A 60,948-nucleotide genomic window follows, 5' to 3' on the forward strand; every position below is an offset into this window, starting at 1 on the left:
GCTTCTTGAGCTTCAGTCTGGTTTGTTCCACCCTCAACTTATTGAGTTCCCTCTCTAACATTCTGTCATCAGGGTTGGTGGGAGGGACATTCCTAGATACAGATGTATGATGGGAATGAACAGAAGGAGACCTGTCCCTTACAGAAGCCACCCTAACAGCTTGGCTAACAGAAACATTACTACCAGTATGGTGAGAATAAATGCTTTTGCTATGATGTGAGACAACACTATTTGTATGGTGTGGTTCATCATCATTACCAACTATGCTAGACTGTCTAGTAATGGGCAGGCTAGGAAGTTTCTTCCCTGAATCTTTTCCTGGGGGAGTCCCTGAATCAGATTGGGAACTATTAGGTACTTTTTCAACAGATGGGGCACCTATAGCCTTATCTTGTTCTCTAAGCATGTTAAGTAACAGTTCCAAGGAAGGATTCTTCCCTACACTCAAACCTCTCTCTATGCAGAGACTCCTTGCTCCTTTCCAGCTAAGGTGATCATATGCAAGTTTGGACAGATCAACATTTTGGCCTGTGCCAGACATTTTTAGAGAGAGTTAAAGTGATAGAAAAAGAGAAAAAAGTTTTCAGAACTTTTTAGAAAGACAGAAAAAAACTTTTTAAACTTTTAAGAACTTTTTGAAAGTTTAGAAGTACTTTTCAGCACTTAGAAAAGAGTAAAAAGAGGAAATGCAAAACTTTTTGGCTATGTGTATATACACTGACCTTGTTTTGTATATTTTTCTCTTATGAAAAGTACAATGACAAGAGTGGTAAGTAGTCTCAAAGCACTTATCCCACCGCTGCACAACCAATGTAGGAGGCTGGACTGGCTTGTAGTGAGTACCAAGGGGTACTTGCACCTCGCACCAGGCCCAGTTATCCCTTATTAGTGTATAGGGTGTCTAGAAGTTAAGGCTGATAGATAATGGTAGCTTAGCAGAGCAGCTTAGGCTGAACTAGGAGACGTGTGAAGCTACTACAGTACCACTTAGTGTCATATGCACAATATCATAAGAAAACACAATACACAGTTATACTAAAAATAAAGGTACTTTGGCCCATATTTATACTTTTTGACGCTAAACTGCGCTAACGCAGTTTAGCGTCAAAAAGTTTTGCGCCGGCTAACGCCATTCTGAAGCGCCATGCGGGCGCCGTATTTATTGAATGGCGTTAGCCGGCGCAAGCAGACCGGCGCTGCCTGGTGTGCGCGAGAAAAACCACGTACACCAGGCAGCGCCGGCGTAGGGGGAAAATGGCGCATGGGCGTCTTAAAATGGGGCAAGTCAGGTTACGTCGAAAAAATCGTCGTAACCCGACTTGCGCCATTTATTTTCGACGCCCATCCCCCATCAACATGACTCCTATCATTGTAAAGATAGGAGTCATGCCCCCTTGCCCAATGGCCATGCCCAGGGGACTTCTGTCCCCTGGGCATGGTCATTGGGCATAGTGGCATGTAGGGGGGCACAAATCAGGCCCCCCTATGCCAAAAAAAATTATTAAAAAAAAAAAAAAAAATACTTACCTGAATGTCCCTGGGGTGGGTCCCTCCAGCCTTGGGTGTCCTCCTGGGGTGGGCAAGGGTGGCAGGGGGGGTCCCTGGGGGCAGGGGAGGGCACTCTGGGCTCATTTTGAGCCCACTTGTCCCTTAACGCCATGCCTGACCCAGGCGTTAAAAAGCGGCGCAAATGCGCCGTTTTTAGCCACGCCCACTCCCGGGCGTCTCTTTTGCCCGGGAGTATAAATACCACGTAAAGGCCTGGGAGTCATTTTTTAGACGGGAACGCCTCCCTTGCATATCATTAACGCAAGGAAGGGGTTCACGCTAAAAAATGACGCACATTCCGGGAACTTTGGCGCTATTCGCCTCTAACGCCATAGTATAAATATGGCGTTAGTTGGCGTTAGTTTAGCGTCGAATTTGCGTCGAAAAAAACGACGCAAATTCGGCGCAAACGGAGTATAAATACGGCCCTTTATTTTTATGACAATATGCCAAAGTATCTCAGAGTGTACCCTCAGTGAGAGGATAGGAAATATACACAAGATATATATACACAATAGCAAAAATATGCAGTATAGTCTTAGAAAACAGTGCAAACAATGTATAGTTACAATAGGATGCAATGGGGAAACATAGGGATAGGGGCAACACAAACCATATACTCCAAAAGTGGAATGCGAACCACGAATGGACCCCAAACCTATGTGACCTTGTAGAGGGTCGCTGGGACTATTAGAAAATAGTGAGAGTTAGAAAAATAACCCTCCCCAAGACCCTGAAAAGTGAGTGCAAAGTGCACTAAAGTTCCCCTAAGGACAAAGAAGTCGTGTTAGAGGAATAATGCAGGAAAGACACAAACCAACAATGCAACAACTGTGGATTTCCAATCTAGGGTACCTGTGGAACAAGGGGACCAAGTCCAAAAGTCACAAGCAAGTCGGAGATGGGCAGATGCCCAGGAAATGCCAGCTGCGGGTGCAAAGAAGCTTCTACTGGACAGAAGAAGCTGAGGTTTCTGCAGGAACGAAAAGGGCTACAGACTTCCCCTTTGGTGGACGGATCCCTCTCGCCGTGGAGAGTCGTGCAGAAGTGTTTTCCCGCCGAAAGAACGCCAACAAGCCTTGCTAGCTGCAAATCGTGCAGTTAGCGTTTTTGGGCGCTGCTGTGGCCCTGGAGGGACCAGGAGGTCGCAAATTGGACCAGGAGAGAGAAGGGACGTCGAGCAAGACAAGGAGCCCTCTCAGCAGCAGGTAGCACCCGGAGAAGTGCCAGAAACAGGCACTACGAGGATGCGTGAAACAGTGCTCACTCGAAGTCGCACAAAGAAGTCCCACGTCGCAGGAGAACAACTTAGGAGGTCGTGCAATGCAGGTTAGAGTGCCGTGGACCCAGGCTGGACTGTGCACAGAGGATTTCCGCCGGAAGTGCACGGAGGCCGGAGTAGCTGCAAAAGTCACGGTTCCCAGCAGTGCAGTCTAGCGAGGTGAGGCAAGGACTTACCTCCACCAAACTTGGACTGAAGAGTCACTGGACTGTGGGGGCCACTTGGACAGAGTTGCTGGATTCGAGGGACCTCGCTCGTCGTGCTGAGAGGAGACCCAAGGGACCAGTAATGCAGCTTTTTGGTGCCTGCGGTTGCAGGGGGAAGATTCCGTCGACCCACGGGAGATTTCTTCGGAGCTTCTAGTGCAGAGAGGAGGCAGACTAGCCCCACAGCTTGCACCACCAGGAAAACAGTCGAGAAGGCGGCAGGATCAGCGTTACAGAGTTGCAGTAGTCGTCTTTGCTACTATGTTGCAGTTTTGCAGGCTTCCAGCGCGGTCAGCAGTCGATTCCTTGGCAGAAGGTGAAGAGAGAGATGCAGAGGAACTCGGCTGAGCTCTTGCATTCGTTATCTAAAGTTTCCCCAGAGACAGAGACCCTAAATAGCCAGAAAAGAGGGTTTGGCTACCTAGGAGAGAGGACAGGCTAGCAACACCTGAAGGAGCCTATCAGAAGGAGTCTCTGACGTCACCTGGTGGCACTGGCCACTCAGAGCAGTCCAGTGTGCCAGCAGCACCTCTGTTTCCAAGATGGCAGAGGTCTGGAGCACACTGGAGGAGCTCTGGACACCTCCCAGGGGAGGTGCAGGTCAGGGGAGTGGTCACTCCCCTTTCCTTTGTCCAGTTTCGCACCAGAGCAGGGCTAAGGGGTCCCCTGAACCGGTGTAGACTGGCTTATGCAGAATTGGGCACATCTGTGCCCAAGAAAGCATTTCCAGAGGCTGGGGGAGGCTACTCCTCCTCTGCCTTCACACCATTTTCCAAAGGGAGAGGGTGTCACACCCTCTCTCAGAGGAAGTTCTTTGTTCTGCCATCCTGGGCCAGGCCTGGCTGGACCCCAGGAGGGCAGATGCCTGTCTGAGGGGTTGGCAGCAGCAGCAGCTGCAGTGAAACCCCAGGAAGGGCAGTTTGGCAGTACCAGGGTCTGTGCTACAGACCACTGGGATCATGGGATTGTGCCAACTATGCCAGGATGGCATAGAGGGGACAATTCCATGATCATAGACATGTTACATGGCCATATTCGGAGTTACCATTGTGAAGCTACATATAGGTAGTGACCTATATGTAGTGCACGCGTGTAATGGTGTCCCCGCACTCACAAAGTCAGGGAAATTGGCCATGAACAATGTGGGGGCACCTTGGCTAGTGCCAGGGTGCCCTCACACTAAGTAACTTTGCACCCAACCTTTACCAGGTAAAGGTTAGACATATAGGTGACTTATAAGTTACTTAAGTGCAGTGTAAAATGGCTGTGAAATAACCTGGACGTTATTTCACTCAGGCTGCAGTGGCAGGCCTGTGTAAGAATTGTCAGAGCTCCCTATGGGTGGCAAAAGAAATGCTGCAGCCCATAGGGATCTCCTGGAACCCCAATACCCTGGGTACCTCAGTACCATATACTAGGGAATTATAAGGGTGTTCCAGTAAGCCAATGTAAATTGGTAAAATTGGTCACTAGCCTGTTAGTGACAATTTGGAAAGAAATGAGAGAGCATAACCACTGAGGTTCTGATTAGCAGAGCCTGAGTGAGACAGTTAGGCACCACACAGGGAACACATACATATAGGCCACAAACTTATGAGCACTGGGGTCCTGACTAGCAGGGTCCCAGTGACACATAACAAACATACTGAAAACATAGGGTTTTCACTATGAGCACTGGGCCCTGGCTAGCAGGATCCCAGTGAGACAGTGAAAACACCCTGACATACACTCACAAACAGGCCAAAAGTGGGGGTAACAAGGCTAGAAAGAGGCTACTTTCTCACACCGTGTCACTTTCTTTGCCCCCCGACCTTGTGCGGAGCCACACTGCACCTCCAGCGGTCTGGAAATTGACGTGTGATCCTGCAAAACAAAAGCCAAAGAAGGGGTTGCGCCGCACTTGCGCCCCTGCCCCCTCCCTTGCACTTCACTCACCTCCGCTTCACGGATCTCTCCTTCTTCCCACTCATCCATGTCTTCGTCATAATCGAGGTCAAGTACCTCATCATCATTCATTTCTCTCACATAGCTCGCACTTCCTTTCGTTCGCATTTTGTTCGCCATGAAAACCTCTTGGCCCTCGTGGCGCATACCACTTTTGTGTGCCCCGCGCTCCCGCGGTGTAAAGAAGGCCGCCGGTGACCCCTCTAATGCTTCGGACAAACGTGATAGGGCTGTGTTGCGCCCTAATGGCATCCTTGACTTCCCGCCAGCCTCTGCTGCTGGCATTGAATGTCCTTGCCCAATGTGGCCGTATGTGCCACTGGGACCTTCCGCGCCAAAACGCCCACCGGCCGCACCAGCCTCCTGACCCTTGCCTTCCTCTACCTGCGGCACCCAAACCCAGCTACCAGGCCCCATACCTGTGGGTGGTAAGCCCCTGCCCTCCTTAACTTCACATGACCCCTTCCTCTGACTGCCTCGTGATCCCTCTGCTTCCCTGTCCCTGCACAATTGGGCCCATCGTGCCTCTGTTTCTGCCACAACGTGTCGCTGCTCTTTTATTCTGTCCTCCAGGTCCTCCACCTCACTCTTGTCCCACCTGGCTTTCTTGTCCACCCTTTCATTTTGCCTCGCCCAGCCAGCCCCTGCTTGGCTCCCACCCTGCCCGTTTGCTTGCCTGCCTCCCCATTTTGCCTTGCTCTGCCTTCCTGTGGCCCTGGCTTTCACCTTGGCTCCCGCTTTGCTTTGGGGCCCGGGGCCCATATTTTGGGCTGCCCCCCCTGCCTGGAGTGAAAGATCCAAAGGGGCCCAGTCATGGCTGGGCCCCGGCATTATTTGTTCCCCTTCAGGGTTTGCCAGAACGGGCCCTGCCATTTCCAGGGCAATCAAGGGGTCCCCAAGGGCCTGCACCCTAACTTCCTCTGAGACCGCCGTGGGTGCGGCCTCACCTCCTGGCTGCTCTACATTTTCCCCGTGTTGGCTGTGGGCTGGGCTGGACGCGCTACACGCCCGTCCACCCGCCGCCTTTTTAAATTTTTTATGCCCCCCCCTCTGGGGAAGTCGCGGGAGATTCACACGCGGCGACTACAGCCGCTACCCGGCTCGACGCTAAGCGCGTCGGCCGCACCATGCCGACCCAGGCCTGGTCGAGCACGCCAGGCCTGAGGAGATCGGCACGGCCCGCTTCGCCTAATAGGAGAAGCGCGGCACGGACGGCTTCAGCGTCATGGCTTGTTGCCATGGCGCTGACACGAGAGCGGCGAAGCCGCTACCCTTACTAAATTGAAGAAAGGAAAAAGGAGCCGGCCCCCGCGCAAGCCCGGGGCGCTCCTCTCACCGCACTGGCCCTCCGACGCAGCTATAAAAACTCCAGACCCTGCCCAAAACTCTTCACTACAGCTTGTTTGGCGCGGAAGAGGCCAAAACCTCCCCCGCACCCCCTTTTATACCCTGCATTAGACCCCACCCCGCTTTACCTACATCCTGCCCTACGCCCTTAGGTCACTTCCTCCGTCCCGAAACTGCCCGCGGAGACTAGAGTGAGTCTCATCTCCGCGGGCCCCTCCAATATAATTCCAGATCAAGGTCCGCCAAGCCACACTCCAATACATGGAGGGGTAACTTCCAGAGCGCCATTCCGTGTTGAGATGTGCCCCAGCATAATAACAACAAAATACCATTGAATTCCTAAAACAAGTTCTGCGGCAATTCAAGCAGGAGAGCCGTGAACATAGAGGAGACAGGGCAGGACAACCATGTTACAGAAAGTCAACCCTGCAACCCACCAAAAGTGGTAACATCATCCAGAGCACCAATAGTCATCTCATATCAGTGAGAGCCCAGCCATAATTGCTGTAGAAACAACAGTTCCAGCGAGTGATGAATGGCAACCACATGTCTTGTATAGTGTAATGCTCCCATTGCAATTCCGGGGCTGTGGACATACCCCCACCCTCCACTACCTCTCCCGAAGAGGATAAATGCAGGACTTAACAATTGACCTCTAGAACCGAATAACAGCCAAAATCTGTTAGCGCTGCCACCGCCCCTTTCAGGTCAGTGTCCTCACTGCTCAAATACAGTAACATATCATAATCCGCATGCAATGAAAGGCACGTACATTTGTCAGTGATGCACAGGCTGCTAGTGTGGCCCCAAGTGAACCGTTTGAGCCAGAAAGAGTAATAGTGGGGATAAGGGACAGCCTTGTTGCTTGCCCTGTTTTACTGCTAAAGCTTCTGATATCAGAGAACCAGTGAGGATCCAGGGGAGTGTAGAGGAGCTTCGTCCTCCTGACCAAGCAAAGGCAAGGCCCATGCCACACATGTAAGCATATAAAAAAAACTCCCAATGGAGCGAGTCAAATGCCTTTTTGATGTCCACCGAAAGGAGTGGCGCCCTGACTGGTAAACCCTCTCATTGGTCCAGGAGCAGATGACGAATTTCAGGCATGGTGCTACATGTGAGGATAAAGCCTGTTTGATCAAGGTAAACCAGAGAGCACATATGTGGGAGTAGGCAGGTGGCCAACTCCTTACTCAAGATCGGTGTTGAGCAGTGAAAGAGGGTGGTAGAAGTCAATGAAAAGTGGGTCCTTACTTTTCTTTGGAAGCGACACAATAGTGGCTTTACGCAGAGAGGATGGAAGGAGACCCCCCTGGCTTGAGTCATTTAAAAGGGCCACAAGTTTTGGGACAAGGTCCAAAACATAAGCAGCGTAGAATCCTATAGGTAACTTGTCTAGTCCTGACACTTTCCTTCTCGCCATGACCTTCATTGAACCCCGTCCCTCCTGTTCAGTAATATCCATCCTCAACTGATCTGCCACCTTGGGACTGATTTAAACCAGTAGGAGTCTGCAATGTAATTCAGCATGTCCATGTCACTACACCGATGCCCATTGAGTATAAATCACTATAGTGGTGAAAGAGCACTTTGCAGATCTCATTCTGAGTGAAGACATCCCACCCTGCCAAGTCACATACCTGGAGGATGGTATGCCCCTGACCCTTGGCCTGGAGAAACCATGCCAGTAACCTACCCAATTTAACCCTGCCAGCGTGGGCTCTGGCCACATATGTCTTAGAGTCAAAGCGCCATAGATGGTCGACCATCTCAAACAATTTATGCCTTTCCTCAAGTACTCGCCGTCTTATATCCGGTGTCCCCTCTAACCCACGTGGAAGGCCATCAATCACTGCCTTTTGGTGTTGAATATTGGTACACAGCTGGGATCCTACCCCCACCTTACAAGAGATACAGTAACCCCTAATCACCACTTTCATGGCTTCCCATATGACACCCACTGACGAGGCCGAACTTCATTCCCCAGCCATAAATTGCAACATGTTCACCCAACAATACCCAGAAGATCTGGTCTTCAAGTATCTGAGGGTCCAGGCAACAGTTAGGGACAGTGCACCTAGGTGAGGACCATTGAAAGGTACACAATACAGGGGAAAGATCTGAATATGTATTTGCCAAATATTTGTTTCCCACCACCCTGCCATAGAGCGTTCTACAGGTGTAAATCTAGTCAAGTCGGACTTCAAAGTCACGCAAAGCTGATCGTTAGGAGTATAGTCGAGAGCTCAGGTTGTGTATTCTGCAACGATCAACTAAATTCCAATATGCTGCCCATGAGCATGCAGAGTCTGTCAATCTAGTCACCGGAACACGGCGTATGGTGAGGTGTGATCTATCCAAGTCAACATCTACCACACAGTTAAAGTCGTCCCCCACGATCTTCCAATATGGCACCATCACCAACAGAAGGTCAACTTTCTTTTGATGATCAAAAGTCTTGCATACACTAACTGTATTCACTCTCGTTGCAGCCACCCTACACTACACTACCTTCTTCTCAGACAAGTTTGTGCTGAGGACCCAGACAGACTTCTTATACAAAGCTCTAACACCCTTTCACTTCGGCCATTCTATTACCCTGCAAAAGAGGGGGCAAGGCTCCTTTGGCTTGACTCTGAAAGAATGTTCAGGTTTAACAGGTACTCTACAAACGACTATTGTGTGGCTGATCATGTCTTTGAATAATTCTCTGCAGCAAAGAAGGGGAAGGTGGTGCGGAAAAGGACCTTGTCAAGTTGGATAGTCCCCTGCATCTCAAGTGTGCCATCCCATGAGGGCCTATGGGCTCAATCCACAAGAGCCACAGCAGCCACAATGGCAATTGCAAGGAAGGTGCTGGTTCTAGACATCTGCCAGGATGCGACTTGGGCGTGGTGCACACACTCACTAAACACTGCTGCCTTGCTGGTCAGGGCTGACAGTGGGGCAATTTTCTCTGTTCAGTCCCGCAAGACTTCCTAATATGAGTCCAGTGCCCAGACCCTTCACCTTTGGGAGATACTACTATGGTATTATTTCGAAAGGTAGGAATCTGCAGTTAGAATTATCATCAGAATTTTTTTTTACTTATTTACATAATGTTCTTTCTGGTTGACACTACTTCTAAATGCAGATTCCTCACTGTCCTCTTACCGTCTCATTCTGTGGAGAGGATCCCTAAACATCATAATAAAGTTTAGGTTAGATTTGGCATATTGTCAACTGCAATTTGTTTAAAGTGCTCCACGTCTGACAGATCAGAAGGAGAAAGATTGAGAAACTGATGTCAGCGCGGAGATATGGCACTATTATGTGGCTCAGCTCTATCAGTTCTGGGTTGGAATGAGTCATGGCAGAGCTACATGGTGCTATCTGTCGGCATGTTGGAGCGCTGCTGTAAAATTCTCCGGATCCAGTCTTGTTCCTGGGGATATTCAGGACTGAAGGAAGTAACTTATTCATTAGAGTTCTAGTATGAACATATGAATTGCCAAGAATAGGGAACAGAGGATATTGATGCAGTCTTACAGGAGTCAAGTTGAAATTATAACTGAGAGTGCACAGTGACAAAACTTGAGGTAGTTATTTAAATCTTAGGGCGGAGTGCGAGTATTTATATTTAGGATACTATTCTTCATGTATCTAGATTTCAGGAATTACATGTTTTGCATAAAAGTACAGAGAGTTGGTTAAACAGAGATATTACTAAAGTATATTCATTCACAGTACAATTAATCAGAGAACTCTTTGCAACAAATTACGTAAGAAGATATCCAATACATCCTGCAGATGTCCCTGACCAACAGAAGTGATGAGTCCCAGTGGTGGAGTCCCGCGTCTCTGTTCTCTAGTTTATCCCAATCCACTTCCCCTGGTTCTACTACTGTCCCTAGTATCCCTGTGTATATGGTCACTGTCTGGGATGGTGACATGGAAAAATTAACTATTCCTGTTGATTCTGAGCAAGAAAATTAGTGCATCCCAACAGTATCCTCTCCTTGAAGAGAAAGATAGCCCACTACTCAAAGTTCTAATGGAGTATAAGGTTCCAAAGCAGCACATATAAAACTGGTGCGGGTTACACCATGATGGTTTGCCTTATATAATGAACTGTTTTATGCTAACCTAATAGTGATCAGTTCCTTCAAGTTGAAAATAAACCCACTCCTGAGCAGAAATGCTTGCTTGTTCTCGGATGACTCTTCTAGTGAGAAAAATTCTCCTGAATGTTCTAAAAATGGAAATCATTGATTGTTTCCTTCAGTCGCATTTACTCACAGTAAAACACATTCTTTTTTTTTTTAAAAGAGAACACAAAGTTATTGCACAATTCATTCAAATTTGTGTTTATTGTTCGTTTACAAAAAAACTAAACATACAGAATTACTTAGAATAATACAATTTCCATATCCTTTAACAGCGCATAGTAACAGAATATTTAGTCCTAAATATATATATATATATATAAAGTTAAGTATAGTAAATCTAAATTTCTGAATATATACCCTACCTTCACAATATTTTTGAGGTCATTATTCCTGATATGGTATTTCTATAACAACATTTTTGTGGTAGAAATTCAGAGATACAAACCTTTAACAAAGTAAAAAACTAATCAAACAGTCAAGTATGATTTTCTTAGGTAACTTTGCATAATGTATTAAGGTGTTTCATTGTAATAAATTGCAGACAATAAAATACAATGGAGGAAAATAAAACAGTAAAGTAAACCTGTTGCTTTCCTTGGCTGTATTTATTGAATGCACTTAATTCCAGTGCTGGTTTTAGAGCAGTGTGACCAGTGCCGTCGCACCAGCCACCATGGTTACCCTCATCATGACAGTTTGAACTGATATAGGAGCAGCCTGCAGAGATCTTTCAGTAGATAATCATATAGGCATGATAACCCTGGTGGTTAATGCACTTGAAGGAGAGATCTGTAATTTGTCTAGTCACACTTTTCACTCATGATATAGTAGCACAGAGGGTTAATGTACCTGCTGCAAAGCACAACATGTGGCATGAAGATCACAGATAAGAATTTTGTGTAGATAGCTCAATGGGATGTTGCTTTTGTCACAGAGATACTTTTGATACTTGACGTTCATAAATAGCAATCCTTCTAATATAGCACATTGAGATATGATCTGGCATCAAAGTGCTGCATGCAATTTGAAAGACATAGGTTTAGAATTTATTGTTTTCCCCTAAAACGTTAGTTATTCTACAGTTTCTAAAAGGGTTCACTTTTATTACTTCGAGACTTCAATCATTATGTTATGTTTGTGGGACACAAACATACACCAGTAGACCGCCGCCAGCAGTATTATGACAAATGATATGGCTTGGCGGTGTTCTGCTGGCGGTAGCAGAGCCCTGTCCCGTCCCCTGCCGGAAGACCCCCTGGATGTAGGTAAGTCGGGTTTCTGATAGGGGTGGGGTGTGGGGGTTGTGGTGTGTGTGTTTTTTGGGGTGTGTGCATGAATGTGTGAGTGTGTGCGTGAATGTGAATGAGTGTGTAATGTTTGCGTGTGTGTGCATGTGTGAGAATGCGCAAATGAATGGAAATGTGAATGCGTGTCTGTGTGTCAGTTTGAATGTGTGTACGGATGTGTGCGTGAATGAATGGATGCATGCGTGTATGCCTGTGTGAGTGTGTGAATGCGTGGTATGTGTCTGTGAGTGTGCGTGTTTTGGGGGGAGGATTGAAAGGGGGGAGCGTGAATTTATGTCTGGGGATTGTTGGGGGGTGGTGGGTGGTTCTTCTACCAGTGACAGGGAAGGAATTCCCTGTCACTGGTAGGGCTTACTGCCATGGTTTAAAACCATGGTGGTAGGCACGGTCATAACGCGGCCGCGGGGACAGTTGCAGCCACAGGGTTGAAGAGTGTTATCTCCAGCCTGGCAGCTGCTACTGCCATGGCGGTCGGTGTGGTACATTGGCAGGTTGGCTTTAGCCAACCTGCCAATGTCATAATGTGGCAGTATGTACCGCCAGCCTGTTGGCGGTACTACCGCAAAATTTACACCGACCGCCAGGGTCATATTTACCCCCATAATGCTTACAAGTAAGGATGACATGTGGCACTTACACCTTATAGTCCTCATTGTCTTACGTTACATTTCCTATACATTAATTTACACACTTGTGCGATTGTCTCTGTATAATATGTTTGTGATGTGGGGAGCTATCACAGTCAAAATTGGGGCGAGTAGAGCTATAAAATGAATGTGAGATAGGGGCTAAGGAGACATGAGGGGCACTATTGAAGAGTGGTAGTCAGGGAACCTATGAAACAAGGAAGTCATTGGAGGGACGCCAACAAAGACTGTTGCAGCGAGCACCACCGTGGCTAAAGCTGGGCCTGCTCAAAACCACAATGTCTTCTGTGACTTTTTTGTCTGACCTACCATCATTGACAAGCGCCAGGAACTGCAAGCCGAAAATAAATAATCTTTCTAATACAAGTCCTCTTCTGTAGTCGGATAAAGAGAATGAAGCAACCACCTGGTGGACAGCTCCTCCATCAGGAGTCCTACTATGGCACCTGCCTTTTCACAGAGGGTGGAGCAGCAGGTTTTACTCCCTGGTACGGTAGACTTCGATTCAGTGTGAGAGCACAAGGGGGTTGCTTTCTGTCAGGGAATATACAGGACAATAGCAGAGGTGGGCAGTACTTATAATGGACAATAGTAGTTGTAGCTTCTCAGTGGGCCATAGTGGCCAAAAGGGGCTAATCTGCCCTGAGGCCCCCAACGGCACCATCAGGACTAGAGAACCACATGCTAGCTCCATTTCTGTCACAAAAGGCTGGGACAAAACATTGTTGTGTAGTAGATTATACCACAAGTGGAGGTTAGAGGCAAACCAAAGATGCATGTTTAATCACCACAAGTAGCACAAACTTGTAGAGGAACAGGAATCAGTGAGCGCCAGCGGCTCTCCGATAACTGGACATATGGAATTAAGGAGGTAGGAGGTTGTGCTTAGGTACTACTGACACTCCCATACATCCCTCTACATACTATGACTCATGATGGATTTTTCTGAAAAGTATGTGATAGGAACCTAAGGAGCATTTTGAGGAAATACCCCGAGACACACCAAAACTTTCACAATTTAGGGATATGTAAGAGGCCATCTGCTTTTTGGGCTGGAAGTATTAGTCTCTCCTATCCAGGTAATGATCTTTCTGAAACGCCAACCTAAGTAGTACTGTACAACTTCAATAAAAACGAATACTTAATGGCGTGTGTTGTTCTGTACAGCGAGTTTAACACAGAGGAAATAATAGTAATCTTCAGACTATGTAGAGCCTCATGAAAACTAGGGTGAGAGAATGCGAAGTAACATGTCCAGATTAATTAATTTACAGTACTTACATAATGCAAACCTAGGTACATAGAAATAGAGCATTTCACAATACCAATAATACATTGAGTTAGTATAGAAAAGGGTTTTCTAGATTATCCAGTGAGTCACGTATAGAGAAGAGGGCTGTAGGATGGGCAATGATATGGGTATTCCATATGGTACACAGAAGAGTTAGTTACATATATAGGGACTCTGATGGGAGTTAGATATCTGGCATTGTCACAAAGACACAAATAAACAGTTTTTCAGGAATAGGATTTGGGTAGAGCCCATTCTCCAAGAAGAGTGTGTAATCTTAGTGGTGGTAGCTTAATCACCAAGAAGAAGGGAACTCGTAAAGATGAAGGGTAACATAGGTGAAATATGAATAGCCAACTTATTACAGAATATCTAAATAGTGGTCTTGTGCTCTTCAATGGTGTAATAAGCTGTTGTACATCCTTTGGGTGAGAGACTGCAAGGTAATCCCATTAGCTGTGCATTTTTCATTCCACTGCTCCAGGAGACTCATCGTTTTGCTGCTCTGGTGAAGACATTGGTCCCAACTCTGGATAAAGAATAAAACAACAAGAGTTGTTGTGTCAAGTCGATCTTTTAATAGTAGAAACTCACAGATGCCAACTTGCAGGTTCGCCTTTACAAGATGTATGGTGAAATTGCATGCAACACCCAGGTCACAGTATCCCTGTCAAAAATATCCACATAAAAAATATCGAGTCCACGTTTTGACTACCGCTATTTCATCAAGGTGAGAAGATCTGGAATTAAGAATCGTAAATCTATACTTGCCCATATACAGTTAGCTGAATCACATTGCACTTGCAAAGAACTTCTTGGTACTCAAAATGAATTCCACCACCATCATCCTGTACCCACTTTGTTTCTAAAACCTTCCACTATTTCCAAACTGCACATAAGAGCATCCACAGTGATTTCACAATGTGTCCTACTGCTTTATCCTTAAATAGAGTACATATACATTTACCTAAAACTGCTATTACACTGCAAACTGCATTCTCCATGAGGTCCAGTTATTTGTAACGCAGCAGTCTTTCCTGTGTTCCTTCTTTTTCTCTACAACTCATTCTCAACACCTTTTTTTCCCTCCCTACTTGGGCTCATAGAGAGTATGGATGAAAAGTGTGTCGGGAAGTGGCCAAATTTCTGAAGTCCTGACTCACCTCATATTTGGTTTTTGTCTTAATGCAGTCACATATCAGCTGAGTCCCTTGCCCCAAACACTGAGGTCCTCATTTTGAGGCGAGCAGTAGAAGGACATCTGTCAAAATTTGGAGGTTGTTTTGTACCCTCACCTCTGAATTCCCTCTCCCTTCTCAGTAATCATGGAGCCACAGCTACTAGGACAGTGGAGCTATCACTAGCTCTTCCATCATGAGACATTTGCACAGACAGCATGTTGTTGGAGAGGCTGGCCTCCCAAATGTCCTCCACATGCCAAAGACAACTCTCTGCATGTGGGAAGAATGATTCTGTCCAGTGCTTGATTTGTAAAAGAATAAGTGCCAGGGCCCAGATGACTATAGCTGGTACAATCAAAGGCCAGGGGTGCAGAATACCAAGGCTGCCTAGTCTTGATTCTACCTGCTGTCTCTTTCATCCACCACCATCCACTCCCTGCCCCTTTAGCTCAATATTTCACATTCTTTTTCATGTCCGTTTTCTTTTTGTCACTGCTTTTCTTTCTTTCTTTCTCTTCCTCCCTTTTTCCTCCATTTCTGTTTTTCTCTCTCTAGCTATGGGTCAAAGTCTGATGAGGAGAAATTAGTGCCAGTCCCAAAAAACAAGAGCCAGTGGGGCTCACCTGCAACGACCAGCTCAAACGAGGAACTGACTCTGTCATTTCTGAAGACTTCTATTATAGGGGTCTTTCTAGGTAGAGCCTGCGACAGCGCAGGTGCCACTTGCACATGCGGTCTCGCTTGTGAGACGATTGTGTATAAAAAGAGGCTTTCAGCCAGCCCATTGTTTGCCATTCATTGACCTCTTTGACACTTGTCTGATGCCTCCTAATTGGGCAGCACAGACTATGCGTCACTCTTTCCTTTCTGCGGAGCACGGACCAAGCACAGATTGCTTGAACTCAATTAGTGTCCGAACACTGCTCGCGCTGTGATTGAGGTACCACTTCTTCTTCCATCCTTCTACTCCCCCTTAATTCACTCCAGATAGCTCTCAACTCTGCTCACTCTGCTGCCAGGCGGTGCCTGGGGGAATGTACCTTTTTATGGCTTTAATGGTTGCTCTACGTCTTGTAATTTCACGTTTCTAAATGAGGCACACAAACTGGTTGTTAAGTAAGGAACATTGCTACAAAGTGCACTTTCCTTGTCCTAGGCACACAAAGTTCTTAATACACACAATAATATAACGCGCTCACGTTTGGCTGAAGAGAATATTGTTTTGTAATCGGCACACAACGTGTGTGCATAACACACAATATTTGTCCCTGGCACATACTGGGCATGCTGATTATAGTGGATTTATAGCTGGTACACAATGTATATACCGGGCGCACTCAGTGCTTGCAATGTTTATATGAAGAGCAGTGTTTTTACCGGGCATATTTGTACTGTCCAAAATCAGTGTGTACCAAGCACACAATGTTTTATCTGGGTGAAAACGATTTGGAGATCGGTGCAACTTATGCTGGTGTGGCCACTATTAATAGTTGGTGCACAATTTTTTAGCAGTTTTTATTTGCATTTTCTTCAAATAAACCATAGACGTGTACAAGACTATACTTCTATACAAGAGTAATTATATATTTGTTAATTAATATCTAGGGTGTGCAGATTCAATGTATGAAACAATTGAGAGAGAGGGGGTGGCATTATAGCCAGAGTTGCTGACGCTGAAATTGAGAAACCAGGTTTAAGTCTCAGCATCGGCTCAGCATCCTGTGATTCTGGGCAAATCACTAAAGAAATGGTGGAGGGGAATACTCAGTCACCAACGTGAAAGGTATCCTGTCTGCCATATTACGATCCGATTCTATCCTATAGGGATATCTGACGGGATATCTGTCACGTTTGTGACAGAGTATTCCCTCCTCCAACATCTAAATCAAACCATTAATCTCCCGTTGCCTATATAGGAATTTGGCCAGGAGTAATGTAACTGGTGCTCATGTAAAGTGCTCGAATTCCCTTGGGCCAGGTTCACACTACATAAAGCTGCAAAAACGAACATTATGTTATTGTACACATCTCTCGGGGAATTAAGCATTAATAGGAACAATCACATGTCCTCTGACTGATGCACAATGTTAAGCTGGGCACACATGGCTAACACTGGCACATAATTGTTTATACTCGACATAGGAAGGTCTTTGCTGTCGAAGAAGAAAATACATACCTCGTAGATCATCTTGACATCTAAGGGTCACCCTTTTAATTCTACTTCTGTAATTTGCTGCCTCTTAGACGCTATGTTATAACAAGCATTGGCCAAGCAAATAGATCACACATATGTGACATCAATTGGCTTTGTCACTGTTTTTTTTTGTTTTGTATTTTTTTACACTTTGCAGTTGCACAGTAGCTCAAGCTGCTGTGCAACATGGCCTACAGTGATGAACAAGAAAGTGATATGACTTTCCCAGTGTTGACTGCATACTTGTTTTCTGCCAAGAATACGAATGATAGACAGGGAAGGCAATTCCCATCACTTGCCTCTCCAGATCCACAATGAAAGACAAGATTCCGTCAAATTCCAGTGGTGTCACATTTTCGGAGAACCATCTCTGCCCGTACCCTGGTCTCAAACGTGTGACCCATTTCAGAGATATGTTTCTCCAAAGAAATGCTGGTTCGTGCACACAAAACTGATTCTTCTGTTGGTAGCAGTGAATCCATCATTAGGCAGCCTGATAGACATAATAGGGGTTAAGACATCAGCAGAAGGGTTGCTCACTCATTAACTGATATTGATGAACATTCTAGATAATTTTACATCAATGTAGTGCAATGTGTAAGAATACGTATGAATCCTCACAAGTCACCTTTTTAGGGACCATAGGAGTCATCAGTATGAACACAGCAAAAAATTGTGAGGCTTTGAAGTCTGCCCTATGTTAGGTATTAAGTTGTCTTTCGTAAGTTGAGTACAGTTCGTAAAAGTTCTGAAGCAATTAGTGCCAAGCTTTGTTAGGCTATAAGAGTTTGGGAGGGTGGGGGGATATTAGTTGGGAAGGTGTATGATTTATGCTGCATTTTTAAAGGTAGGTGTGGTGTGTCTCATTTAAAGGTAGTGTCATTACATGCACACTGCTCCGAGTCCTGCACCTTTTCCCAAGGCTTACTTGGAAGGTTGTGCTCTCTGAACTCGGTTGAGCTTGTTCTTAAGTTTAGGAATTGTATTCCTGTGACCTGCTCTTACAACGGTAGCTGTTGGAGCCTTTGCTGTTGTATTATCCATCTACTGGCCAAGCTGAGTTTATTGTGGGGAGCAATATAAGCATGTATCCTGGACTCTGCCTAAAGCAGTTTCTATTTTTTTTATACTGAAGGTATGTGAGATTTACTTAGTCTCCATTTGTTGACTTTACTCCAGTGCCACATATAATGCCTTGCAGACACATCACTGTACATACTAACAGGATTATGAATATAAGAAAAGGAGGCGGAGGACAGCCTGGTGATGGGCCACTGGATAAGAAGATACAGCGATGATTTTGATGTAGATGTTAAATGGCATATTCAGTGTGGGTGTTTGGATGAAGGAAATAAGATTACTGACATAAATGCTGAACTTTTGGGGGTGGTGGTAAATTTGGGTTTGGGTAGCATGTAATAGGCCATTGGCAGTCAGAATGTCTTTGACGAGAGTCTGGCAGAGGCAATTTTGCTCGAATTCCTTGAAAAGTTCGAGTTTTATCATTTTAGATGGAGGTAGTTTGGTGGAGTTCTTAGTAGTGTGGGCCTTTGTTGGCATCCTACCTGTATGGTCGTGCGTTTTTTCCCTAATAGTAATTGTGGTTTGATAATGACTGTAGGATAGAAGTTTATCAACTGGTCTCAAGTCATGCATTTGCCTGGAGGTAGTACAAACTTGACTACTATGTGGAGCTGACCCCGAGTTGGTGTTTGCCTTCAAGATCTGAAAGCCAGTTGGTACTGTGCTCTGTTGTTCTGCAGACCTGGTGCATTTCTCTCCACGGTACGGCTGTTTTCTCTTTTCCGTAAATATGTTTTGCGTGTCATGATTACCTGTTGCTCGATAGTGTTTACCATGATTTTCCCAGTAAATTCTGTTGCCCTAGTGAATGTCACTGTTGCTAAATATCCTGAAGGGTTAGTTTGTTGGTTTTAAGCCATAACTCCTAGCTCTGTGATAATGTGAAAATAATCTTACATGGTACATATTTTTTTTAATACATCTGCCCTCTTGTGCTTGGGCTTTCTGGCAATCTTTTGGTACCGGTCCTGTCTAGAAACTTATATACGTGTTCTGTCATCAAATGTAGTTGTCTTACCGGCACCCACTGATACGCTATGTGTCTTATTTCCTGCTGTACCAGGAGAGCTTTCTGTATATAAATATTTGCCTATTGTGTTTTCATTGCACCACGAGAATGACAGAGGGTTTCCTGGGCCCTGGTGACCATCATAGACGTACTATGAATGTTCATGTACAATTTCGGATTTTGGTTTATTCCTCTGATTACAAAAGCGAAGGCTACAATCTTATGAATGCAGCGTGACTGTTACCTCCTCCCAGGAGCGCCTCTCCACTCCACCAGTAAATCCTTTGCTTGTGGACAACATTTTGTGTTTTTATAGATTGCACTATTCCAATTCATCTCCTGAACCCATCTGCAGGCTCACCGGCTGCAGTAACCTGAATCTGTATCTGTCGCTCTTACGGTGCCCTAGACTCAGATTCCTAATGAAAGGCTCAGTGCACTCACCTTGTGGCTTTCCAGTCCTCATTATACTTTTCAGCATGGTCTCTAAGAAGCCACATGGTCTTCAGCACCTCTTTTCCATTCTGATCCACGAAGCACTGCCCTCCAAATGATGTTGTTGTGGCTGTCAAAGGAAAGGGGTGAAGTTAGTCCAGATCTTCGTTACCTCTAGTATACTCTGAATTTTATACTAAGTATTTATTGGGACGATTCAGCCCCCAGAAAGGATCAATGAAAATAACTGAACCAGCAGAGGTAGAGGCCCCATCCCCCACGTAGTCCCAGGTCTTAGGCCCATCTATCAGTTTGTGATGCTGCTGCATGTTTGCACGCTGTTTCACTAGAGCCCTTTGAACTTATGATGCCAAAGGTAACCCTTGCAATAAAATAAATAACCTTCCGTTGATTGATTGAAAGCCATCATCAGATTCATTTTGTCTCCTTGCATAGGGCAAGAACCATGAGGTTTCCAAGGGTTGGCGTCCATATGACATATAAACTGACAGTTGACGGAGTCCAGTTATTTGAAAAAGTCTCATCTGTTTCCTAATGCGTAACAGTTCCTTCGCTTCTTGATGGTGTTCTTAGAGCCCATTCCAAAATTAGGGTCCCTGAACAGAAACCATTTTGCAACCTACCGATATCAGGTCTTCCGATGCAGGTCATTTAATGCCAGATTTATAAAGGTCTTGTGTTACCCTTGTGTCATGAAAGCTGATGCAAGGGCAATGTAAGTCCTTAAGTGAGATTTACTATACCACGCACAGCCATCTTGCGTGGCTCTTCGTGCACAATGCAGCGCAAGTAGCTGCCTTACGTCCTCTGCCTCGGGAAGGCGTTCCATGGGAGAAGCGTGGGTGTTCCCACACATCCACCCATGGCTTTTGGCACATATCCAGATTTTCTAATAGTAGTAAACCTAGGAATGCGTCAAAATGGTACACCTACTTAGGAAGGCATAACAAGGAGAAATATGTTTATTTCCTGCACAAAACAATCCAGGCCGTTATGCGGGCACCCTGCACGATGGTGAAAGGATGCCTGTGTTGGGTCTTGGCAGCCACAAGTGTCCTAATGCAGAGGGAGAGCAGGAAAGCGCCACAACATAATAGATATTGCACATTCCTGCCCTCTCCATTTAACGCAGCACAGCTAGTTGTCTTGCTGCCATACATTACATCAAATACTATTAAATCTGCCCCATAATCGTTGCTATATCAGTTGCTAGATTATATACTCGCATTGGATCCATTGTCTTTTAAGACCGTGGCTTGCATGTAGAGGGGCATCTGACTGCAGTACCAACATTCCACACTTTTAGGTCTGGCTTGACAGCACAACTGTCTGCGAGACACATTGTTACCAATTCTGTAAAATAAACAAAGAGGTGGTTTAGGCTCCACCCACAGGAGTATTACTCACTCACCGCATGCAGTTGGATATTTGGTGTATTATCAGGGCTTCCAGGAAGTGCTTCCATTCGAATGCATGAGGGACTATTATGGATTTGAAAAGTACATACAGTCATGAGGCTGTTTATTTCACTGAATTCTGCAGTATATAAAGAAAGCTATCCATTTTGTTAATTTGTCCTAGCAAAACCAAAATGGAAGACTTGAAGTGATAAACAGCATTTGTGAGCATCTGTGCATGCAACACAGCATTTGTGAATGCCTGTGTTTTTATGTGTGGCCACATTAAAGCTAGAGCCTTGGCTTTGATAATTATTTTCCGTAGAGTTTCCATTTAGTGCAGTTCCTATTTTTTTGCATTATCTCACCCGTTTTGGTATGGGAAAAAAGTGCATTGTATTCTCAGTCTTCGATATGTTTGTGTTTGCAAAAAGATAATTAACACTCAAAATGTGAATGTCTGACCTGGCAGCCTGTTCACCAGGTGGCTTCTGGGTCACAGTGATGGTCTTCAAGCGGGGTGAATAATACTCATTTTCCCTGCGTGCATCAGACATAGTTAGGCAAAATGTAGAATGGCCACAACAAACAGAAAAAAAAACACATGTGTGTCAGGGCCATTTGTATTTTTGTATTGAGATAACAAACACCTGCTTTGCCTGCTCAGCAAATCTCCAGTGCTTGGAAGGGTGCTGCATCGGTTCCCTACCACAGCACTGAAATCCTTTCCAGGGAGGTGGGGATTGCTGAATAGGAGAGACAGCCCTCCACTAGAGAGGGATGGGGAAGTGTGTGCGTGCCCTTAAGCTTGTGCCACAGAAACGGCTGTCTCTATTTTGTCCCCGCGCATATCCCTGCAGTGCTCATTTCTCCCCCACTCCATGCACAGCCAACTGTAGCCTAGGTATGTATTTTTTCAGAGGAACACACAACATGCAACACCAACACAAAAGTTCTGGCCAAGAGCACCCGAGCAAAGGGCTGTACTGCTTGTCCATACCCCATATCTTTTGCCCAACCCTTGAAAGAGAGATGAAGCCCCAACAACAGCTCCTGCCTGGCTGAAATCTTACATGGATGCAGATTCCTCAATGGCATTATAGGGTGTCTGCCATTCCTGCCACACCATGAAAGCATTCAAAGATTCCATTAAACCCTATTGGCTTACTAGCCCATCCATGGGAAATTCCTATTATAAAAGGAACCATTTTACTCAGTTTTTCTCAAAATCATGGTGGAAGAACGTGGCTTGCTCATTTGCTCCTTGTTCATTTGGTGCAACATTCACAATTCACCAGTCCTTACTATGGATAACAACGGGTACAAAGATTTATGAAAGAACCAAGAAAGCATTTGACATCTCTGGCCCATCGATGAAGACGCTCAAAAGTCTTGTGGGAGAATCAAAAGGTGAGTTAGGTGTATACAGTGTGACTAATGAGCAATAGCACTCAAAAGAGGAAGGCACTTAATGAACCAACAAGTGTACAGGTTAGTACTTGTTCTTGGCACTTTTACCACCGTAAAACTATTGGCAGCCAGCCACTTCCAAGCCCTAGGACCGGATTATCTCAATTTCAGTAATGCTATACTGATTGATACCTGCAGATAAAGGAATCAGCAAATTCTTGCATATAGAGTATACATAGGGACCAACAAAATTGACCAAGATATGATTATACAGGGTATATCACAGAATTAAATGCCATGTAGGGGATACTTGTTAGATATGACTGCAAACACTAATATATGAAAGAGTACTGGCAAGGGATGGAATTGGTAAACATAACCATGTTATCCAAATAACTAGTGGCATTGACTAGTGTATGTAGAAATCCGTGGACATTAGCTACCTTATTGGGGCTACCTGGGCACATGATAGTAACAACTGTGATATGATAGGATACCTGAGCAAATTATGGCAATGATTAACATATCAGGTGATACCTGGAAACATGATGGCAAGAACTGCCACATGGGCAACACCTGAGATAACAGATATGGTATAGCAGGCCCAGCTGCCTAGCCGCCCCGCGCAAGGCATGCCTCTTTCCTCGCTTTCCAAGTAATAGGATGCAGTTATATGAGGTCAGAGAACTTCCCCTAGTGTCCTAAGTAGGGCGGTATATTTTCATTGAGTAGAAGGCAATTCTGCCTTGTTCCCAGATTTCAGATACGAAGGAGGGGATGCAGCAGTCAGTGCTTAATTTGTAAAATAATAATTGCCAGCGCCCAGACTTTTTCTCAGAAGCCTAGCGCAAGCGTTGATGCAGATGCATTTTTGAGTTGCCAAATACCATGGCAGTGTCATTCTGATTCCTCCCTATTCTCTTCCATCCGCCAGACACTTCCTGCACCATTACTTCACTCCTGCAGATCCTTTTTCTTTTCCTGCTTTACACCACGTCAATGTTTTTTCATCATGCTGTTCCTCTTTCTTGTTCCCTTCTCTTGTTCTGGGTCAAAATCTAATGATGGAGAAATAAGTTCTGGTCCCCAAAAAAGGGTGCTGGTGGGCTCCCCTACAGCCACCAACTTGAATTAAGCACTGTTGATGCTTCCTGTGAGAGTACCACACCAGCAAGGACTGCTGTAGCTGCTGTGCCAAGTGTACCATACATGACTGTACGCTCTCTCTGTCATCGTTGAATAGCATTCCCTGTTATCACATCTGAACTGATAGCCTGAACAATGAGCTATTTTGAGAAGTGTTTTACAAGGGGATTCCTTGCATGAAACTGCCGTTTACTTACCTAATATAGACCCTGGGCCTTATTTTGAGTGTGGCTGACGGGGTTCTGTGTCAAAAACATGGATGATGTCTCCTTTCGCTGTCCTGCAAGTCCACCATAGCAAAAGTACTCTGAATGCAGGAAACTGGGTATCCGCCACGTTTTGACAGAATATTTTGTCTAGCAACACTCTAAATAAGGCCCTTTATTTTTGTAGACCTTGATGTGTTTGGTCTTACTGTGGTTAGTTAATCAAATTCTTGAAGCCAGTGTACTAACCCAGTGTGACATTTGAGGCTAAAATCTAAAGGGTTGCGGGTGGTACACAGAAACAAGAGAGTCTCTGCTTCACAGCCAGTCGTAGTAGTTGGTATTAAAAGCAAACCATTCGCCAGGGCTTGCTTCACATTATTCAAATACAAACGCCACTGTAAGGTGTGCCCACTTTACACATTGTTGTTGGCTATCTACTCTTAACAGCTTTAGCATTATTTTTTTTAGTGAGAGAAGCAGCAGTTCATCTCTCCCTATGTGGATTCTTACAGCTAATGTACCAATGACATGTTTATATGTCATCATCATAACAAGTCATAATACCGACAATAACAAATGGCTGACGAGGATGGTGGCCTTGCCACTTATCAAAGGGTTTGAATGTAAAACCTCAGTGAGGCAGCTGCAGATATCTCTAGCCAGCCTTATACATAAGTTAATAGGGACTGCCCCATGCATCCCCCAACCACAGAAGGCCAAAGGGGTTGAAGGAAGGCAGAAACATGCAGAAATACTTACGAGTTACACAGGTATCATCAAACAGAATCCTGCCATGTGCCCAGAATTTAGACTGCATATTGAATGTTTTCCTTAAATTTTTTTCACTGTAAGAATCTTCAGTTGATGTGGTACTGTGATTTGATGGCCAAGAATTACGCTTGTTTCTAGTCCAGGGAGGACCTGGCTAGGCAGTTCGGGCTGGAGTTTTCCGATGGGGAGCAGGGTCAAGACTGATTTGCATGTGGCTGGGTCTAACCTGGGTGACGTGGCAAGCAAAATAACAATGGATTAAACCCAGATCTGTGACTGGGGTAAGTGTTTGAAACGTTCCAACACTGTGTCCATCCTTTTATTTTGTGATGTTGCTATGTGAGCTCTAAGTGGCTAGGGTATGCCCAGATGTGGGTCCCTTACTTGCTGTGCCACAGGATTCAATCTACCCTGGCTGATGAGGGGTGATACCCTACAGCTGGTCACAGGATGCTTGTTTCTAGTCCAGGGAGGACCTGGCTTGGCAGTTCGGGCTGGACTGTTCCCATGGGGAGCAGGGTCAAGACTGATATGCACATGGCTGGGTCAGAACTGGGGTGATGTGGCAAAATAACAATGGATTAAACCCAGATCTGTGACTGGGGATGAGTGTTTGAAAAGCTGCGAGTGATGTGGCCAACAATTACGTTCAGCAGAAAATAATTTTGCAATCTTTGTGAATGAAGCATGGGTGTGTTCACAAAAATGTGTCAAAACTTAAGGTATGAATTACTAAGATTTTTTTGTCCAGGATGTGCCACTTTTGTGGTGCATCCCGAAGTAAAATCCATGTTGGTACTTACAATCAAGATTTGTGTGGTTTTGCAAGGGATTTTAATACAAAAGTAGGGCCCATAGCGCTGCCTTCTGTTACCTTGTGTCGGGGAAGCATTACATGTGGGGATCATGATCTTTCCTATGCATTCACCCATGTATTTTGATTCAAAGCCATAGTTACAAAGATTTGTAAACATGGGTTTGTGCCAAAATGGTGCACCTACACGAGACTGCTGTAAAGAGGTGAAATACCTTTATTACTCCTCATTTCTACTTCTTTGTCTGTGTGTTGCATTCTGTGGCACACATACTAACAGGAATACGCTTCAAAGAAAACTCTCCTAATCTTAACGCAGGCACCCTTCTGGCATGGCGCAATTGTGCCTGCGTTGGCGCTAAACAGTCCAAAGTGCAACAGTTCAAGGCCAGAGCTGAAATGCACCATATATTTGTAAATATGGCAGTTCTGCTCTCTTCCTTTCACGCCAAGTGGCGCAGCAGCTTCCCTTGCTGTGCTGCGATGCTTGATATCTTAGTAAATCCGTCTACTCAGTTCTCCAATTCGTCAAGACTTCGAATGGAAAATGGCCTGTAAAGGCCAATAAACTTCATTCATTCAAATGCTGGTTTAGAAAAGTCTTATTGTGGAAGAAAACCATCATAGATGCCCCTTTAATTTGGAACAGCCAACAATATAAAGCAAACATTGAGAGATTCAGTATGTTCTGCTTCGGCCGACACACTGAACATACATGAAGAGGCTTGACATGTACAAAGAATGACATAACCATGCATGCAAACATGGAGGCATACATGAATAACATACACGCATGCTTGCTATATACAGAGGCACACAACACACAGAGGCATACATTCTGCACACACAGAGAACACAGGTTCTGAGACATAACCAGTCACAAACAACACGCAGGCATGCCTGAAAAGTAAGAGACACGCTTGGGTTGATGGAGTAACGGAGGGGTGAGTGCGTTAGGCACATTGACAGATGGACAAATGGGCAGAGGAATGAAATTAAAAAACGAGGTCTTCAGAATGTAAAAAATCTGACTCGTTTTTTAGCAGAATAGTTCCGCTTTTATCTTTCCTCTCCGTTCTGCTTTTTTGATGACGACAGAGCTAGAATAAAGGACAATGTGGAAATACGAAGGACTTCACTGTTAATCAACATTGCAGTTTGGGAAAACTAAAACATAACCCCATCTCGAAATGCTCCAAAGGCACATACTTTTTTACAACAAATGGCGCGGGAAACATCGCACCACAACGGCGCGAATTTTGGCACCACACTTCGCCCCATTGATCGGCCTTTTTCTCTCCCTTTCTGATATCGGTTAGAAGTGATCGTAAACAGGCAGTGCAAGTCATGCTAACTAACCTTGAAGTGAAATTACTGCCAGATAACGGAGTTGTGAGTAGCCAGCTTTACTCTTACCTGTTGAAGCCCACTTCACCGTGAAGCCGAATGTTGGCCCATCTGCATTTTGGTTGTTTTTCTGCTGATAGCCAACCAGAGGAGAGGTGTTGACTGGGTCGCCAGACACAGACACGGCTGTCTGATATGAACCTGTGAGTAGACCTTCTTTATCCACTTTTGAGAATGTCATCTGGGATCCGAGATCATTTTCCCAGACTCCAGTCAGGTTGCACTGAAAGAAGAGCAGATATTGGGACCATTCACAAGGCCAGTATGTGCTCTACGAGAAACTCCATCTCAACATTAAAGAGAAGGCAAGTGATAGTGTAGAGAGCACCCATGGACACATCAAAAACAGCAGGTCTGAGACAAAGAACAGAAAGAAGAAAATACCCCAGACATGTTACAATAACAGAAGAAAAGGCAGCTGTAGACCAGCAAGTGTAGGAGCATGCTACTCCTCCCTCAAACCAGTGAGAAGACAACTTGTAAAAGGTATGGGGAGAGGATGCATGTGTGATGTAAGTGGGGCCCAGTATGGGACGGGCACACATTGAATGCCTAGGAAGCCAAAGAAGCAGCAAGGCAAGGAATTTGAACTAAGCTGCCCCAGTAGCCCACACTAAGAGGATTAGGTTTTTGGACAAATCTAGTGTCTGTATGACGGCCTAGGCTGACCCTTGACCAAGGTAGGATCTGGACTTATCCTACACTTAGAGGGGCGCACAAAGCGAGCCATTATATTGACAGAGGGACCACTGTTACTGTCACAGGTTTCACACGCGGTGGTAGCAGCATACAGTGTTTTTAGTGATTATATTGACCAGGCCTTTTTACTTTCTTCATGTGAAAGCAGGACTACGGCCCATTAATCGGAATGTTCCGCTGCTCATGGTGAACCTGGAATCCTAGCACAGAGATCATGAGCGCTAATCATGTGTGTGTTGGTATGCAGTACATGTATGTCTGAATCAGCAACAGTGATTCAGGCCTGTGTGTTCCATTGTTTTGGAAGCTCCTGGAAAGGCCAGGTGTACAAGATGGAGGTGAGGTTGCTTTCCCTAGATGAAAGAAGTGTATTGTTGATATTAGGTAGATGGGAGAGGACAAACTCAGACACTCAAGTAAGGGAAGAGAAGACAGGCTTTCCCTTAGAAGCTTTTCAGGTCATTTCTTAATTAAAGGGCTGTTAATTATACTTGGTATAGCTGTCTTTTGGTAGACGGCAGAGTTGTTGGGTAGGATACAGTATCTGTTGTCATTGATGAAGGGTTTCTTAGGAAAAGATCTTTGCCTCTCTTCCTGATCTCTCTCAGAATTGGTCATAAATAGCCAGGGTGCAGCCTGCTCGCTCCTCTTTTGTACCTCTGTGGTGGGTGCTCCACCTGGAGACTGTCCTGCTGTGAACAGCATCACTTATGATTAAGGCTCGGTCAGGAAGATGGCCTGGCCGAGACACAAGGAAAAGAAACCTACACAAACCAGTTCAGTGAAGGTTGCTTTGGAATCCACATCCTCTGTTTGTGAAAAACATAAAAGTGAGAGCTGCTGCTCCTATCTTGTTCCAGTTCCAAGTATTTTTTCACGAAGGGGAAGGGGTACTCTGCGGAGTACTTAGAGGACTAATGCAACTGTGCAACCAAGCGTGGGTGTCCACCTGACAGCCAACTCTACACAGGTGAGGGAATATCACCTGGAGTCCGTTCTGAAGGAGAAATTGCTGAACTTGTTTTGGGAACCATGTAATCCTGCCTGTTTGTGAAGGAAATAAGCACTTATCCTGTAAAAGGAGCTGACCAACAAAGAGACTTCAGTAATTGACTCTGGTGTAGGGGCCCATCCAACAAAGACTCACAATCCAACATGACAAACGAGATCGCAAGTGCTGATCTGTCTGAGCAGCTTTGTCGAAGGAGCTGTATCATTGCCAAAGTGAGTCGGGCTCGTCTCATTGCATTATCACTGTTGTTTACAGCAATGCATCAGGAGCCATGTGCTCCGTTGTTAGGCCCAACTGAAGCTGGGATAAGTGCCTAGTTATGGCACCTTCTGTGTGTGTGCCCAATGTGGACCGTGCGACCAGTCCCAAGAAGTGAAGACTACCAAACCAGAGGTGCTCTAGGTTGCCCCACAACAAGTAGAAGATCCAGCAATGTGCAGAAATGCCACAGGCCACCCTGCTCAGAAGATTCAGGGCTATTGCATCTTTGCACCATGTGCCGAAGATAGTGCCTGTCAGTCAAGGAACAAAAGACCTCAGTGAACAATCAGGTGATTGAGAGATTGACACTTGCCTTCACGTGGGGATGGCCCAGCGTGAATGACTGCAGGAAATTCACTGGAGAATGAAGACAGGGCCTGCCAAAGCCTCGGAGCCTGCTCGCATTGACCAACATCGGTGACTGGAAGAGGGCTAATAACACAAGCACATACTCCTGCCGCAGCCTTCTGGAGGACTCGCTGTTCACCCCGTAGCTGCTCACATCTAGTGGACATGAAGCAAGCCATGCAGGGAATTATGTAGATCGCCAGTGAACACACCATTTTGGGATGAACCAATGCGCCACCGTGCCACTCCAACCAAGGACAAGTAAGGGACTCCAATGGGCCCTGTGCCCTAGACACTAGGAGAAGTGGGAGGGATTTCACTGTTTCTTATTAGAAACTATGCCACGTATCATGAAGAGAGAGAGAGGGGGGAAAGGAATGCAGCAAGGGAGAGGTCCGGCTTTGAAATGCCTAAGAGTCACACAAGTGAATACCTGTAAATCTGGTATTTCCACATGTTTGATGTGTGTAGTACTTCTGCTTTGTGTATAATAAAGTACTTGTCTTTTAGGAAGAGAAGCACTGGGTTGGACACTGATCTTATTGCATTGCTGCGGGTGGTATTGAATGCTGAGCCTGAGTGCTCCCACACTAATCTTCAGAGAAGGCTGTGACTGCTTGCCATCACTACCACAGAGTCAGCTGCTAAAAGGGTTGTACTTGGGCCTGTTTGCAGACTCATAGCAGGTAGACCCTGGGACAGTAGAGGCAAATGACCCCAGGCCTCACGGCTGTTGTGCAGAAGGCCCTTCCTTTGACCTTCCAAGCAGGAGCTGACAACTAAAATGAAAGTCTTTAAAACGGGTTTGATGAACACAACAAACACACACGCAACACTAGTTGGTACTGGGGGCTCTTGAAGTACCAAGGACATAGACTTAGTGGGTCAATAAGAAGGCTACTAAAATGAAGAGATATGTGATTTTTGAGTTTTGGCAGTAGCTCAAAGGTACAGGGACTCTGCCAGTTAAGCAGTAGCGGCCGCTTACATAAAAAAAAAAAACAGTGGGGACCCAACTTTTGACCCACTTACAGGCACTGTTAAAAGCAGCACAGCTCCCAATTGAGGCCCGTTATAAACAGTGTTTATAATGGGTCACGACTGAGTGATCTGGTGCGAGTTTCTCACACTGCCTGCAAGTGGGTATGTAAGTAATTTAATTTAAAAAAAGAAAATAGCCCACTTACCCACTACCTCATCCTCGTGTTCAGACCTGCTGCAGCCCGAGGCTCCAGGGTAGCAAGAATTCTCGGATTCACACACCCCTAACAAATTCTGATGCTTCTCTCATGCTGCTGATAATGTTAGACATCATGAGAAAAGCACAAGGGTTTGCTGGAGCAGGCTGCCTCGACACTCCCGCAAGCACTGGGTGCCTGTGCCTGCTTTCCACCTGGGTGACCAGGACACCTGGCTAGAGAGTTTTAAAATGTGCATGTCCGGTTGGCCGTCGTAAGACAGCCGGACAAAGTGACATGCGCATTTTAAACTGGAGCAGCTACTACCACTGCTCCCTGCTGCCAATCAGCAGTTATGGCCCCACCCAGCGATGCCACTCGACTGAAGTGAAAAGTAAAATGGTAATGAAATCTCTTTATTACCATTTTATTTTTCATACTTGCTGCACTGTAAGCAGGGGGCGAAGCTCCTCTGCCCTAAGGAAGGAACCGCCTCTGCAGTTTAGAGTTACTAGAGGTCAGAGGGATGGGCACATGGAGAGATCTGTATGAAGCTGCCTGCGAAAACTGCATCCCGAGGGAAAATATACCGAAGAACGGAGGCATAGTCAACATGAATCTGAGCAAATCTCTAGTGGGTGGACAAGCGGACTGCTGTTTCACTTTGTAGGTTGGTGGACAGGACGATAAGAGTAGTAAGGTTACAGAAAAAGGTAGAAGATGATGTGGTACAGCAGAGGGAAAGCTAGGTGAGCATTCTGGTAGTTGTAGTCCTGGGTAATGCATTATAAATTCAAAACTATCAGAATGAAAAGAAAACTATTTGCTACTCAACATAGAATTAGGAAACTTTGGAGCTCTGTATTTGAGTCCTTACATTTTTCACAAATGGAGACCTATTAAATCTAGGCAAAACAAGTAACTGTGCAGCATCTACTTCCAATCCCTGCCTGCCTGTCAGTGCTTTAAACAGGAAGAAGCAATGGCAGGCCATAAGGCTGGTACAGCTTGAGAAGTGTCCCTAAGAAGTAAGAACATTCTGTGCTTGAGAAATTCCTATATGGGGTCTCAATGAACAAAGCATGATCAAAATCTACAGGATATTTTATTTAACAGATTATATAGCATCTTTATCCAGGAACAAAAGCAATACAAGTATTTGATCAGGTAAGTTCAAAAGTAAGAGGCAATACATTGGTTAATCAATTAGAATAAAATAATGCTTTGGGCCCTTGAACACCCGAGGTAAACCAATAGTCACCACCAGTCAGTTAGTCCCTGTGACACAAAAGCGACTTCTGGTGACACTGCATTGCAGCACAAGCATATGACAGACAGGGGTAGGGTTTTTTCCTTCAGCTGGTGAATGACTGAAATGAGAGCCTCATGGGGTCCTGGGCTGATGTAGCACTGTGCTACCTAAAAGAGAGAGAGCGGGAATGCTCTACATGTATCAAGATATGATGCATTCCTGTCTTTTGCCTGTGCTGGTTCACAATCTGCAGCCTGGCCCCAAAGTAGGCACCCTTGCGCAATGAAGCAAGGGTGCCTGCGTTCAAAGTAGATTTGTTTTTGTTCAGGAGGTGACACCTTCCTGCAGAAAAACAATACTTAGGGCATTTTCCTTTTTCTAAGTGGGCTGCAAAATGTTAATGTGTTAGCTGCATTAAGAAGGAACAAGACAGGCCTTCTGCTCTATCATTTAAAATAATGTTGTAACTGGAGTATCGGGCCCCAAATGAGCATGACTGGGGCAAAAAGCCCTGGCTTCCCTCTCTTTATGCCCGACCCTTGCTTCCTTGATCGTGAATATCACCACCAGGATGTCAGGTTCTTGGCCACTAAGGGCCATATTTAGGAGGCCCATGACACAGGGTGGCGCAGCAAGGCAGCATAAGAGCAAACTTGCTTTCCTTACAGAATAGGTCCAACTGGAGCATCACCAGTGCAAGTTTCTTTCCTTCACAGTACAGGTGCATATGGGGCAAGAGCAGTGGAAACATCCGTTTTACAGAACCCTGCTAGCACCCAAAGCTTCCTCTCACAGCCCTGGGCCACTGGGAAAGGGCAGAAGTGCACCGTATCTACAAGATAAAACACATTTCTGTCCTCTCCCCCTGCGCTGGTGCACTAATTGCTGCCATGCGCTAATGCAGGCACCCTTGCACCATGGTGTAAAGGTGCCTGCTTGTGGGGATGACTGTTTTTGTGCAGGAAGGAACACCTTGCTGCACAAAAACAATTAATGGCGGTGATTTCCTCCTTCTATGTGTGCTGCAGAATGCAGCACACACAGTAAGAGGAAAAAGAGGGGAGAATGAAAATGTCACTTACCCAGTGTACATCTGTTCGTGGCATCGGTCGCTGTAGATTCGCATGTTTTGCATAGCTCGCCATCTGGTGTTGGGCCGGAGTGTTACAAGTTGTTTTTCTTCGAAGAAGTCTTTCGAGTCACGGGACCGAGTGACTCCTCCTTTTGTCTCCATTGCGCATGGGCGTCGACTCCATCTTCGATTGTTTTTCCCCGCAGAGAGTGAGGTAGGAGTTGAATTGTAGTAATAGTGCCCATGCAATGGAGTGACTAAGTATGTACCTATTTAAGGTTGAGATGATACATATACAAATAGTTGAAGGTAACTTCCAAACTGCTACAGGCTCCCGGGGAGGCGGGTGGGCACATGCGAATCTACAGCGACCGATGCCACGAACAGATGTACACTGGGTAAGTGACATTTTCAGTTCGATGGCATCTGTCGCTGTAGATACGCATGTTTTGCATAGACTAGTAAGCAGTTATCTCCCCAAAAGCGGTGGCTCAGCCTGTAGGAGTGGAAGTAGTTTGAAATAATGTTCTTAATACGGCTTGACCTACTGTGGCTTGTTGTGCGGATAACACATCTACACAGTAGTGCTTGGTGAATGTGTGAGGCGTAGACCATGTGGCTGCCTTACATATTTCTTGCATTGGGATGTTTCCTAGAAAGGCCATGGTAGCACCCTTCTTTCTGGTTGAGTGTGCCCTTGGTGTAATGGGCAGCTGTCGTTTAGCTTTAAGGTAGCAGATTTGGATGCATTTAACTATCCATCTGGCTATACCTTGTTTTGATATTGGGTTTCCTGCATGAGGTTTTTGAAATGCAATAAATAGTTGTTTAGTCTTTCTGATGTTCTTTGTTCTGTCAATGTAATACATTAATGCTCTTTTGACATCTAATGTATGTAGTGCCCTTTCAGCTACGGTATCTGGCTGTGGAAAGAACACTGGAAGTTCCACTGTTTGATTTAGATGGAACGGTGAAATAACCTTTGGCAAAAATTTAGGATTAGTCCTTAGGACGACCTTATTCTTGTGTAGTTGTATAAAAGGTTCTTGTATTGTAAACGCCTGAATCTCGCTTACTCTTCTTAGGGAAGTAATGGCGATGAGAAATGCAACCTTCCAGGTTAGGAACTGTATTTCGCAGGAGTGCATGGGTTCAAAAGGTGGACCCATAAGTCTAGTTAGGACAACATTTAGGTTCCATGAAGGAACAGGTGGTGTTCTTGGTGGTATAATTCTCCTAAGGCCCTCCATGAATGCTTTAATGACTGGTATCTTATATAGGGAAGTTGAATAGGTAGTCTGCAGGTATGCAGATATTGCTGCAAGGTGTATTTTAATGGAAGAGAAAGCCAGGTTAGATTTTTGTAAGTGAAGGAAGTAGCCCACTACATGTTCTGGAGTTGTGTGTAAAGGTTGTATTTGATTAACATGGCAGTAGCAAACAAATCTCTTCCATTTACTTGCATAGCAGTGCCTGGTGGATGGCCTTCTGGCTTGCTTTATGACTTCCATACATTCTTGGGTAAGTTGTAAGTGCCCGAATTCTAGGATCTCAGGAGCCAGATTGCTAGATTCAGCGATGCTGGATCTGGGTGTCTGATCTTTTGGTTGTGTTGTGTCAACAGATCTGGCCTGTTGGGCAATTTGATGTAGGGTACTACTGATAGGTCTAGCAGCGTTGTGTACCAGGGTTGCCTTGCCCAAGTTGGTGCTATTAATATGAGTTTGAGTTTGTTTTGACTGAGTTTGTTTACCAGGTAAGGAAGGAGAGGGAGAGGAGGAAAAGCGTAAGCAAATATCCCTGACCAGTTCATCCATAGGGCATTGCCTTGGGACTGTTTGTGTGGGTATCTGGATGCGAAGTTTTGGCATTTTGCGTTCTCCTTCGTCGCAAACAAGTCTATTTGAGGTGTTCCCCAGAGTTTGAAATAGGTGTTCAGAATTTGGGGGTGAATTTCCCATTCGTGGACCTGTTGGTGATCTCGAGAGAGGTTGTCTGCGAGTTGATTTTGGATCCCTGGTATAAATTGTGCTATTAGGCGAATTTGGTTGTGAATTGCCCAACGCCAAATTTTTTGTGCTAGCAGGCTTAACTGCGTGGAGTGTGTCCCCCCTTGCTTGTTTAGATAATACATTGTTGTCATGTTGTCTGTCTTGACGAGAATGTATTTGTGAACTATTATTGGTTGGAAAGCTTTTAGTGCTTGAAAAACTGCTAGAAGTTCTAGGTGATTTATATGCAGTTTTGTTTGATGTACGTTCCATTGTCCTTGTATGCTGTGTTGATCGAGGTGTGCTCCCCACCCTGTCATGGAAGCATCTGTTGTTATTACGTAGTGTGGCACTGGGTCTTGGAAAGGCCGCCCTTTGTTTAAATTTATGTTGTTCCACCACAGAAGCGAGAGGTAAGTTTGGCGGTCTATTAACACCAGATCTAGAAGATGACCCTGTGCTTGAGACCACTGTGATGCTAGGCACTGTTGTAAGGGCCTCATGTGCAGTCTTGCGTTTGGGACAATGGCTATGCATGAAGACATCATGCCTAGGAGTTGTAATATCATCTTTGCTTGTATCTTTTGTGTTGGATACATGCGTTGTATGATGGTGTTGAAATTTTGAATTCTTTGGGGACTTGGAGTGGCTACTCCTTTTGTTGTGTCTATTATGGCTCCTAGGTATTGTTGTACCTTGCACGGCAGAATGTTGGATTTCGTGAAGTTGACGGTGAACCCTAGTTTGAAGAGGGTTTGTATGATCTGATTTGTGTGATTTGAGCATTCTATTAACGAATGGGCCTTGATTAGCCAGTCGTCTAGATATGGGAACACATGTATTTGCTGCCTTCTGATGTGTGCAGCGACTACCGCTAGACATTTGGTAAAGACTCTTGGTGCGGTTGTTAATCCGAAAGGCAGTACCTTGAATTGGTAATGTATTCCTTTGAATACAAACCTTAGGTATTTCCTGTGCGATGGGTGTATTGGTATATGGAAATACGCGTCCTTGAGGTCTAAAGTTGACATGTAGTCGTGTAGTTTTAGCAATGGTAATACTTCTTGTAGTGTGACCATGTGAAAGTGGTCTGATTTGATGAATGTGTTCACTATTCTGAGGTCTAGGATTGGTCTCAGCGTTTTGTCCTTCTTTGGTATCAGAAAGTACAGTGAGTAAACTCCTGTGTTTATTTGTGTGTTTGGCACTAATTCGATTGCATTCTTTTGCAATAGTGCCTGCACTTCTATCTCCAGGAGATTGGAATGATGTTTTGTCAACTTTTGTGCTTTTGGTGGTATGTTTGGAGGGAATTGTAGAAATTCTATGCAATAACCATGTTGGATAATTGCTAGAACCCAAGTGTCTGTAGTGATTTCCTCTCATGCTTTGTAATAATGACTTATTCTTCCCCCCACTGGTGTTGTGTGGAGGGGGTGAGTGACATGTGAGTCACTGCTTAGTAGTAGGGGTTTTGGGGCTTTGAAATTTTCCTCTATTCCTAGGGAATTGCCCTCCTCTATATTGTCCCCGAAAACCTCCTCTGTACTGTCCCTGGTAACTGGACGGTGTTGCCTGTGAGGTGCTGGCTTGTGTGCTCTGACCCCGAAACCCCCCTCTAAAGGGTGTTTTACGGAATGTGCTGTAATTCCCTCTGCTCTGCGGGGAGTAGAGTGCGCCCATGGCTTTAGCAGTGTCCGTGTCTTTTTTGAGTTTCTCAATCGCTGTGTCCACTTCTGGACCGAACAGTTCTTTTTCGTTAAAAGGCATATTGAGAACTGCTTGCTGAATCTCTGGTTTAAATCCAGACGTTTGGAGCCATGCATGCCTTCTGATAGTTACAGATGTATTAATTGTCCGTGCAGCTGTATCTGCAGCGTCCATGGAGGAGCGGATTTGGTTGTTGGAAATGGTCTGTCCCTCCTCAACCACTTGTTTTGCCCTATTTTGTAGGTCCTTGGGCAGATGGTCAATGAGATGTTGCATCTCATCCCAATGGGCTCTGTCATAGCGCGCAAGTAGTGCCTGGGAGTTAGCGATGCGCCACTGGTTTGCAGCTTGTGCTGCGACTCTTTTACCAGCTGCATCGAACTTGCGGCTTTCTTTATCTGGGGGTGGTGCATCTCCAGATGTGTGGGAGTTGGCCCTTTTCCTAGCTGCTCCTACAACGACAGAGTCTGGTTGCAGCTGTGTAGTGATGAAAGCCGGGTCTGTAGGAGGCGCCTTATACTTCTTTTCCACTCTTGGTGTGATTGCCCTACTTTTGACCGGCTCCTTAAAGATTTCTTTTGCGTGCCGGAGCATACCAGGGAGCATAGGCAGGCTTTGGTAGGAGCTGTGGGTGGAGGAGAGTGTGTTGAATAAAAAGTCATCCTCGACCTGTTCTGAGTGGAGGCTTACATTGTGAAATTGTGCTGCTCTAGCCACCACTTGAGAATACGCAGTGCTGTCCTCTGGTGGAGATGGCTTCGTAGGGTATGCCTCCGGACTGTTATCTGACACTGGGGCGTCGTATAAGTCCCATGCGTCTTGATCTTGGTCACCCTGGCTCATGGTGGTGTGAGCTGGGGAATGTGATGGAGTTTGTGCTGGTGAGACGTTAATCACAGGTGGAGGAGAGGGTGGTGGGGTAACTTTTTTCACCACTTTTGTTTGTGGTGTTTGTTCAGTTTGGAACTCCAATCTTCTCTTTCTTCTAATAGGGGGAAGGGTGCTTATTTTTCCTGTCCCCTGCTGTATGAAAATACGCTTTTGCGTATGGTCTACATCCGTTGAGTGTAGTTCTTCCTCAAACCTATGCTTTTGCATTTGGGAGGTTAGCGAGTGCTCTTCTGTATAAGAGCCTGAAACTGGGTCGGTTGCAGTTTGTTTTGGCACCGAAACCCTGTCTGCATCTTTTTTCAGCTCCGAGGTGACTTTTTTCTTTTTCGGGGCCGAAACCTCTCGGCGTCGATCTTCTTCGGTGCCGCTGTCTCGGCGTCGAGCCGTGTCTACACCGGTATCTCGGTGTCGATGCTTGTCTCCAGTGCTTTCTCGGTCCCGAGAAGGCTGCGTGCCGGTGTCTCGACCGGAGTCGGACGATCTCGGCACTGTTTGGGCCTTTTTCGGTGCCGACGGTCGGTCACCGAATTTATGGGTCGAGCCATGGCCTGGTGGCAGTGGCGTCCCCTGGGCCTTGTAAATCTTCTTCTGAGTGGTTTTCGACGTCCTACTCACGGTTTGTGTATCGTCGAATCCTTCGGAGTCCGATTCTTGGATCGAAAAGGTTCCCTCCTCTTCTTGTTCCTCGAACTCCCAGTGGGCTGTCGGCGCGGACGCCATCTGAAGTCTTCTGGCTCGACGGTCTCGGAGAGTTTTTCGGGACCGGAACGCACGACAGGCCTCGCAGGTGTCTTCACTGTGCTCAGGTGACAGGCACAGGTTGCAGACCAAGTGTTGGTCTGTATAGGGGTATTTATTGTGGCATTTGGGACAGAAACGGAACGGGGTCCGTTCCATCGGCGTTCTTCTGCACGCGGTCGGGCCGACCAGGCCCCGACGGGGGATCGAAAAAATTACCCCGAAGGGCACCGGAGCTCTTCGATCTTAGACGCGGTGTTGAATCTAACTACGCCGACCCCGAACGCAACAATACCGACGAAAATCTTCCGAAATTAGCTATCTTTCCGTTCCGAAACTCGGAGCGACAGGAACACGTCCGAACCCGATGGCGGAAAAAAAACAATCGAAGATGGAGTCGACGCCCATGCGCAATGGAGACAAAAGGAGGAGTCACTCGGTCCCGTGACTCGAAAGACTTCTTCGAAGAAAAACAACTTGTAACACTCCGGCCCAACACCAGATGGCGAGCTATGCAAAACATGCGTATCTACAGCGACAGATGCCATCGAACATAATGTTATTTCTTCCCGTTGTGCCACTCTTACGCCACCCCGGGGAGGCGTAGGCTTTTGGCGCATTCCCGGATTTATGAAACCTGGTAAATTAGGTAATGTGTCAAAATCCATGGGTGTTGCGTGGGGCACCCACACAACACCCACGGAAACGCCTCCCTGGGCAAAGTAAGGCAATGCAGTGACTTATTCCATATCTAGAAGGACATTTCAAGCCACACAAAGTAGCATTGCATGGTCGTGTAGATATGGGTGTGCTGCCTGCATCACTGTGGCGCAGGCCACTTCTAAATATGGGCCTAAATCTCTAGCAGCATCCCAGGAAAGGCTACAGCATGACTGGCATGCCCATCTGAAATGAGCCCCTGCATAGAGGCACAGTAGGTATTACTTCTGGTTCAAGTATTAATTTACTTATGTATTTGTGCATTTATTTATTTAAGCAGTTTTATAAAGTCCGAACATACCACTTTCTAGCTATTTCACCATACTTACAGTGTCAGGAGGTGCAGCTTGAGGGAATGTATTTGAGTGAGATATCTCTAGGTCATGCAGACATCTCAGATGTCTCAAGCATTTCGTCACTGTGACTTTGGACAAGAGGTTCTCAATTGTTGCTGGTGCTGTCCAGATTGTTCTTTAAGGATGTTGTCATCCAAATGAAGTTATCATGAGTGACAAAAGCTTCCTTAGATGCGTCTTTAAAACAATCTGAAATCCCATTAGGCTGGTTGCTGCCACTGAGGGGGTATGAAATTGTCCCAGGGCTTTGGACCAAGAACTTTGATGGTGAAAAGTAGCAGCATGGGGGGAAAATGCACTCTTGCATAGAACAAGTTTGGAAGGAAGAAGGAAGCGGAAGTGGTTACAGTTGCTGTGTTTTCGAACGCACCTCTAAGACAGCCATTGCTTGTGCTCTACAGGGCAGATAGGAAAGACTGCAGGGCAGCTTCCACTCCCCTCTCCATGGAGAATCCGTGATGAGAAGATTATAGAGACCATCATACCGATGCATACAGTTTATGCGCTGACTGTACATAATAAATAACATGCGTTGTCCCAGTGGAGCCAAGGAGATCCAATCAAAGTGCAACCACCCACCCCACTCACACAGAAATTGAGTTTCACAACAGTCTGAAAAAGTCCTTATAAGGTTTGCAGTGAAAGTGTTGTTTAACTTGATGATCCCAGTTTTGGAATTCAGTTACATTTTTGCACAAAATGTATTTTTGTTTATTATTTTATTGTTCTTTGTGTGTATCTCAGCAGAGTTTAAGTACAAATCTTTTAGAGGTGGATTGCTCAGTGTCCTCGAAAGAGTTTGTGTAAGGCTGTGCAGGCACCAACCACCTACCACACTGGCCACGGAGAAAGAGGCAGGGCTAGGAGGAACTCAAATCAGATACTACGTTTAATAGACATCACTGGAACAAACGACACTTCAGAAAAATAACTTATTCCAAGGTGCTTTCTCTAGTCTGGCCCCTTCCCTAGCTTAAGGCCACAGGGGTCCCTGTGACCTGGCCTGCACTTGGCTTCTAGTTCCACTACAAAGACCTAGAATGGGACTATTTTGCTCTTTTTTCCACAGACGTTTGTGCTAATAGCCGCATCCACATTTACTCATATTACAATGGTGGGATTATTTTTTCTTTATTTTTCGCCATCATAATTAGCTAATAACTAATTGTCGGTCTTTATTGTCTAAACTTTTCAGCACATTATCTTTTCAGTTGACAGTGAGTCTCCTTGTGAATTTCGGCATTCCACACACCTCTTGCTGAGGTGGCTTTTTAATGTCAGGACCACTACTGGTGTGTTACACAAATGGCCAAGCAAATAGTTCAGGCTTTTATGTGCCAACGGAAGCATACTCAACTGCTCTTTTGTGACTTTGACAATGCGGGGATGAAAGAAGCAAACAATGATTATTTTATGAACGGAAAGAATAGAGGAGATGATGGATTGAACAGATGTGAGTGTGACAAACAAACAGAGTCAAATGTCAACCAATAACAACAAAATGCAGACCTCTTTTAAAAGATATACCTAATGGGTTAAGTGGTGTATGTTTTTAAAAACCTGTGGTTTGTTGGGAACGTAGATACCAGGCTAAAGAAGGGGGTGTAGAATGAAAATGGACATCATCTACCTTTTTGGTTACTTTGTGCTTCTGAAACTCCAAAGGCCCAGTGGAGGGAGGGAAGGGGAGAGTGGAGGTGGCTGACCCTGACGCAGTGAGTGACCAGTGTTTCAGCCAATAGCAAGAGCTAACAACAGGAATAACTGCTTCGACAGATACTGGGGCCAACAGGACAATGGCCAAGGGCCTATAACGCACACTGAGGCCAGAACACTATCTGCCAGCTAAACTCTCAAGAGTGGAGGCATGTACGCAACATTTTCTACAGGTGCAACACAGGCTGGAATCATAAAGGTCGGTGTGCACGTCAGCACGTGCCCTTGACAAGCGTAGTTAATTCAGAGGTGGTGAACTGCTTTAAAAACACTGGCGAACCAAATTCCAGTAGCTTGTAAATTGTCCCAAACCGTTATTTTATTTTAACGATGCAAGTTTCATCTTGAAACCATCACTGTATTGATTTGAGTGTACAGTCCTCCAAATGATTTTGTCATCAGATATCAAACATCAGCGGGCCCTCTAAGTCAGCGTTGCCTAATTATGGTACACAAGTCTGTTTCCGTGAGGGTGCGATTGAAAACTGTATATTGACACGCATTCTGGTGATAAGGGGTGTAAGAAACACTGCCAGTCTTGGGAGGGACTCGTGTGTGTGCATGAATAAGAGAGTTTGAAAATTAAAATGTGTGAGAAAGAAAGGGGAGAAAGAGAGGGACATGAAAGAGAGAGGCCACAGTGTAAGGGAAGGGTAAGGTGTGCGTGAGAAAAGCACGCACGGCGGAGAGGGCCTGCGAGGGAAGAGACCATTGGGAAAGAGAGAAAAGATGTTAGGACCTACAGGAGAGGGTGGGACAGAGCATGACGTCAGAGGATGGAGAAGGAGATGGCGCTTGCCAATGAAGGGGGTGAGCAAGCAGAAAACCAAATGACGGTGCAACAAGAGGAACATAAGAGTGGAGAGAAATGAAAGCAGAAGAGGTGAACGAGAGAGAGAAGATGAAACACAGAAAGACAGTAAAAAGGGAGGCAGTGAGAGAATGGGTACAGACAGAGAATAGATAGGGAGAGAGCATGTGAGAGATGGAAATCAGAAGATGCATTGGAACAGGTAGAACACAAGAGCAGCATAGAAGCACATGTTTTGTGATGAAGCAGAAAATGAAGGTTTTACATTTATTAATGCGTAAACGTAGTGTGAAATAATCATGTGTGACTTTAACCGAACTAATAAAGATTGTACGGGGACAAAATGTGCCCTCAGAGTAGTTTGCTAACATTTATAAGCGTGCTTTATATAACGTGGTGTATTAGAATTGCACTAATCCGACATAATCATAAACGTGTGCTACGATTTGCTTGTTTGAAATATTTTAGCTTAGCATGACTTTAGCGGAGGCTTTGGCCTAGTGACCTGGTCTCACGGTTTAGATGCTCGTATTTTTCCACTGTGCTAATAAACGTGTATTTTTGCTTGAAGCTGTACTTTTCCACAGAAACCGTTCACATGCTTATCTTAAGGTTTCGTGCCAGCCTGGCATATTTTCTCTTTACTCCAAGGTCGATTTGCAGGTGCGGACAATGGAAGCTCTGAAAGTGAGCTAATTGATATAAAATGTTGCAACTTGCGTACCCATCTCCAAGGATAATGTATGCTTAAGTAAAAGCTTGAGAACTGTTGGTTTTTGATTGGACAATTTGAAGCTAACCTATGAACCCTCCAATGGAAGACCCTACTGGATTTGAACCGTTGTCTATAAAAACCAGGTGCACGAGGAGGGAGAGCGCGCCATTACCAGCTCGATGCCCCGCCATTTTGCAGACTTCGTAGCTATTATGGCCCACTTTGCTGCGACGCCATTTTGAGAGACTTTGATGCTTTCTCTAATTGAGAGAAAGAGACTTTAATGATTCTGGCCCTAGAGACTTTAACTTTGATTTGATCCCTTGCATGAAGTAGTAGTTATACCTTGCCGCCGTGAGGCAATTGCCCGTCCACCCCTGCCCCTTTGCCCCGTCCCATGCTGATCGAAGAACGGTACCTGTGAGACGAAGACTTCCTTGATTGCTGATCGTAATTGGTAAATATGAAAGGAAATTGTAAAATTGCATTGTGTTTCCTTTAGGTAACCAACTGCTGATTTTGATAAGAGCCCTAGTTAGGAGTTTTTCTAAATTAATGTTGCTAAATTGTTTTGCATGAAGTCCCACATGCCGATGCTAATTTGAGGTTAGACGAGGATTCCATATATCGCACGATGCAATTTGAGATCTTGTTATGCTGACTAAATGTATGCGATTAGTTCATTACAGATTATCGTATTAGTAATTTGCATTGCTATTATCGAATGCCTTGTGATTCAAATGCTACATAGATTGCACCTGTTTCGCCGCTATGGACAGCTATTAATGTTCATTTACGTTTATCATTTGGTGTTGAGACACATATATATTGTGCTAGCTTTGCTAATATAGGGAAATAAAATTCACTAACTTTGAATAAACTGGTGTGGTTATTCCTGACTGAAAGGTCAGGGTTCGCCGAAATGTATTCTGGATTAATTGTCAAGTGTTATGTTGATCAAGGTATTGCTTATGTTCGTTATTGATTATTGATTTTGAATGCAATCGATCGATTAAGAGTACAGAGAGTTCCCACTTAGTCAAAAGATTCATCGGCCTAAAGAGCGTCCGAACATAGGTAAAATTATTAGTACGGACCGCTCTATCAGTAGATGGTAGCAGAGGACGGTTTCGTCTTTTGGGACCCTGTACTCTTAAAGTACATGGTGTTGAATTAACGGTTACGCAGTTTTGAGACCCAACTCGAGGAGTTGAATTAGATTTTTCTTGGGTAAAATAGATTGACAGAATGATGATGGGCTAGGTCCACTGCGACTTTCCCGGGATCTCGGAGCTTGCGAATGGAGAGAACGGAGGTGTGGAATCAGCATTGGCGGTACTAGTGATGGTATGAGTGAAGTTAGGGTTTTGCGCTTGCACAGCTTATTGCCGCAGGGTGTGTGAAAAGGTTGCGAGGATTTTTTTCTTTTAAAGGATAGCGGAGGTGCGACTCCGAGTGTAGAAGTAGAGAAGTCGTCGAACTTCATAGAAATAGCGGAGGTGCGGCTCCGAGTGTGAGAGTAGGGAAGTCGTCGAACTTCATGTGCGTGTGGCGCTTTGTGCATAAAAAGGTCCACGTGGTTGTTGTTGTTGAGACGGGCCCTGCGAGGTCAAGAGACTCCGGAGTATGTTGATCCATGTTGTGGTCTGGGCGGTTTAGTAGGTTGATCGGGCGTGGTCAACGAGTCGGTACGTGTGTTAGGGAGTGAAAGAAACTTCGACTTCGGGCTTTGGCAAGATTCTAAGTGCACTAGAATAGATCATTGACAAGTTGAGAGTAGATCTGCGGGTCAGATTTGCTTGCGAACGTGGGGACCGAGAAAGACGGAATAGTGGCCGAGGCTAGTGAAAGGTCCCTAAGGTCCTGAAGCGACTGTGTTACCCTTCCTGTAGTAAACCGACAGATCTGTTTTATTTTTTGGTAGCTCGCGATACATGCAAGAAGTTGTTACGAGAGGAGGTGAATGAAGGAGGACTAGCCGCGAGGCTTTGTCAGCCGCAGTGTGTGTGAGTGTGACGTCACTAGGAGCCGCGCTGGGATAGGTTGGTTGTAGAGAAGGGTCGCGCACGGATTGGACGCAGTCCGTGGGGCTCGATTGGAAGGGGAAAGGCAAGGAAAGAGTATTCCGGGAATTAAAGTCACCTATTGATTACAAACTTTGTGAAATAAAAGACGAGAAAATGAAATTCTTTAAAGCATTTAGGAGTGCGATGAAGGGGGAGTCTTACATTAAAGCGAGCGTAGGAGAGGAGACGCCGCCCGAAGGTACACCAGCTTACATTGTAATGGAAGAGAAGGGGGTAGCTCCGTGCCTTTGGCTAAAGCAATGGCACAAACTGACAGAGAAACATGGGAGCGTAGCGTTCCCGATACATGGGACATTCAATATAAGGATTCTAGAGAATTTGAGATTCACGATGTACGACATGAAGGTGCCTCCAAGGCCAGCCCAGTTTGAGGCTCTAGCGATTTGGGAACTAATGGCCAGACAGCAACAGCAGAAGAAGTTCGAGTCCAGGATGAGAAAGGTAGAAAAGACACTAGCGGATGCTAGGTGGGATAATGCACAGAAGGTGTGGAGGTCAGATGTATTGCAGGGGATAAAATTGTTTCCAGCAATTACTAAGGAAGAAGAGGAGACAGGTAAGAAAGCTACCTGTAAGACGGACAGGAAGTGTTCCAAGGATAGAGAGGACGAGGAAAAGTTGAGAAGAGAAGAGGAGTTAGAGGATGAGGAGCTAATAATGCAATTGCTGAACGACCGTCCACCACCTTATGCGGAGGATGGACAGGGTCCAAGTACCAGTTCTGCCCCTCCGGCACCGGTACAGAACAGTGAAACCCAGAGTTCAGGAGCGTCATCGGGATCTAAGGACCCGAGTTTATTGTTCACCCCGCAGATACCGCAGGTTAGGAGAATATATCCAGATGTGCCCATGTTGAAACCAGCAGAAAATTATCAGTCGCAGGTCCCAAGGTATTACAGCAGCGATAATAGTACGGGAATGATTTTAGACCCAGCCGCAATGGGAGGACAGAATGGTTACAACCAAACAATGGGACAAGCTGAATCAACTCAGTTTTTGATGCCTCAGAAGCAGATGCAGGGGGGAACTGCACATGCTCAGATGACGGGGAGTCAGATGGGCATGCCGGCAATGATGACCCATGGTGTGGGAATGAACATGCCACAGAACATGGGAAATGGACAGAACCCAGACGCGATATCACTACCCATTACTGTAGGTCCACCGGTACCTCTGTATAGTCAGCCTAACCTAGGTATGAGCGGTCAGGGATCAATGCTGCAGAATGGGACAGAAAGGAGGTGCATAGAGAACACTCCAGGGATAACTCCGATAGCGGCTCAGCCAACTGGATCTGGGTCCTTGATGGAGTTTAGTCCCATGTGTGCTCAGTCAACGCTGGTGAGGTCGAGCCCCCCACTGATAATACCTCTAACATCGAGCACTGAAAAGTTGCCGCAACCATCAATGGCAGTCGATGTGAACGCTACGCTGATGGGGGTGAATGCGCAACAGCTGACACAATGGTTCAACTGTCTGAATTCCACACAAAGCTCAGCCAGTGGGAAGGGAGAAGATTATATGAATAGGATGAGGTTGAACATGGAAGCACAAGAATTGGTGGAAGGGACTATGGGTGTGAATAGATTAGAGTCTTACTCGGAAGAGGAGCTGAGGTATCTATGTCCAAAGATTACGAAGGAAGTGAACAAGGTACATAAAAGCTTGCAGGAAATAGCTGACAAAAACGGGGTTGACATAAACAAGACAAAACATCTGAGCAGGAGCTACAGGCTGGATTTTGGGGCCACAGATTTTGAACACATGAGGTCAGCAGGCATGAAGGCGCACCTTAGAGAATTGTTGCAGAGTGCCCAAGTGTGGAGGTGCTTAGACAAGTGGGAAAGCAGGTGGGTAAAGAGAAAGGAAAAGAGGAGGGACAGTGCTACAGAGCATAATGAGAAAAGACCACAAAGCAGCGAGACAGTAACCATGTTACCAATGAGGGAGACAGCAGGGGGAAAATTAATACATGTACCATGGCACAGAAGTGACATCCAGTCTTTTACGGACGATTTTCCCAAACTGAGAGAGAAACCGATCGAATGGTATCAGCAGACTGACAGGTTTGTGAAGCTTGCAAAATGTCTCTGGGAAGACCTGAACACTCTCTTTGAGATTGTGGTTCCGGCAGATTTGTGGGAGGATTGCAAAAGAGCTGTAGGTTGGCCGACAAGTGAACCAGAGAGAGACAGGGAGACGGGCGCACCATCACCTATGGTGATGGGCTTGTACTATAAGGTGATTGAGCATTTGAAAACGAAGGTACCCGCGAAAAACGTGGATTGGCAGAAGATTGATCGAACTGCCCAAGAGACTAAAGAATCGATTCATAGTTACTATGAGAGGTTGTTGAAGGCGTTCAAGAATTACAGTGGCACGGAAACAATTGAGGCGAAGGACATGCTCCATTTTGTCTTCAGATTTGTGGAAGGGCTGAGGCCAGAGATAAGTCAGATGATAAAGTCGCATTTGATTTGTTGGCAATCGAAACCAATTGATGAGGTGTTGAATTATGCGAAATACTGTAGCGACGAAATTGAAGTGAAACAGAAAAAGTTGAAAGAGAAGGTGATGATTATGCAGCTCAGACAGGTCTGCAGGGTTTGCAAGGGATGCAAGGGTTCCAACAGCAGGTACCGCAACCGCAGCCGCAGTTGCAGGGAAACATGGCGTTTCAGCCACAGGCCAGAGGCAGAGGCAGAGGAGGTTTTGCGAATAATGGTCCGGATTTGAACACTGTTGTGACGGGTGTGCAGGCAATGAAGAAGGTGATGCCGTGTCACGTGTGCGGAATCGTAGGTCATTGGAAACGCGAGTGCCCGATGGTGGTGCAGGAAGGTGCAGGTGGAGGTGTAGGTGTTGGTCAGCAAAACAATGATGTCAATGCATTTCAGACAATGAGGGGACCGAAAATGAGAGGTCCAAACCCAAATTTTCAGACCATAAATCAATTGCAGGGATTACAACCTATGCAGCCGCAGCAGATGCAGATGCCTCGTATGCAGATGACGCAAATGCAGCCGATGCAACAGCAGTTACCTATGGTACCTAATCAGCAAATGCAAATACCATTGGCACCAATGAGTCAGCAGCAAGTGATGGTTCCTCCACAGGTCTCGGGTCAGGTAATGAGTACAAATGGCACAGTACAACAGTTCCCATTACACAGTGAGAGTGGAATAAACAATGTATGAGAGAGTGAAAGTTCAGAAGAAGAAGGAGATTGTGTGCTTGCAGCATCCTTGGAAGTTGATCAAAAGGGTCCGTACGTAGAGGGAAGAGTAATGGGTCATCGTGTCTCGTTCTTGGTTGACACAGGAGCAACACGTTCAACTGTTAAGAGCAGTGAAGTACCAAATTTGCCACTCTCAGGGAGGACAGTTCAAGTGGTGGGAGTAGCAAACAGGCACCTGACGAACCCAATAACAGATCCGGTACCAGTCAGCATCGGTAACTATCAAGGGGTACATCAGTTTGTGGTATGTGACTCAAGCCCAATAGCACTGTTAGGGAGAGACCTATTGTGCAAATTGGGTTGTTCGATAATGTGTTCGAACGAAAGAATAACAATACAGACGAGCAGTGATGGGGAAGAAGAGGACAGTGTAGAGGGGGACGAGATGGAAACTGTAGATGAAGAGTATCCTCTGATTTGTCTTTTCCCGATGATAACTGAAGAAGATATTCCAGCCGAATTACGGGAGACAGTCGGAAAGGAAGTGTGGGACATGACAGGGAAAGAGGTGGGATTGATGAAAGGAGTGGAACCAGTGAAAGTGGCTGTAAAGCCCAATGCAATCTTTCCCCAGACCCCACAATACCACATGCCACAAGATACCCTCATGAAAGTTGCTCAACTTATTGACTAATTTGTAAGACAGGGAGTACTGAAAGAAGTGTTAAGCAGTCCATGTAATTCACCAATAATGGGACTAATAAAGCCGAGTGGAAAGGTCCGACTTGTGCAGGACTTGAGAAAAATAAATGACATCATAGTCAAGTGCTGCCCTGTCGTACCGAATCCAGCTGTGATAATGTTTCAAATTCCTTGCGATGCCGAATGGTTCTCAGTCATCGATTTGTCACAAGCATTCTTTTCTGTGCCTCTTCATGAGGACAGCCAATTCCTCTTTTGTTTCAAATTCCTAGACAGAGTATACAGTTGGTGCCGAATTCCTCAAGGGTTTTCTGAGTCACCGTCAATCTTCAATCAGATTCTAAAGAAGGATTTGGAAGCATTAGAATTGCCATTCGAGTCAACCCTAGTACAGTACATTGATGACTTACTGGTTGCATCAAAGACGGAAAGTGGCTGCACAGCCGATACCATTGCTCTGTTGAATCATTTGGGAAGGAATGGACATAAGGTGTCTCCTTCCAAATTACAGTTCTGTCAGAAGAAAGTGAAATACTTGGGTCACCAGATAGAGAAAGGGTCACGGAAGATAATGAAGGAAAGAATAACGAGTGTACTTCAAATGAGTCCACCAAAGACAAGGAGGGAAGTGAGGAAGTTTTTGGGAATGGTGGGCTACTGTCGCCAGTGGATTCCCAACTTCTCGACTCTAGCAAAGCCTTTACTGAAGCTGACCCAGAAGGATGCCTTGGATCAAATTGAGCTGAAAGGAGATGAGATGGATGCTTTTGTTGAATTGAAAGAATGCATGTGCAGGGCTCCAGCTTTAGGTATGCCTGACTACACAAAGCCTTTCACATTGTTTTGCCACGAACGTGATGCATGTTCTCTGTCTGTCTTGACTCAAGCCCATGGTGGCGTAAACAGACCAGTAGCGTATTTTTCAGCTACTTTGGATCCGGTCGCAGCAGCACTCCCAGGGTGTTTGCGCGCCGTAGCAGCAGTTGGTATCAGCCTCACTCAGAGTGAAGGAATAGTGATGGGACACCCAGTAACAGTCATGGTCCCTCACTCAGTCGAGATACTTTTGACCCGCTCCCGAACGCAGCACATGACTGGAGCAAGACTCACAAGGTATGAAACGATAATTCTGGGCTCACCGAATGTGCAGCTGAAAAGGTGCACTACGTTGAATCCAGCAACATTGCTCCCTGGAGAAAATGCCGAAATTGAGAACGCTGAAGACGTCGAGCATGACTGCCTTCAGGTGACTGAATTTTGCACAAAACCTCGACCGGACATTAAAGATACTAAACTTGATGAAAATGACCTAATTCTTTTTGTTGATGGTTCATGTCTAAGAGACGGGATGGGGATTTTGAAAGCAGGATATGCTGTATGTACTGTAACAGGTGTCTTGGAAGCGGGCTGGCTTCAAGGAGTCTATTCTGCACAAGTAGCAGAACTTGTAGCCCTCACAAGAGCATGTCAACTGTCTGCATTGATGAAAGTCACCATTTACACTGATAGTCAGTACGGGTTTGGGATTGTGCATGACTTTGGACAACTATGGTCACAGAGAGGTTTCCTGACTTCTTCAGGATCCCCAGTGAAGAACGGGGAGAGGATAAGGGAATTGTTACACGCCATTCAAGTGCCAGCCGAAGTTGCAGTGGTAAAGTGCAGTGCTCACACGAAAGGACAGGACTATGTTTCTCTGGGAAATGCATATGCGGATCAGGTCGCAAGATTTTGTGCCTTGAACTGTATATTACTCAGAGATGAATGGAATTCGATAAGTGAACCAGAACTCGAACCAGCTGAAGCATTTGCCTTGAAGGTCGTAGATACAATAGATGAATTAAAAGCATTACAAAATAATGTCAGGGAGGATGAAAGAGATTCCTGGATTAAATCACAATGTATAAAGAGACAAGACGAGTTATGGGTTTCACATGAGGGAAAATTTGTTTTGCCAAATAGTCTCTTGTCACAGCTTGCGCGGTTCTATCATGGGCAAGCTCACCTAGGGAGAGATGCCATGATAAGATTGTTCAAAACTGATTGGTTTAACCCCAGATTTCGTCAAGCTGCAGAAGCAGTTTGCCATCGATGTGTCACTTGCCAGCAGATGAACCCAGGAAAGGGAACAATTGTGAACGCGAGCCACATTGGCAGAGCCAGTGGACCATTTAGTCGAATGCAGATGGACTTCATCGAGATGCCTGTGCATGGAGGTCTGAAGTATGTGTTGGTGATTGTGTGCATTTTTAGTCACTGGATTGAGGCATACCCCACACGTAGAAATGACAGCCTTACAGTTGCAAAGCTATTGTTGAGGGAGTTAATACCACGTTTCGGATTCCCGATCTCTTTAGAATCAGATAGGGGAAGTCACTTCAATAACGAGGTGATAAAGTTACTTTGCGAAGCGCTGAACATTGAGCAAAAGCTGCATTGTAGCTATCGCCCTGAAGCATCAGGACTGGTGGAGCAGATGAATGGTACATTGAAATCAAGAATGGCGAAAATATGTGCATCGACAAATTTGAAATGGCCTGACGCATTGCCCTTAGTGCTAATGTCAATGAGAAACACCCCTGATATAAAGACTGGATTGTCTCCGCACGAAATTCTCATGGGCAGGGCTATGAGACTTCCTGCAGTTCCCGCAAACGCGCTTTTGAATATTACAGATGATATGGTGTTAGACTACTGCAAAGGACTGGCTGACGTGGTTCGCTCTTTCTCTCACCAGGTGGAAGCGACCACCTTGCCACCGATACAAGGTCCAGGACACGCACTGAAAGCAGGTGACTGGGTCGTGATAAAGAAGCACGTGAGAAAGTCGTGTCTGGAACCCCGTTGGAAAGGCCCTTTCCAAGTGATCCTGACGACAACTACCGCTGTGAAGTGTGCGGGGGTTCCCAACTGGATTCACGCCAGTCACACAAAGAAGGTGTTGTGTCCCACAGATGAGGAAGTTGAAGCGCTGAAACTACCAGTACCTGACAAAACAGTACTGAGTGCTGAGACAGAACAAAACCGAACTGAAAGTGAACAGGCAGAAACGGGAGAGAAAGAGATATTCTCTGAGGACGAAGACACCAACTCGCTTGGGGGAGACCAAGGAGAAAGTTCAGACAGCGACGAAGCAGCTGAAGGTGACAAACAACCTGAAGCAGCTGAGGGTAGCAAAAAGCCTGAAGCAGCTGAAGGTGACAAGGAACCTGAAGCAGCTGAAAGTGATAAAGAGCCTGACGAAAGTAACGGTGACGAAGGGCTCGAAAAAGTTGAAAAAGCAGGAGAGCCTGATCAGAGGAGGGCTTTCCCAGAAGCAGACGATACAGAAAAAGAAAAAGAGAACGTGATTGATTCCCCAGAAGGAGGGGACGAGGCAGAACAGAGCGAAAAGGTTCAAGCTTCTACAGAAAAGATTGCAGGTCCATCAAATGGACACGGTGCAAAGAGAAGACTAAGTATTTCACCAATAAAAGAAAGGGGTAAAGAAAGTTTGAACGAGGGAGGAAGGCCAAAAGTGAAAGAGAAAAGAAAGGAAGTGACTGTTGTGGAACAATCGTCAAGTGAAGAAAAAGACTTGACAAAAGAGGAAAGTACCAGCGAGGCAGAATCGAAAAGGGAAGCAAAATTGAAAAGGAAAAGGATACCAAACAGGAGATATTCCGGTCCTGAATGGGCATATGCAGTCAATGACGATTGGACTGACGAGTTTGTATCTCTAAGCATCGAGAACGAAGAAGAAGAGATACCAATAGAAAAGAAAAGTTTTATAGACTCTGTCGATTGAAAGAGTAATAAATGATATTGCTTGCTACAATCTAACGTGAAACAAACAACCAGCTGAGACATTGCTACACTGGATGAGACTTGCTGAACTGATAAAGACTGAGTTATTGCCGAATTGAGACGAATGCTGCTAACCGATAAGTGACTGGCCTCTTGAAGAAAACAGTGTGAACATTGTGCTCGTTCAGCTTCGTAACTGAATTGCTAAATAGCTTCATTTATAGGTGCTTCTAGCTCTCTGATTCTATACAGATCATGACGCAAAATAATAGAAAGAAATATTGTAAATATGTGTGTATAGGCTTGGTAATTACATGTGTACTAATAATAATGGCAATTGTGCTTGGAATGCATGGAAAGGGTGAGAATGAGAATATTGAGGCTTCTACTTTTGCTCCTGTTACTGTCACCGAACTAACCGCATTGAAAAGACTAGCATTGGATGAGAGGCTCTTGCACGATAAGAAAGAGCTTTCGTATAACGTTTTCTATCGCTTGCTAACAGAATATGTTGAGACTATGGATGCGAAGGATTGTTACGTGTGTACACAGATACCGACATCAGTAAAGGAAGGGGTGACTTATCACCATATGCCTCTTACATACGGGATTACATGTAGTATAGTAATGTCTAGGTTTTATGGTCAAACTAACATACAGTATTTTTACTCAAATTATGATGTTACCTTTTCATATGTTCCTATAATAGCGCAGCTAAGCCAGATTGCTAAAGATTGGGATGCTAAAATAATGAGGGAATTTTTCGAGCCAATGCAACCTTTTGAAACGGCTCATGCTCATAGGGAAAACCTTACCTGCTCGCTCTCTGCAGTAGAAATAAGCTTTTTAGATCGCACAGATGATAGAAGGGCACAAATGAAGGCGAAATTAGAAAAAGAGCTACATAAGAGGACTTCAGTAGATAATTATGATTTTGCTGCTATAAAGACACAAGGGAAAATAGCTTTAGATGCTTGGCATGTAGGGAAATTTTGTATATATCGAGGTGAATCTTATTATGACAACATTTTTGTAGGAGCGAGTGAGTGTAAACATACGTTTATCTTTAAGGCCAAATGGACATTCATGATGGACGGACTTGACCCTGTCATTCCAGGTGTATATTACATTTGTGGGTATAATGCCTATTATCGTCTTCCAAAGGGATGGTGGGGGAGATGTTATTTGGGTATAGTGTTCCCAAAGGTTTATCAACTGGATGACCTATCGATCATTCAAAAGACATCTGGATCCCATCGTATCCAGAAAAGAGAGACCGCAGCTGCTGTGGTAGGAGATATATTTGGAGCCATGATTCCTTCATTGGGAGTTGTGTTGAATTCCATCAAAATAAGAAAGTTGTCTACTATAGTGGATAACATGCTGACGAAGTTTTCAGGTGCTATAATCCTGATAGATGCTGAACTTGCAGCGGAAAGAGCTATGACTCTTCAAAATAGGCTTGCTTTAGACATTCTTTTAGCAAAGGATGGTGGCGTTTGCAAAATGCTTGGTGCACGACACTGTTGTACTTATATTCCTGACAATAGTGTGAAAATTAAAACTATGCTTGCTAATCTAACAAAAGAAAGTGCAGATTTGAAGGAACTGAAAGAACAAGGAGTGTGGGAGAAGGTTGGAAAAGGACTTGCTTCAGTGGGACATTGGATTGGGGGAATTTGGAATGGAATATTGTTAAAAATAATAGAGGGAATTTTAATAGTGATAATTTGCATATTTGGAATTTGGGGAATAAAAAGGGGAATAATAATGATTATGGAAAGAATTAAAAGAAGAAAAGAAGAGAAAATTATGAAAAGAATGGCAGAAGAATACAAAGCGCAAACTAGGGGAATTAAAAGGAAAAGGGAACTGACAGAATTTTTATGGGATAAAATTTGTGGGCATGGTTTGGTGTGATGACAAGTAGTCATCAGAGGAGGGATTGATGAAGCAGAAAATGAAGGTTTTACATTTATTAATGCGTAAACGTAGTGTGAAATAATCATGTGTGACTTTAACCGAACTAATAAAGATTGTACGGGGACAAAATGTGCCCTCAGAGTAGTTTGCTAACATTTATAAGCGTGCTTTATATAACGTGGTGTATTAGAATTGCACTAATCCGACATAATCAGAAACGTGTGCTACGATTTGCTTGTTTGAAATATTTTAGCTTAGCATGACTTTAGCGGAGGCTTTGGCCTAGTGGCCTGGTCTCACGGTTTAGATGCTCGTATTTTTCCACTGTGCTAATAAACGTGTATTTTTGCTTGAAGCTGTACTTTTCCACAGAAACCGTTCACATGCTTATCTTAAGGTTTCGTGCCAGCCTGGCATATTTTCTCTTTACTCCAAGGTCGATTTGCAGGTGCGGACAATGGAAGCTCTGAAAGTGAGCTAATTGATATAAAATGTTGCAACTTGCGTACCCATCTCCAAGGATAATGTATGCTTAAGTAAAAGCTTGAGAACTGTTGGTTTTTGATTGGACAATTTGAAGCTAACCTATGAACCCTCCAATGGAAGACCCTACTGGATTTGAACCGTTGTCTATAAAAACCAGGTGCACGAGGAGGGAGAGCGCGCCATTACCAGCTCGATGCCCCGCCATTTTGCAGACTTCGTAGCTATTATGGCCCACTTTGCTGCGACGCCATTTTGAGAGACTTTGATGCTTTCTCTAATTGAGAGAAAGAGACTTTAATGATTCTGGCCCTAGAGACTTTAACTTTGATTTGATCCCTTGCATGAAGTAGTAGTTATACCTTGCCGCCGTGAGGCAATTGCCCGTCCACCCCTGCCCCTTTGCCCCGTCCCATGCTGATCGAAGAACGGTACCTGTGAGACGAAGACTTCCTTGATTGCTGATCGTAATTGGTAAATATGAAAGGAAATTGTAAAATTGCATTGTGTTTCCTTTAGGTAACCAACTGCTGATTTTGATAAGAGCCCTAGTTAGGAGGTTTTCTAAATTAATGTTGCTAAATTGTTTTGCATGAAGTCCCACATGCCGATGCTAATTTGAGGTTAGACGAGGATTCCATATATCGCACGATGCAATTTGAGATCTTGTTATGCTGACTAAATATATGCGATTAGTTCATTACAGATTATCGTATTAGTAATTTGCATTGCTATTATCGAATGCCTTGTGATTCAAATGCTACATAGATTGCACCTGTTTCGCCGCTATGGACAGCTATTAATGTTCATTTACGTTTATCATTTGGTGTTGAGACACATATATATTGTGCTAGCTTTGCTAATATAGGGAAATACAATTCACTAACTTTGAATAAACTGGTGTGGTTATTCCTGACTGAAAGGTCAGGGTTCGCCGAAATGTATTCTGGATTAATTGTCAAGTGTTATGTTGATCAAGGTATTGCTTATGTTCGTTATTGATTATTGATTTTGAATGCAATCGATCGATTAAGAGTACAGAGAGTTCCCACTTAGTCAAAAGATTCATCGGCCTAAAGAGCGTCCGAACATAGGTAAAATTATTAGTAGGGACCGCTCTATCATTTGTTATGTTATCTTTAAATGGTTCCCATTGAGCACCACAGTCTCCTCTTTCCCTTTCACACCACGAGTAAGGAAGGTCTCTGTTTAGGTACAGCAAGGCCCCAGGTTCATGGACAAATGTGCATGCGAAGAGCAGGGCAGGGGCTGCAGGACGTGAAAGCAGCGATAACACAGGAATTGACAATAATAGAAGTTACAGTGGTGGCAGCAAGAGAGACCACAGCAGGGCTGTCAGGGCCGGATAGAAACATCACTGACAGCACTTAGTCCGCCAATGGATTCACGGTACATATTCTGTGAGCCATGGAAGCTCGTACTATAATGCTGCTGTGCTGAATCTTTTCTGCAGGGGAGGGAAGCTTGCACTGCACCTGCCTTCTGTGACAAAGGGAAAGCCGCTCTTCTGCTGCCATGAGAAGAAGCGAGCGCCTACTGCTGCTGCCTGATTTATACCCTTCACGTAAGAGACAGGCTTGCAGTGTTCCTGCCTAGGTGTATCTGTTCTGTGAGAGGAAGCTTTGGGAGCCACCCCGGTTCTATTAAAAGGATGTTTCCACTGCTCTTGCCCCAGATGTACCTGGACTGTGAAGGAAAGATGCTTGCACTGGTGATGCTCCAACTGGAGCTTGCTCTTATGGTGCCTGTGCTGTAGCTGTTATGCATTTGGGAAAGCCTTGACCTGCGCCACTTGCCCTTTATTTATTGTTTGTGTTAGGAAAGGTTCTATTGTTGCTTCCCTTTCTGCATGTATGTTATGCAGTAGTGAAGCCTGGTGTGAACTTTTATAGCATAAAAAGACCAAATGATTTGCCATTTGAATTGTTGCATGCATGATGTGAATGCAAGCCTCAGCCCTCACAAAATATATAAGCGACATTTACTTGTGACTGTGCACAAGGAACAGGGACAGTTTTCAAAATGGACTAGACCACTTTCTGAAATATTAAAACATACACGTCACTAGACTAATTTGTAAACTTTTCAAATATACCTGCCAAGTGGTTCCAGGTCATGTGTGACACCTTCAGTCAATTTTAGCTTTTTAGGCCTTTATCACTTAGCATGTTGGATCTATGAACCCCACAGTGACCTCTTTAAACAAAATACACCCCTCAGAATGCAATAAGCTGTCGGCTAGAAAGCTAGGACTGGCTGTTGATTATCCAGCCACTTCACAGCCAAGTGAAAAGTAAAATGAAGTTCAGTTCTTGGTGTTCTACTTTTTTTCTGAAGGCAACAATCAAGGGTTAAATAATTCAGTAGGGGAGAGGCTGCAGATGGCCTGTCAGATGGTGGCGTTAGCCGAGCCTCTGCAAGGCATGTGCCAGATGGGCCATTGCCCAGGGCCCAGCACCAGGCACCAACACAGGGAGGCCCCACCCAACAGCTGTTGAATTTGGCTGTGGTCCAAAGGTCAGAGGGTCTGTGGGAGGGAAGGCATGCAAACATAATTGCTTTGGATTTTACATAGATGCTGAGATTAAACTGAGAAAGGGTGGTTCTGAACAGGAAGAGGGGCAGTATGTTAGTGTTTTTTAGGTGAAACCTACAGACAGCACGCATGCGCTATTGCTAAGCGACCTAGTGTATCTATAAAAAAAAAATCTATGAAGTAGCCTTCAGCCCGTCCATTACTTACCATTCGTTGGTATCATTATAACTCTTCTCTACTGCCTTAATTATAATTCAGCAATGCTTCAATGGTGTAACTTCCTGGTCTTTGGTAGAGCATGGACCATGTCCACATTGATTAGGCTTAATTAGTGTTCTCCTCTGCTCACTGCTGTAATTGACATACTATTTATTGTTTTTTGTGCATTTTTATATAGGGTGCACTCAACCAGAGGATATTGGAGCACTTTATATGAGCACCAGTTACATTACACAAGCTCAAGTTCATTTTTTTGCCATGGGGAGATAAGTGATTTACCAGAAACACAGGATGTTGAGCAGACGAGACTCTAAGACAGTTGCCGGCTCTGAAGTTTACAGCTCTTCCCAAAAAGCCACATCCCCTTCCCACTGCAAGAAGTGCCACTGTCATTCGGACTTTTTAACAATATTAAGACTTGCAGGGAAATGTAAGTTCCTGGACCTGCTAACATCCTATTCCCCTCCTGCCCATGACGAGGGCCTCCTGATGAGGTGAATGCAGCGCCTAATTTTGGCTGGTGGTTTCCGGTGCTCAGCACCAGCACTTATGACAGTCTGCCACCAGGTTGTGTTGACCGTCTAATTTAGAGATGAGCACAACAGCTGTTTATTAATTAAATACATATTAAAATGACAGATACCTGCCTCCAAAGCCATTCTTATAGCTTTGAAAGCCTAGAATAGTATGAATTGTCGTGCATTTAGGAGTGTAATGTTAAGTAGTTGTGTGGTTAGAGCTGGCAGGGGCAATAGGTGGTGCAAGCTGCAGTGGCCTCCTGGCCAGGGCCCTGGCACTTATTTTTTTTTTACAAATTAAGCACTGGGGGAGTAGTAGCACTCTGAGCACAGCTTCGCTCCCCGGTTACACTAGGCTGGAGGGAGAGGAAGCAGTCTGCAGAAGGGCACCGCGCTCTGCACCACTGTGCTAGTACTGCCGTTAATGTTAATTCTTAGCTATAGTACCGCGCCTCAGCCCCTCCATTCTCAGACGAGTGCTATTAGACTATATTTGGACTGAGTTATGGTAGTTTTGGGCTATGGATGTTTAATCAGTCGTGGTTCACAAAAGTGGCGGGGTGGTGCGCAGAGGTGGAGAATAAACATAAAATTATTAAAAATTAAAAATAAAACCGCTTACCTGAAAGCCACGCGCAGCTCTGCTCCTCCGTCTCCTTTGCTTCAACGCTGGCGCTGCAGGCACAAGTTCCCAGCCTGCCCTGCGGCCAACCCTGACTGCTCAAAGCAGAGTCAGGATTAGCTGGGAGCGCCTAGCCAGGGAGCTCCCAGGCAGACTGGAAACCTGTGCATGCTCTCTCCAGCCCAGCAACTGTTTTGCTGGGCTGGAGAGAACCTACTGTGAACGTGTGTTTGGCCGGCCTGAGACGGCAGGCCAAACATGCATGCGCAGTGGGGGGGAGCGATGTGCACTCTCCCTCACTGCTCGTCACCCACATGGCCCGCCCCTTCACCAGAAAACTATAATAAAGTCCGTTTATTATCGTTTTCTAGTAAAGGTTTTGCAGCTGCCGCTGCTGGCAAGGGGGGGCGACGCTCCACTGCCCTAATGGAGGAGCCACCCGTGTTTAATAATCCTGACAGCACCTCCCAAGTGCAGAAACTTTCACATACAGCTAGAGGCTGGTGGGGCGCACGTACCCTGCTGAGGCTGTATCGCTACCTATAGCTCAGTTCTGAAGCACCGTGTTATGTTGGATCTTTGTGTGATGGCCAGGGCTGGCTTTAGCACTGGTGGCGCCCGGTGCAACAATCCTTTTTGGTGTACCCCTCTCCATGACCTCCTCCTTGTATTCCCTAACACCCTCTACAAGTGTCCCTCATCTTTACATAGCCCCTCTCTCACATACATTTAATTTGATTTAAAGCGCTGGTAAAGGCTGTCTTTACTAATCCACTCAGCTATCCGCCTAAAATACGGATCTGTTCTTTGCATCAGGCATATTAAACCTCTGCACTACTTTATGGTGAGTCAAAAATGCCACTAGAGAATACTCTGATCTCTCTTTAACAGGAACATTAATCACAAGTGTTATATTGACATCTCTATTCCTGCCTGAAACTTGGGGACACAAGGAACTCAGCAGGGAGTGCTTTTATACCGTATGCTCCCGCTAAACACAGCGCCACCATGAGGTCAGTGACCAACTCCCTCACCCCACCCCTCCCCCCCACACGGTCGGTGCCCAGGGCAGCTGCACCAGTCCCACTCCCCCTACGGCAGGCCCTGGGGATGACGCAGTCGCCCACTGCTGGCGCACTGTGTGATCCTGGATCCTTGTGTGAGCGTTCCAACTAGTCTGCAGTCTGCACTTTACCCTTTCATTATTTAAGCACCCCCTCAATCTTCCTGGCCCAACTACACCCCTGTGCGCCAGCAGTTATATAATCCACTCGGTAAAACGCATACATATCTAAACTCAGCCCAGTCTCACTGTAAAAACTCCCACGCACTACCCTTTCTGGAGAGCTCGGCATGCGGTTCCCATAAACAACCCCTTCCGTTCATCTGTGAGCATTCAACCTATCTGTACTGCTGAGGCCCCCTCGGCAAAACACTGAGCTCAGTAGCCTCCGTATTGGTCACAACACCCTTTTTCCAAACACTAATCCCCAGAGCATCTGGCTGCTACCGTTGTACTCCCTCACATACAATACTGGGCCCCTGAGGTGCCCGTCTGACTGTTCTTTTGTAATTACCACTCACAACACAGCTTCTCACTGTAAACAAATCTTGGTATAAAGGGACCCATCGTGTGTTCGGCCTGTTCTTAGTATACCACCCCCTCAGTATAACGACGGATGAGGAGCCATCAACAGTGCAGCAGGTGCAGTGGCGCCGGCACCCACAAATGTAAGGGACCCGCTCGCGCCAGTGGCGTATCAAAACGTGAGGTCCCCACCCCAAGATACGCTGAAGCCCCACCACACACACACACTCTCATCAGTAGGGGCTGAGTGTGCCCTCTCTCAGATCTCTCTATAGATAAGCCACGCCCCACCGCCCGCAGCGCAGAGTCTGCGGGGCTTCTCTTACGCCTCTGATCCGCACCCAAGTAGTAGCTGTTGTCCTTTTCTAGCCCACCACGCTAATGGGCCCCGACTGCCCTTGCTGCGTCGCTATAGCACACCGGCCTCTGAAAACTCAGCTTACCTGGTCACTAAAATAACGGGACATCGCAGCAGGAGTGAGGAAACGATCTACGCAGGAGGAAACTCTTTGCGCTCTTGCGCAGCTCGAGTATTTATAAGCAGATTTACTTTTACTTTCGGTTTCACGTCTATATTTGCTGCATTTGTGTAGGGTGGGGCCCAGAGCCGGACCGGGAAACAAGAGAAGCCCTGTAAAATTTGGTTCAGACTATCCCCTTTACTGTGCGTTGCGAGCGAGCACAGCCCGCCCGGTCACTGCAAAAGGAGTTAGTGTTAGGGCAGCATCTTCCCACAAGAAGTTTTCGGAACAAATCCAAAATGTGATGCGTTTTACAGCACTTTTTTTTTTAAATTACTGAAACTTGTCTAATAATTGAATGGTGGGATGGCTTAATTAATGAATGAATAGGTAGCTGGGTGGATGAATCATTTCAAGGATGAGTCTGGTGCAAATTGTCTGATTGCACTGACCAGGTGTGGGTGCTATGGTTTTCATTTTAACTTCTGCATTAAAACATCATCCTCCCCAAACACTATCACCAGCAATCCTTGTGAAACACGATTAGCCTGGATGTATTT

General features: G+C 45.4%; 1 protein-coding gene across 1 annotated transcript; it reads right to left on the reverse strand.

The window, feature by feature from the left end:
• Positions 1-10,656: 10,656 nt before the first annotated feature.
• On the reverse strand, positions 10,657-60,484 carry LOC138259325 (avidin-like). Its single transcript, XM_069206961.1, has 4 exons — positions 60,371-60,484; positions 26,804-27,017; positions 19,629-19,749; positions 10,657-14,246 (listed from the first exon to the last, which is right to left on the reverse strand). Exons 1-4 carry the CDS (start codon positions 60,392-60,394, stop codon positions 14,207-14,209), a joined length of 399 nt encoding a protein of 132 aa, XP_069063062.1. The 5' UTR covers positions 60,395-60,484; the 3' UTR covers positions 10,657-14,206.
• Positions 60,485-60,948: the final 464 nt, after the last annotated feature.

This window comes from Pleurodeles waltl, chromosome 9, assembly GCF_031143425.1.
Source record: "Pleurodeles waltl isolate 20211129_DDA chromosome 9, aPleWal1.hap1.20221129, whole genome shotgun sequence".
In the NCBI taxonomy this organism is placed as follows: domain Eukaryota; kingdom Metazoa; phylum Chordata; class Amphibia; order Caudata; family Salamandridae; genus Pleurodeles; species Pleurodeles waltl.

Bases quoted from the DNA above. Each gene is read 5' to 3' on its own strand.
- LOC138259325 (XM_069206961.1), bottom strand. From the start codon at position 60,394: ATGTCCCGTTATTTTAGTGACCAG. The intron at 19,750-26,803 runs GTAAGAGTAAAG...TTCCTTTGACAG, and splicing joins GGTGAAGTGGGCTTCAACAG to CCACAACAACATCATTTGGA. The intron at 14,247-19,628 runs GTGAGTGCACTG...TTCTTTATCCAG, and splicing joins GAGGACTGGAAAGCCACAAG to AGTTGGGACCAATGTCTTCA.